Genomic DNA, 72,089 nt, shown 5'->3' with positions numbered 1-72,089 from the left:
AGTTGCCATGTATCCTTGCCAGAGATGTTCACCAGAAGTGGATCGATGGAGGAAACTATGAGCTATGCATTGAAGACGTGAGAGATGAAATCTGGGACATGGTCAAACCAGTAGACCCTCTTAGGATCACACTTGCCGATCTTCTTGCCTGCAAGCAAGGCGGTACAGTCGCCAACATGCTAGTGGATGTAGGTGGTTTTTGGGCCCATGACAACAGGGAAAACCTACTGCAGGAAGAAGAACCCGAGGAAGAATGATTTTTTCCTAACGGGACTAACTCAGTTTATCTGGTGAAATGTAAACTGTACTATTAAGATTAAATGAACTGCTTGCCTGGGGAGGATTATTCTGTGTCATTGTGGTCGGAAAGTGAATCAAAATAACTCTAGTCCATTTCAGACTGGTGTACTTGGGGGCCCTGTTGTTTCTCCAGCATTTGTGGCATTATGCTGTTAGTATAGCAGGTGTTTTTAATTTTACCTATTCTTGTCAGTCCCTCCTCTTCACCGACATCTAAGTAGAAAATCTCGTATTATATTATTCTATCTTTATTTTAATAGTGTTATAATTTTGTTGGTTGCTTATGAAATTTCTTCAGAATGTTATAGATATTATTTTTGAATGCTAGAAAATTGTATATTAAATTTTATTTTGAAATTTAGTATTTTGAATGATTTATAATATTGAAAAATTATGTATTAATTTTTTTTATTTTTTTTTCTAAAAAAGACAACGGGTTTTCACCGTTGTCATAGATAGTTTAAAACTGTTGTTGAAGACTCTGCTATTAAAGGTAGACGCTCAGAGACAACGGTGAACAACTGTTGTCGGTGAATGAAAAGACAACGGTTTTTCACCGTTGTAAAACTGTTGTCTTTGCCTCCAAAGACAACGGTTAAAAACTGTTGTCTTTGGGTACTCCTTTTAACAACACGACATTTAACAACAGTCCGAAAGGGGCTACGACAACGGTGAAAAACCGTTGTTGTTAGGCTTTTTTCTTGTAGTGATTGAACTACCGCATCAATCTCATATTACATTATGGGCTCCTTCTTATCATGAGTGTGTTAATCTCCCTATGTTTAAGATATCGAATGTCCATTAAGTAAATGAGTTACTGACAACTCACTTAATTAACATCTAGCTCCAAGAGTAGTACCACTCAACTTCATTGTCATGTCGGACTAAGTCCACCTGTAGGGTTTACATGACAATTCTTATGAGCTCCTTAAGGGGGCATCATCAACCTAGATAACTAGGACACAATTTCCTTCTATAATCAACAACACACCATATAAATAATATTATTTTCCAACTTATCTGGCCTATTGATTTAACGAATAAATCTCACCCATTGATAAATTAAAGAAATAAATACTAAGTATATGTACTTGTTATTATATCAGGATTAAGAGTACGCACATCCATAATAACAAAGTATCTGTTCTTTAATGCAGTCAATATAAAAAAAACAACCTCAAATGGTCCTGCTCAATACACTCATAGTGCACTAGTGTAATTTTATAGTCAAGATAAACTAATATCAAATTACACTACAACCATTCCAATGGTTTGTCCCTATCCATCTTGGTCGTGAGCTACTATTCATAATTTATAAGGAACTAATAACATGATCTTCTGTATGTCACCACACACTATGTTATCTACAATATAAATTAAATGGATAATTGCATTTACATATAAATGTGACATTTGACCAAAGTGATTCTTATTTTAAAATAAATGTTCAAACAAAAAGCTAGGCTTTTAGTATGCATCCTAACATCACCTATGTGAGTGTGAAGACAGGCTGCTTCAATGAAACACTCATGAATCTATGATGGTGTCCATGGCCGAAACTTAACCAACCATGAGAACCAAAAGTGGGTGAGATAAGTCACTGTGTGGGTGTTATTGTCTTAGTATACACCAACAGCTGAGCAGTTCAAGACATCACATTCACTGCGCAACCTAGTATACTCGATAGCATTCCATTACGGAAGGTTCAAAATCATAAGCTACCTTTCTCAATGCATTGATTTATTGATTGGACTCTTGTAAAGTGTCAGCATGCATACATGCACTACATGCATTAATTTCCATTCATGTGGGGGATTGTTGGATACGAGTTTGCAAAGCAAAATCTTGATGCCATCGATCGTTGAAAGTTAAGTTTGACTTCAAAATCGAAATCTAAGTTTCGCGTAGATAAATCTGGACTATTAATTTGCTCAAAACCGATTACGGGTGAATGAGAAATTAATTGTTCAAAGATGTGCTCAAATTAATATTAAGGAAAAAGATGGGGTTTTAGTCTCACATCGTTAACCGGTGAGAGTCAGCATTTCCTTATATGTGTTGCTGTGTTAATGTTGTTAACACAAAAGCACAGGTGCTCTCTACCCTTAGGTGAGCAGGTGCTCGCACCTGCGAGCCCGCCACCTAACACACGTGCACGTGCACAATGGGCGCTTTGTTGGCGCACATTGCACTTCGCATCGTTGTGAGGAGCTTTAATTTATGCTCCATGTGGCGGTGACGTGGAATGGTCGGGTGACGCTACGTAGCGGTGGCATGGCATGTCAGATGACTAGGCAGTGCCTATGTGGAGAGCAGTGACTGGATTAGGCTAACAGATGGTGACCGTCGGATCAAAGATGAGGACAGATCGCAAGTAGATACGATCTAGAGCGTCAGATTCTAATATGGCGTTGAAGAGGAAGGCTTGATCTGAAGCGTCGGATTAAATGTTGTAATCTGACGGCTAAGATCAAGATGCACTACAAAAAAATACAGCTTTACCGACGAGCTTACCGACGGATAACAAATTCCATCGGTAATATCCAAAATTACCGACGGAACAATATCTTCCGTCGGTAATATTCGACATTACCGACGGAATTAAATATTTCGTCAGTAATTTTCAGACATTACCGACGGAATCTTTAATTCCGTCTGTAATTTGTTTTTTTTTAAAAAAAGGTTTACCTACGGAATCTAGATTCTTTCGGTAAAGCCGACTAAATCTAAACCCTAGCCCCTTTCCTTTCTTTCCACGCGCATGTGGTAGCTCCTCTCCTCCTCCCCGATTTCACCGGTAAGCGATAACTCTCCCCTCATTTTCTCTTCCATTTTCCGAAGCAGTGCCTCCTCTCTCTGTGGCCGCCAGCGCCCTGCTAGCCTTTGTGCCGGTCGGCGCTGGTCGTTGCCTGCCGCCAACGGCCTGCTGGCGGCTGTGTCGGCCACCAGCGTCCTGCTGGCCACTATGCAGGCCGCCAACGAACTGCTGGTTGTTGCTTCGAATGCTACTAATCCGGCTATGTCAAACGCTACTGTGCCAGACACTGCTATGTCGGACATTGTTGTGCCGAACGCTAGCCCTAGCTGTGTCGGATGCCGCCAGTAGGTTGTTGATGGGTGTGCCGAATGCTGTTGTGCTGGCCTGTGCCGGTCGTCTTTCTACTTGTTAATTTTTTGATAAATTTTGTGCTAAATTATTTTTATTTTATAAACAGATAATATTTGCTGCTCTTCTCCGGTAGACCTTCACATCTTCAAGTATAATTTAGTTTATTGTATTTTATATTATTTAGCATGGTTTAATTTAGATATAAGTTATGTTCGTATATTAATCTATAACATAATATAGTTCTTTTTTTTTGTTTTGTGTTTGTACGTTAATCTAAGCTAATTTCTAATTCTCAATTTATTAGTTTTAGGTGAAAATGTCTATGAATAAAGCTTGGATGTACAATCGATTAGAAAATGGATTTATTAGAGATGATTTTATTGCTGAAGTTGAAGAATTTGTCAACTTTGCTAAAAGTCATCCAGAATGTATGAATGGTGCAGAATTAAAGTGTCCATGCAATCATAAAAAATGTCACAATAGAGCTTTCCGTGATGAAGATACTGTAAAAATGCATATATGTAGGAATGGTTTTGTGCCAAATTACTACAATTGGTACTGTCACGGAGAACCTTATTTGTATAAACCAATTGGGTCTTCCGGTGGTTCATCATCTGACACAACTTTTACTGCGCATGACTCATCAACTTATGATATTGGAATGCAATCAATGGTTCACAATGCAATGAATGCCGCAGTTGATTATTCCAATATAAACGAAAGACCTGCACCTGAATATCAGCAACTATATGAAATGTTAAAGGCTAGTGAAAGAGAAGTGTGGGAAGGCATTCCCTCAGGTCACTCGCAATTATCAGCTACTCTGAGGTTATTGAATATGAAAGCAGAACATCATTTTTCTGAAGGATGTTATGATTTTTGGTGCGGGAAGCATCCGAAGATCGAACCTTAGTTTTGATAATGGCAAAAGGGATTCAAAGTTAAGATTCCTTGTTATCTAACGTGTTGACTGAGATTGCAGGAAAGTCCTAAGGGTACTTAGGTAAAAGTCCTAGCTGCGGTTAGGCAAGGTGAAAACCCTAGGGGGTGGTAACCCTAGGTCCTACTGGGTGGTAACCCTAGGTGGAGGGAAACCCTAAGGGGTGGCAACCTTAGGTCCTAGCGGGTAGGTGGCGGAAAATCCTAAGGGGGGGGGGGAGGGTAGGTCCTAGGGGGGGGGGGAGGGTAACCTTAGGTCCTAGGGGGTGGTAACCCTAGGTGGAGAAAAACCCTAGGGGCGGTAACCCTAGGTCCTAGGGGGTGGTAACCCTAGGCCGAAAGTCCAGTCGGTTTGGAGGACCGGACTCGCATCAGGTGATCTCTCCTAAGGGGAGTAGGTGAGGACGTATTCACCGGAAGAGGGAATAGTAGGCGTCGGTTCAACCTAGGGTTTCCGGTTGAAAATTCGAAGACAGAACTGAACAGTCCAGAGACTGTCACACTTTATATTTGTGATATTATGTGCTAACTCTGTGTTGCAGGGTATTTTTGGGGCTAACGTATCTTGCAAGTACAAAGGAGCGACCTTGAGCCTCATATGAACAATGTCTGAGGTGCCTCCATGGAGCTTGGAGGCACCTCGGGTGCAGATTGTGAGCTGGCTACGAAGAGGTGCTGGAGGTGCCTCGAACGTAGCTGGAGGCGCCTTGGACCAGAGCTTAGAGGCGCCTTGGAGTGGCTTGGAGGCGCCTTCAAGAGGATGAGGTGCGACCTGGTTCGTTCTGATCCACGTGGCTGACTCGGCTTCTTGGAGGCACCTTGGATGGTGTTGGAGGCGCCTCCAGCAGTGTATAAAAGGGGTGTTCGAGCAGCAGCTTAATTTATTAACTCTCAAGTGATTCTACTGCAACGTGCTGCTCCAAAAGATGCCCTGAAGTGCTGTCACTAGTCCCCGACGACCCGGAGCTCCGAGATTACGATTCTGTCGTCGGTATAATTCTTTTTTTTTGTTATTTCACTTATTGTAATACATCTTTGTACTATCTTTGCGTGATATAGTTGTTGCCCATAGAAAGCGATCAACGATCACGGGTCTTGGAGTAGGAGTCACCCTAGGCTTCGAACCAAGTAAAACCTTGGTCTTCTCTGTGTGATTGCTTTTTCTTTACTTCCGCTGCTTTAACTCAAACGATTTCCGAATACGAAACGCGTGAAAGCCACGAGCGCTATTCACCCCCCCCCTCTAGTGCTTCTCGATCCAACAATGATGATATATGTCAATTGTTGTCAGAGTTGCTTCCTGCTGACAACATAATGACAGATAGTTTTTACAGTACCAAGAAATTGGTTAGAGGTTTAGGTTTGCCTGTAGAGAAGATTGATTGTTGTGTAAACAACTGCATGATATTTTGGCATGAAGATAGCGAACTGAGTGAATGCAAAATCTGTACTCACCCTCGTTATAAGAATGGTACTCGCATACCAGGGAAGAAGAAGAAAAATATTGTTTGGAAAGTGATGTATTATTTTCCTTTAACTGCTAGACTTTAACGTTTGTATGCATCTGTCGCTACAGCTTGTCACATGACGTGGCATCATGAACATGAGCATGAAGGAGGTATTATGTGTCATCCTTGTGATTCCTCTGCATGGAAACATCTTGATACTGTATTTCCCTCGTTTGCAATGGAACCACGTAATGTGAGATTGACACTTTCCGCTGATGGATTTCAACCATTTGGTCAATAGGGACAGCAATATTCATCCTGGCCAGTTATATTAACACCATACAATTTACCACCCTGGATGTGCATGAAAGATGAATTTATATTTCTTACTGTGCTTATTCCTGGTCCAACCAATCCCAAAGAGAAGATAGATGTTTTCTTGCAACCGCTAATTGCAGAATTAAATGATTTATGGAATGTAGGGTCGGTGACTTATGATGTTGCAAGTAAAACTAATTTTAGATTACATGCTGCATTATTATGGACGATCAGTGATTTTTCAGCATATTCAATGTTGTCAGTATGGAGCACGGCGAGTAAATTAGCTTGTCCACACTGCATGACAGATTCTGATGCCATTTCATTACCTTGTAGTCGGAAAGTATCCTGGTTTGATAATCACCGAAAATTTTACCTATTAATCACCCTTTCAGGAGGAATAAGAAAAATTTCCTAAAAAATGTTGTAGTCAGAAAACCTCCTCCAACATTCCATACATCAGGTGAAGAAATCATTGAACAAATAGACAATTATGAATTTCTACCAGTATCTCAATCTGGTTCTGATGAGATAAATAGATACATTGTTAGGATGCGCCAGTGTGGTTGGAAAAAAAGGAGTATTTTTTGGGAGCTCCCCTATTGGAAGTATCTACTCATTCGACATCATTTAGATGTCATGCATGTTGAGAAAAATGTCTTCGATAATATCTTTAACACTGTAATGAATGTGTCTGGAAAAACTAAGGACACTACAAAATCTCATGAAGAATTAAAAGAATTAGTAAACAGACCAGAGTTGCATCAAAATGAAACAACTAATAGATTTCCAAAGGCTTGTTATACATTAGACAAAGACGGGAAGCAGGATTTATGTAGTTGGTTGAAGGAAGTAAAATTCCCAGATGGGTATGCCTCAAATATGGCTCGTTGTGTGGATATGAATAGGTTAAAGATGTTTGGGATGAAGAGTCATGACTGCCATGTATTTATGTAAAGACTTATTCCAGTAACTTTCCATGATTTACTTCTGTATAATGTTTGGCAAGCCCTCACAAAATTAAGTCTATTTTTTTAGAGATTTGACAGCGAGGTGTATTATGATGGATGATATTCTTCGGCTAGAAATAGACATTCCTCTCATATTATGTAAGTTAGAGCGCATATTTCTACCTAGTTTTTTTAATTCAATGTAACATCCGTCAGTACATTTACCATATGAGGCACAAATAGCTGGTCCTATGCAATATAGATGGATGTACCCATTCGAACGGTTTTTGAGAAAATTAAAGAATAATGTTCGTAACAAAGCAAGAGTTGAGAGCTCAATATATAATGCTTATCTGGTTGAAGAAGCATCTTCTTTCTGCTCCTATTATTTTGCTGATAATGTCAAAACCAGACATCGCAAGGTTCCTAGAAATTATGATGATGCTCAAGCAATAGACCATTCGATACTTTCTATTTTTAAGTTTCCTGGCAAACCAATCGGTGCATCTATTTTTAGATTCTTAACTCCAGAAGAATACTATGCTGCAAGAACATACATACTCTTAAATTGTGAAGAGGTCAAACCATACATAAAGTAAGTTGACTTCTCTAATTAAAAAAGTATCCCCCATTTAATTTGTTTCTTAATATCTCATTTACCTTAAAATTACCTTCTTTTCCAGCTTATATGAACAACAACTATATCTACAAAATCCATCAATGGATGCAGATGGTGTAGCTGAAAAGTTAGAGGTTGAATTTGTATTATGGTTTGAAATATATGTAAGTTGGAGATTTTATCAAATGTTTAAGTTCATGTGTGTTAAGTAGTGTTCTAATGTCTACTAATTGTGTAGGTTAAAGGCCGTAGAATATCAAATGTGACAGATGATAGGATCATGAATCTTGCATCAGGACCCCTTCGTAAAATAAAGGTCTACTCTGGTTTCTATGTTAATGGCCTCAAATTCCACGTGGCACTACGAGATTCACAGAGATTAACCTATAATTCTGGTGTTTGCGTCAAAGGATCTATGGACAACAATAACACTCAGTATGATTACTATGGTAGACTTGAGGAAATCATAGAAGTTGAATATCCTGCATTACCTATTAAGAGGTGTGTGTTATTTAAATGTTCATGGTATGACCCTACCCCAAGAATAGGTACTAGAATACATCCAAAGTATAATTTAGTTGAGGTTAATGCAAACAAAAGGTTCAACAAGTTTGAACCTTTTATTTTCGGGGTACAAGCAACATAAGTTTTCTATCTTGAATACCCTACAAAGAGAAGAAGACCCAGTGAATGATTGCTTGTTTGTCAAATGAAGCCTCGCTCGATTATAGAAATGTCGAATACCACTCAGGTTGCTGATGCATTTCAGAATGACGAAGTGGAGAGACATTCAATTGATACACAACTTGAATCAACATCTCAATTACTTGTTGATGTTAATGTCACTTATGAGGAGATAGATGATGGAGAGATGTCCAATAGTGAAGATGAATTTGTACTAACAGAGTCTAGCGATGAAGACTTGGAAACTATTAATGTTGATTAAATAGTTGCTAATGTGATGTCTGAACTATTATTTTCTATACAATTTTGTATTGTGTTGCTAATGTTAATGTTATACATGTGTGTAGATATATTTTTGTATTATGATGTTAATGTTAATGTTATGCATGTTTGTAGATATATTATTACTAGTACATGCATGCTATATTATTGTGCAGATATATTATTATGGCTGAGCAGCAGATAGTAGCACCCCGTGGCTACAAGGTTATTAGAGTTGTCGGAGGTACGTATGTATTTTTGTTATTAGTAATACAAGTTTATTGGTTTCTTCAATACTTTTCATATCTATTTTTTTTCCTTACAGATTTGTTCCTGATGGCCATCGGGTAACCTCTTATATCACTAGTAAGTTTAAAGAGTGAGTATGTGCTTCTGGTACTACATGGAGGCATGTAGATCAGGAGATGAAGACATTTAATTACAATGAATTCGTAGTAAGTAAAATGAATATATTTGGTATTCAATAATATATTTATTCTTTCATATACTAAAATCTATACTAATAATTGTAGAAAAGATATACATGGGAAGATGATCAAGAAGAATAGTTCAAAGCTACATGGAATAGTTATTATGCTAAACATTATAGAGACCTCATGTATTATATAAGGAAAAAGGGCACTAGGCCGACGTATGTTTCAGAGATGACATGGAGTGCATGGACGACCACCTGGGATGCAGAAAGATGGAGAGACAATGATGAAAAGGCTCGATCTAATAGAAATACAGAGCCAGGTGGCCCGAGCACCGGAATCGCTCGGCATATGTCAGGATCGAAATCTATTGTTGAGCATGCTAAAGATTATTAACTTTGATTTGTTCATGCATTTCTATTTTGATTAACTTTAATAATTGTTATCAAATTAAGTATTGATCAATATTATAATTTTGAACACAGGAGCAAATGACAGAAAGAGTGGCTCAGGCCTCTCAGCCACCATCAGAGGGGGAGGAGCCACAGTCTCTATCCACCGACACACTAAATGAGATATATTATGATGTTGTCGATGGAAGGACAAAAAACTCCACCCTCTACGGCCTTGGCTCCCAGGCTAAAGTGGCATTTGATCGTTTGAGGACTTCTAGGGGCCGTGCTAGTTCCTCTTCTTCTAGTGAGGTGCAGTCATTAAGACGCGAAAATGAAGAACTGCGCATTCAACTGAAGTCAATGGATGAGAGGATGACTTCTATGGATTAGTGGAGGGTTGCTGAGGAGAAGAGGAGGATCGACCAAGAAACTCTCTTTGCCAGTATGCGAGAGATCGTGGCAAATTTCGCTCACACCCAGACGCCACATGGTCTTGAGTCCAAGAGACTCAAGACCCATCACACTGTGGTGATTAGCATGTTTCGAGGTTTGCTCAACTACTATTTAAATCTTTATTTATCATACAAGTTACATGCAAAATATATTGCTCATTTCTAAATATTACATTATTATATGTTTCAGACATCAGGGTGTACATATTCAGCACGATCATCATCATCATTATCTTCTTTCTATCTAGGTATTTAATTTTTAAATGTAAAATTCATTATACATATATGTAATATTTTGAATTATACATCGATATCAATCTCATCATAATTTATTGTATTTTACTTTTTTGCAGAATTTTACACTATTAGTTGTTTTTGGAATATTTGTTATCATGGTATGGATTTATATATTTGAGCATGAAAATATTGTGATCTATATATGGATGCTTTGTTTATATTATGTTTGTTTCTATATGTTTTTATATGTATGGAGTGTTTGTTTCTATATGTATGGATTGTGTTAGTTTGTTTGTATCTATATATGGTTTGTTAGGATATGTAAACTGTGATTGTGTTAGTTTGTTTGTAAACTGTGATTGTATATGTGATTGTATGATTGGTTTTATATGGATATATAATTTGTATACATGGTTGAATAGGAATACAAATAGGTGCTGCCAGTTTTTTTTTATTTTCCTGACGGAATATATATTATGTCGGTATTCTTGTATCGTAAACTACTGACGGAAATACCATTTCCGTCGGTATTTGCCGACGGAATTGGTATTTTTGTCGGAGATTACCGACGGAAAGAGCGTTTTTGTCGGCAATCACTGACGAAAATACCAATTCCGTCGGTAGTTTACGATACAACCCGCTATTTTTTGATCCAGAGTCCCTGGCTCAGACGGAAGTTATATTTCCGTCGGAAAACATGGCGATAGCTGTCCAGCGGGGTTTATTGACGGGATTATAATTCCGTCGGTACATTACCGACAGACATATAAGTTCCGTCAGAAAAATAGGTTCCGACGCATATTCTCGCAGCAGATTGCTTTCCGTCGAAAATCTGTCGGTAAGACCCTTTAGCGACGGAATACCGACGGATATTTCCATCGGTAATCCTGGCAATTTTTGAAGTGATGGGATCTGAAGAGTTATAACTCTTCATATCAAGGAACGAGATTATATCATAATCTGAAGAGTTATATCTCTTCAGATCTGATGGCTGAGATCAAAAGATCTTTAAAGGGTAATACCCTTTCAAAATGAACGATCCAGATTAGTCCAAACCAAGGGTTACTTACCTGATCACCCAATATAAATAGATCTCTCTCCTTCTTGGAAATCATTCATTCGATATGCATTTGCATTCAAACCATTCATCCATCTCTTGCATAAGAAGAGTCCAAAAAGCCTACGAGAAGGTTCGCTGGTCTTGAAATTTGAAGTGCTACTATTTCGATACGTCGTCGTTTTATCTTGGGAATGAATTGCTGCTGATCCGGCAGTAAGGACGGGGGACCCCCTTTGTGGGGAGCCAATGACACGTAGAGGTCAGAAGTCAAAAGGGTCAGCATGAGGTCTAGCCGATCAGAGAAGGGTCAGGCCAACCGGCCGAACGGGTCCGGGCGGAATCAAAGACAACCCGACGGGGAGTCGGGTTTCCGACGCTCATGGTGAACAGGGTCGCCGGGCCGAGCGGGTAGCCCGCTCGGCCGAGGCGTAAAGCAGCAATGCTGTGAAGGAATAGTCTTAGCCGAGCACGCGACCGGGAAGATTCCCGGTCGGACCGATACTTACGCCCGGTCGGAAGTGATGTGCCTGCCGAGCGGCTGGACGCTCGGCTCGGGGAAAAAAAAGACAAGGACAAGGGGACATTGGGGAACATCATCTTCTGACAATAGGCATGTTCGACGACCAGGCCATACGCAGAATCCTACGACGGAAGGTTCTGTTGTCCCATCAGAGAGGTGCTCGGACTGTAGCAGTATGGTGTCAGGCATGTTCCTCTGGTAAGCCCATACTGAGGTATGGTAAAGGAGATGTGTACACCTCGACAGGTGTGCACAAGCCTCCCTAGAGCTCTATATAAGAGCCCACAAACTTCATCGAAGGTACGCGATCTCTCATCTTTGGAGCCACTTCATTGTTTTCCTCTTGCCTGACTTGAGCGTCGGAGGGTCATCGCCGGGAACCCCTTCCCGGCTCGACTTCCTTGCAGGTTCGCCGGAGATCCGTTCAGTTGGTCGGAGATAGAGGAGAGTGCCACGTCCCCAGCGTCCGTCGACTCAGCACTCGGACAGGATCAAATTGGCGCTGTCTGTGGGAACGCACCTGAATCCGAGTAGAGAAAATGGAAGAAGCTGGACGGCCTCATACTGTGATGCTCTCCCAGGTGGAGCTCGACGCTCTAATCGAGGCAAGAGCAGCTAAGCTCATGGAGCAACAGAAACAGAAGGTGCAAGCCGAGAGACTGGAGCAACAAGCGACGTCAGCGTCAGGAGGCCGAGCGGCAGCAGAGTTCCGACCGGAGAATATCTCAACATGGGGCCGAGATAAAGATCCGGTCGGCATTCAAGGGGAAGCACCACTTGCCCCGATCCCTTTTCACCGAGCCCTTTTTCGTACACCCCCGGAATTAATGCCAGCTAACCCTTATCGAGGATCTTCATCTGACGAAGCACCCAAGCGAGACCATAGAAAAGGCAAGGCGCCCCGAACGGATGCCTCACCCGAACGCATCAATCGCTCAGAGGTCATCCTACGTGATCCTCTACCAAAGCATTATGTGCCACCGGCGATCGTGGAATACAATGGAACCACCGACCCGAACGATCATCTGGGTAAGTTCGACAACACAGCTACACTACATCAATACACAGATGGACTTAAATGCCGGGTGTTCCTTACCACCCTCTCGGGATCGGCGCAACGATGGTTCCGGAGGCTGCCGGACGGATCCATCACCAACTTTAAAGAGTTCTGCATCGCTTTTCTCCATCATTTTGCGAGCAGTCGGCGTTACCAGAAGACCAGTGTCAGTCTATTTTCCATCAAGCAAGAGCCCAGGGAGTCGCTCCGAGCTTACATCCAACGATTCAACCGGGTGGCCATGGATATTCCAATGGCCACCTCAGAAACAATGATGAATGCGTTCACGCAAGGCCTCGTGGACGGTGACTTCTTCCATTCACTTATTCGAAAGCCGCCCTAAGGCTATGATCATATGTTACACCGGGACAATGAGTACATTAATGTGGAGGAAGCACAGGAGGCCCGAAGAAAAGAAGCTCCAACTGAGCGGCTAGCCCCTGCTGAGCGGAAGCCGCTCACTGGCCACCCGCCGCCCAGATGACCACGAACCGAAGCAGTCCGTCCTCACCACGCAAGGTCCCACGCCATCCAAGAGGTAACCGCCGAGCGACCTAAACTAAAGAAGAAGGTATGGACCCCCATGTTTTGCTCGTTCCATCGGACCGACACGCATAACACACGAGATTGCCGAAGCCTTCCCCTGATCGCCCACCCCGCTCCCCGGAGTGGTCGTCATCGATCGCTGATCTAGCGGTAAGATTGGGGGATCCACTTCCTAAAGGGTCTCAGCTTGAAGACAGATGAAGGGCTGACTAAGCGGTTAATGGTCGCGCCGAGTGGTTGAGTAGGTCCGAGCGGAACCAAAGATAACCCAGCCATGGGCTTGGGTTTCCGACGCCAAGGCGGGAGAATCGAATGGCCGAGCGGGGCGTCTGCCCGGCTGGGACCGAAGGGCCGAGCGGGTGGTCCGTTCGGCCAGGATAAGGGCGAGGGTACGAGGGTTAGCCGAGTGGCCTATTCGTTTGGCTCAGGATATGGGATGTCAGCAAAGGCATGTCTGATGACTACGCCGTACACAAGAGTGCACGATGGAGGATCTCGCCGTCACATCATGGAGAGGTTGGTACAGTAGCGGTATAGCCTTATGGACGTCTTTCTGACAGACCCATACCTGGGCATGGTCCTTCTGACAGACTCATACCTGGGCATGGCCGAAAGCAGGTGATTGCTTTGATTGGCGCGCCCAGGCTCCTTCGAGAGGTCTATATAAGGTCTCCATTTCTTCACCGGAGGTACGCAAGTCTTCATCCTGAGGCCACCTTTTTGTTATTCCTCGCCTAACTTGAGCGTCGGAGGGCCGTCGCCGGGGCACCCCTCCCGGCTCGGTTTTGCTGCAGGTTCGCCGGAGCTCACGAGGATCCAGCAGGGAGCGCCACGTGCCCAGTGTCCGTTGACTCCTGGTTCGGACAGGATCAAATTGGCGCCGTCTGTGGGAACACACTTGTATCCGAACGGAAACGATGGGCGGGGGCGATAACACGGTGGCGCTTTCAGAAGAACTCGGCCTCGGACGAGATGAGGGCCGCCAAACTTGTGGAGCAAAAGCAGAAAGCAGCCGAGCGGAGCAACAAGCAACATCTGCGTCGGGTGGCCGAGCGGAAGCACCTCCAACCACCGTCGCATTCCATCGGGCCTTATTTCGCACCCAAGTCGCACCGACTCAAGAGATAGAGGATCTTCTTCCGACGAAATGCCTAGGCGAGACGCAGAAAGGGGAAAGCAGCGGACTCATCTCCCGAGCGGATCAATCGCCAATTTTGGAGGCTATTCTACGAGACCCTCGCCAAGCACTACGTGCCTCCGACGATCGGCAGTACAATGGAATAACAGACCCGGATGATCATCGGGTAAATTCGATAACACATCTACGCTCCATCAATATACGGATGGAGTAAAGTGCCGAGTCTTTCTTACCACTCTCTCGGGATCGGCTCAACGATGGTTTCGGAGGTGCCGGATGGATCCATCACTAGCTTCAAGGACTTCCATACGGCCTTCCTCCACCACTTCGCGAGAGTCGGCGTTATCGGAAGACAAGTGTCAGCTTGTTCGCCATCAAGCAAGAGCCGAGAGAATCGCTTGAGCTTACATCCAACGATTCAACCAAGTGGCGATGGATATTCCAACGCCACATCGAGGCGATGATGAATGCCTTCACGCAAGGCCTTGTGGATGGGGACTTCTTCCGCTCCGAAAGCCGCCCGAGATTATGATCACATGCTACATCGGACAACGAATACATAAATGTGGAAGAAGCGCAAGCCGCAAAGGAAACTCCAACCGAGCGGGCACCTATTCATACCGAACGGAAAGCAAGACGCCGCCGCAGCCCGAGAGGACCAAAGACCCGGCAAGCCGAGGCCCCCATGATCACACGTATAAGAGGTGGCTGCCGCTCATTAAGCCAAAGAAGAGATGGACCCTATGTTGCTCCTTTCACGGACGGATCGCACAACACGAGGGATTGTCAAGTCTTCCCTTCGTGGCTAACCCGTTCCTAGGAATGCCGAATCGGTCTCCTCCCAACGACAGGAGACAAAGGACCCATGAAGCGGACCGGACACCGAGAGGCGACATCAACAGACGCCTGTCGGCACCGATCTCAAGGCGGGAGAATCGATGGCGTCAAGAGAACGATCCGGCCGTCCGCGCGGAAGAGGAAAATAAGCAATACTTCCGCGAGATCAACGTTATTGCTGGTGGGCCGACCGAGGAGACTCCAACCGAGCGAGAAAGTCCGGCAGCTCCGGATCCACGCGGTCGGTTGTAGCCAAGAGCGGGCAATCACTTTCGGCCCGGGACTTACAAGGAGTTGAAGTGCCCCACGACGATGCTCTGCTCATTAAAGCGGTAATAGCAAATTACACTATTCACAGCGTATTTGTTGACACAGGAGCTCGGTCAACATCATATTCAAGAAGGCGTTCGATCAGCTGCAAATCGATCGAGCCGAGCTGCTGCCCATGACGACCCCCCTCTACGGGTTTACGGGCAACGAAGTTCAGTCGGTCGGACAAATCCGACTGGCTATCTCACTGGGAGAGGAGCCGCTCAGAAGGACGCGGACTGCAAACTTCGTCGTGGTGGACTCTCGTCCTACAACGTCATTTTGGGACGACCGGCGCTCGGCGAATTCCGAGCGGTCGTCTCAACCTTCCACCAGAAGATGAAGTTCCCCGTCGAAGACAAGGTGGGAGAAGTACGGGGAGACCAGTTAGCAGCTCGGCGATGCTATATCGAGATGATCCGAGCAGAATCCAACTCCGCTCGGAAGGCACCTCGAATCGAGGTAAATGCCATCACTAAAAAGCCACCCTCTTTAATTTATGAAGAAAAAGAGGAAGTACAGATTCACCCGACCCGATCGGAGGCTACAACTTTTATTGCCTCTGATCTGGAGGAGAAGCAAAAGGAGGAGCTGATCCAATGCCTCCGATGAAATCATGATGTATTCGTCTGGTCGACACATGAGTTGCCCGAAATTTCGCCGAGCATAGCGCAGCATGAGTTGCATGTCCGACCGGACGCTCGGCGATGAAGCGAGAAAAAGTTAAGGTCGAGCGAATGCCATCATCCGGCGGAAGTAGAAAAACTTCGGAGGCCGGCCATATCGTGAGTCAGGTTCCCAAGTGGTGGCTAACGTAGTATTGGTCTCCAAGCCGGCGGAGAGTCTGCATCGACTTTCGGGACTTAAACAAAGCATGCCCCAAAGATTTTTATCCCCGCCCTGGATAGATTTGGTGGACTCTACGTCGGCTGCGAATTAATTTGCATGCTTGACGTCTACCAAGGATATCATCAAGTGCCGCTCGCCCGAGAAAAAGTAAGCTTCGTAACGGCCGACGGCACATATTGCTATAATGTGATGTCGTTCGGATTGAAGAATGCCGGGGCCACCTATCAACGCTTGATGAACAAAGTGTTCAGGGAGCAGATCGGGCGTAATCTAGAAGTCTATGTGGACGACATTCTTATCAAATCCGTCCGAGCGGCCGATCTCTTCAAGGACATGGAAGAAACCTTCCAAACGCTTCGCAAATATGAAGTCAAGCTAAATCCCCAGAAGTGCCTGTTCGGAGCAAAAGGAGGGCGTTTCTTGGGGTACATAGTGACCGAGCGGGGAATCGAAGCAAATCCCAGCAAGGTGAAAGCTCTACAAGACATGCCGCCTCCAAGAAATACAAGGGAAGTACAGCGGCTGACCGGTCGGATAATTGCATTGTCCAGATTCATCTCCAAAACTGCCGACCGGAGCCTCCCTTTCTTCAAAATTTTGCGCAGGGCCACTAAATTTCACTGGGACGAGGAGTGCGATCGGGCATTCGAAGAATTGAAGACGTATCTTAATTCCCTGCCTGTACTATCCAAGTCGATCGGGGGTGAGTCACTTTATGTTTATCTGTCTTCAACTGAGCATGCTGTGGGCTCAGCACTTGTGAGGGCAAGCGGAGAAGAGCAGCCGGTGTATTTTCTAAGCCACATTTTAAAAGATGCTGAATCTCGTTACACCGGGCTCGAGAAGTTGGCCTTTGCTTTGGTTCTAGCCGCTCGGCGCCTTCGACCGTATTTCTTGGCTCACACCATCATTGTCCGGACGAACAGTCCACTAGGAAGAGTGATGAGCGTCCGGACGGCTCATCAAGTGGACGACAGAATTAAGTGAATTTGACATCCAATACCAGCCCCGCTCGGTGATCAAAGCGCAATCCTTGGCTGATTTTGTGACCGAAGTGCAAAGGCCAGAGCCGGAAGCTATGTGGAGAATATATGTAGATGGGTCCTCCACTCGGCTCGGAAGTGGGATGGGAATATTGCTGCTCTCACCTCAAGAAGAAAAGATGCACCTATCCGTCCGGCTGGATTACAAAGCTACCAACAATGAAGCGGAGTAAGAGGCCCTCATAGTCGGATTGCATGCAGCCCGGCATGTTGGTGCGGGTCGGGTGACTCTCTATTCGGATTCACAGTTGGCTGCTCAACAACTTTCTGGCACCTTTGAAATCAACAGTGTTCGGCTTAAACTCTACGTTGAGGCCTTTGAAAAACTCAAAGCTACTTTCCGAGAGGTTCTTATTCAGAAGATCCCCCGAACGGAGAACCAGGCAGCAGACGAGTTAGCCAAACTCGCGAGTTCAATAACGCCAGTTGCCATTCAGCAACCAATTGAAAAAGTACTGCTGGTGGCGCACGTCGATCGGATGCAAGGCCTCACGTTTCCAAGCGACTGGAGGACACCTATTATAGAATTTCTCCGTTCGGGCACCACACCCTCCGATGAATATGCAACCCGGCTCCTCAGAAGAAGAGCCGGTTGGTTTACACTCATCGGAGATCACTTCAAGAAAGCTTTCGCGCTGCTGCTGAAATGTGTAAGCTCGGAGGACTCACTACATCCTCGGAAGTACATCAAGGATCATCGGGGTCATCCGGGGCGCTCGTTGGCAAGAAGATCCTCTTGGCGGATACTTTGCCAACTTTACAAACAGATGCCGCCGGACAAGATCTACACCGCCTTTCATGCCGAAGTATCACAACTTCTCCACCGACCGTCAAGAAATGAAGGCGTCAGCGTTCATGCCCGTTTGACCAATGGGGAATGGATATTGTCGGCCCATTTCCGACCGGGCAGAGAAATTCTTACTAGTGGCGGTAGACTATTTCTCCAAGTGGGTGGAGGCCAAGCCGTTAGCAAAGATCACCGAACAAATGGTTAAAAATTCATTCCGCAACACATCATTTGTCGGTTCGGCATCCTCGCCGACTAGTGTCCGACAAAGGCGGCAGTTCACGGAAGATGTTAGAGGATTGGTGCAAAAGCTACGGCATTGAGCAACATTTCACGTCCGTGGCCTATCCTCGAGCAACGGTCAAGTCAAGTGGCCAACCGAAATTCTCCATATTCTTACGCGCTCGGCTCGACCATTTGGGAGGAAGTTGGGTGATGAAGTGCCGAGCGTCTTGTGGGCCATCCGAACGACACCAAAAGAGGGACAGGAGTCACACCGTTCCATTTGGTATATGGCGGCGAGGTAGTCATTCCTGTGGAAGTCGGCGTAGATCCGATCGGGTGCAGTACTACGATGATGACAACGCCGAACGGAGAAACATGGAGCTGGATTTGGTAGAAGAAAGACGAGGGAAAGCAGCAGTTCGGCTAACGATGTACCGCATGGATGAAGCAAAACTACAACCGTAGCATATTCCCAAGTCATTCCAGGTTGGCGATCTTGTCTGGAAGAAAGTCAAGCCGGTCGGCGACGTCGGCAAGCTTGAAGCTCCGTGGGCAAGTCCCTTCAAAATCATCGAGAAGCTCCGCTCGGGTGCGTATTATTTGGAAGATGAGGAAGGTCGGCAGCTAGATAGGCCGTGGAGCGCGAACCACCTCCAGCCTTACCGGGCAGGGTGAAAGGTGTGCCTATGTAAATCATCCTGTGTACTTTTTTCGACTGAATACTTGAAATGCAGAAATGAAAAATCAAGAAAACAAATATAAGGCATCGTCAACAAGGATCGAAGGCCCCGTACCATTCGGACAGAAGTAAACTATCCGAGTCAAAATGCTCAATGCTGAAGACCCCATGCCATTCGGCCGGGCGTACAATACCCAAGCATCAACAGATTCCGAAGGCCCACGAGCCGGTCGGCCTGGAGGTCTATATCCGAGCTGGGAGCTCGAAGACGAAGGCCCCGAGCTGCTCAGCCGGAGGTATATTGTATGAGCCAAAAGCTCAATTCCGAAGACCCTGTGTCGTTCGGCCAGGTAAACGTTGTCCAAATTAGGCCTAAAAAGCCCGTCTAGCCCAGACGTTAAACCGGAGAGCCGCGCCGACCGGCTATAAATATCCGCGCCGTCGAGCTCCGACGTTAAAGATCAAGAGACGAGCCGGCGTCTATAAACGTCCGAGCGAAAAGTTGACGAGCCTCGTCGTTAAAGATCGAGAGCCGCGCCGACCGGCTATAAATATCCGCTCCGTCGAGCTCCGACGTTAAAGATCAAGAGACGAGCCGGCGTCTATAAACGTCCGAGCGGAAAGTCGACGAGCCCCGTCGTTAAAGATCGAGAGCCGCGCCGACCGACTATAAATATCCGCGCCGTCGAGCTCCGACGTTAAAGATCGAGAGACGAGCCGGCGTCTATAAACGTCCGAGCGGAAAGTCGATGAGCCCCGTCGTTAAAGATCGAGAGCCGCGCCGACCGGCTATAAATATCCGCGCCGCCGAGCTCGGCGTTAAAGATCGAAGCAGCGTCATAAACGTCCGGCGAAAGTCGACGAGCCCGTCGTTAAAGATCGAGGCGCCGACCGGCTATAAATATCCGCGCCGTCGAGCTCCGAGCGTTAAAGATCGAGAGGCGAGCCGGGCGCTATAAACGTCCGGCGGAAAGTCGACGAGCCCCATCGTTAAAGATCGAGAGCCGCGCGAAGGCTATAAATATTCGCGCCGTCGAGCTCCGGCGTTAAAGATCGAGAGGCGAGGCGGTGTCTATAAACGTCCGGGCGGAAGGCCGACGAGCCCCGTCGTTAAGAATCGAGAGCCACGCCGACCGGCTATAAATATCCGCGCCGTCGAGCTCCGACGTTAAAGATCGAGAGACGAGCCGGCGTTTATAAACGTCCGAGCGGAAAGTCGACGAGCCCCGTCGTTAAAGATCGAGAGCCGTGGCGACCGCTATAAATATCCGTGCTGTCCGAGCTCCGACGTTAACGATCTAGAGACGAGCCGGCGTCTATAAATGTCCGAGCGGAAAGCCGACGAGCTCCGTCAAAGATCGAAGGCCGAACCCGCGACTGTGAACTTCTTGGACGGAACTAAGGACGCCAAATAACGAGCGTTCGCAAGTACTAAATTGATTAAGGCCGATCGGCCGTCAGTTTGTCAATACTTCATATTCACTGAACGCAAACAGTATGGCCAAGCGCTAAACGATTTGGAGGAAAACGAGCCAATCGATTAACCTGACCGGTCGCCTAGTGAGAAACACGTGGAGCCTAATTGATTCTATGAATGAGCATCGACAGAATAAGAAGGGGCAATGAAGGGCAAACAAAAATACAAGTAAAAGAACACAATTATGCCGAACGGCACGTATAAAAGTTTTATATTCGAAGCGGATGAAATCAGAAAGTACTTAGAAGAGCTCGCCTCACTCCGGGTCCTCAAAATTAAAAAGGCGTCCGGGATATCATCTATCATGGCCGCCAGGTCGGAGGCGGAATATGCATTCCCGTAGGAAGGTGGCCACCCTTCTTCAAGTACGCCATGGTGACCTTGACCGCCTCGGCGAAAGTTGAGGAGACGTTGTCGCCGAATTTTGCGCCGAACCGTTCCGAGCGGAGGTATTCTTGGCGCGCTCGCTAAGCGACTCGGCTCTCCCTCCTTATATTTTTGAGCACCGCCGGGAGGCGGTTAAGGAATCTTGGACCGCCTTCAAGTCCATCTCAGCCTTTGTGCGTTCAGCTGAACGGACCTCCCGCTCGGCGTTCACTGAGCCTCCAGATCCCGGGATCGCTGATCTAGCGCACGGACATCTCAGCTATCGCTCGCTTCTTCCGGGCAGTAGCGCGTTTGGCATCCGCCTCGCGCTTCTTGACTTGGCCCTCTAGCCGAGCCACCTCTGTAGACAGGTCGACGGACTTCTTCTGTTCGGCCTCGAGGGCTTGTTTCTCCCGCTCGGCCGTTGGACCTCCCGACACTTGGAGTTTTTCCAGGAGATCCTCCAACTCGGCTAGCCGATGGCTAGTGGCGATTTGCTCAGCCCAACGCTATAAGGGAAATAATAAAATCAGGAGCCAAACGGTAGCATGGCACGGGAAGAAAAATGAACGTACCTGAGTGGCCTGCTGCATGTTGTTATCGCCCAGCTGCTTGGGCGTCATGAGGGCCACCTGAATCTGGGCGTCCTCGAAGAGCTTGACAAGCGGACCCATCAGGGTTATTTCGTGGACGGGGCTCGATGGCCGATCGGCGGACAATAGATATTCCTCCGATGGGAATCGGAGGGTGGTCTTGATGGTCGGGTGGCCGGCCGGCGCTTCTTCAGCCGCGGTCGCATGACACGAGGACTCCCCTATAGTGGAAGTTTCGCCCAACCGTCGTAAGCGACGACGAGTCCGTGGAGGAGTGCCAGAGGGCTGTGCGGTGGGTGAGGTCACTGGGGTCCCGATCCGCGACGGCGTGTGATCTGGCGAAGCGACCCTGATCGGCGCCTGTGGCTCGCCTTCCTGGGTCGGCGGAAGGCTGGAGTCTCTTCGATGTTTTCGCCGAACTTCCAGTGGTGGATCCCCGACCTGAGGGACTCCCAGCTCGGCGGGGGCCGAGGAAACAGGATCCGCCTCAACCTCCGTTGAAGCGGATGGGGCAGCTTCTGTTTCAGGGGCGGACTGCGCCCCCCCGCCGGGCGGCTGGGATGAGACCCAGCTCGGCGAGCTCTTTTTGTAGCCGCCTCAATTTCCACGACCTTCAGATTGGCGGTAGCCTTGGAGCGCCACATGACTTCAGCTGCGGTGGAAGAAATTAAAATCAGTTAGACAAAAAGGCTAAGGGAGTAAAGAGTCTTTACCCATGCGGTAGGGGAGATTGGCGAACGGAGATAACCCAAAATATACAACACCTTGAGAAGCAACTGGTCGATCTTGTCTGCTGACGGACAACGATTAACCGCATGAAGGTAGGCGGATTGCTACGAATTTTGAGAGCTCCTGAGTCGACACAGTGATGCCATTTGGTTCGAAGGGTGGCCGCTCGGGAAGTCGGATATAGAAGAAAAACTCCTTCCAATGCTTGTTGGAGGTCGGCATATTATCAAAAATTTAAAGCCTATTCTACTTTGGAAAATAAAAGTGCCCAACTCAGATTGTTTGGGGTAGAAGAAGAAGTGGAATATTTTGGGGTCAAGAGAGATACTGTGCAGCTTAAAGAGGATGACCACCCCACTCAGCAGCCTAAAGGAATGGCACAAGTTGGCCGAGCGGGATGCGGAAATAATTACAAACCTCCAAAATAAATGGATGGGTAGGAAATCTAAGGCCGCCTGGAATTGGTCTAAAAGAAACAAACGGTGCCGATCGGCGGGTCATGGGGTCGGCTATAATTATTTCATGGTCATCAGGGATCCCATACGTCCGAACAAGACGCCGAGCCCCTCTTCATCAAATCGACTCTCCATGGTCTGATACCAAGGGCCATGAACGTCAACAGTGGGTTCGGAGGAGCTTTCTCGGAGAAGCAAAAGATAGCAAGAAACCGAAGGAATGGGAGCAAAGAGGCAAAACGAGTTGGGAAGACCTTGTAAACGAAGGGAGAAGACTAACTGAGAAGGAAGCGGGCGGAAAAGATCACCGGTGGGATGGTAGCCGCCGAAAAACAGGAACTGGATCGTCGGAGGTCGCGGCAGCAGAAAAGGCAGAGGGACAACCCGCAAGCGAATATGCGGCAAGGAAGGAGACGGAGGATGCAGGTCACGAGAGACGAGGTCATCATCTAACCGTCCATTTCAAAGTAATCGGCGTCCCATCGTACGGATCATCACCGCCACGCAAGGAGAGCCACGTGGCGCTCTGTCACCAAGCGCAATTAAGGCGCCCATACCGCGCATGCTTCATCTTAATGAAGAGGATTTGCGTGATTTTCGAGAAGATTTAAACAAGCAAACGTCCCCGTTGAGTGACAAGACAACCAAAATGAAGAGCCGAGCGGCTGAATTTGGCATGAGGTCCGAACGGCTCAAGGGATATTATAAGCGACGGTAAAGTGACGACCGCCCGCTCGGACACATAGTCCAGTCAGTCGGACTCACTACCTCCTTCGACTAGACTTGAAGGGAAGGCAAGTGATCCGGCGGTAAGATTGGGGGATCCACTTCCTAAAGGGTCTCAGCTTGAAGACAGATGAAGGGCTGACTAAGCGGTTAATGGTCGCGTCGAGTGGTTGAGTAGGTCCGAGCGGAACCAAAGATAACCCAGCCATGGGCTTGGGTTTCCGACGCCAAGGCGGGAGAACCGAATGGTGGTCCGTTCGGCCAGGATAAGGGCGAGGGTACGAGGGTTAGCCGAGTGGCCTATTCGTTTGGCTCAGGATATGGGATGTCAGCAAAGGCATGTCTGATGATTACGCCATACACAAGAGTGCACGATGGAGGATCTCGCCGTCACATCATGGAGAGGTTGGTACAGTAGCGGTATAGCCTTATGGACGTCTTTCTGACAGACCCATACCTGGGCATGGTCCTTCTGACAGACTCATACCTAGGCATGGCCGAAAGCAGGTGATTGCTTTGATTGGCGCGCCCAGGCTCCTTCGAGAGGTCTATATAAGGTCTCCATTTCTTCACCGGAGGTACGCAAGTCTTCATCCTGAGGCCACCTTTTTGTTATTCCTCGCCTAACTTGAGCGTCGGAGGGCCGTCGCCGGGGCACCCCTCCCGGCTCGGTTTTGCTGCAGGTTCGCCGGAGCTCACGAGGATCCAGCAGGGAGCGCCATGTGCCCAGTGTCCGTTGACTCCTGGTTCGGGAGCGGCTAGCCCCTGCTGAGCGGAAGCCGCTCACTGGCCACCCGCCGCCCAGATGACCACGAACCGAAGCAGTCCGTCCTCACCACGCAAGGTCCCACGCCATCCAAGAGGTAACCGCCGAGCGGCCCAAACTAAAGAAAAAGGTATGGACCCCCATGTTTTGCTCGTTCCATCGGACCGACACGCATAACACACGAGATTGCCGAAGCCTTCCCCTGATCGCCCACCCCGCTCCCCGGAGTGGCCGTCGTTGATCGCAATCATCCGACAGGCGACAGTAACACCATGAAGCCGGTCGGCGGATATCCAGAAAGTCTCCCGAGCGGTATCATCCTCAGGGGCACGGGGATAATCCCCGGGTATCTCAGGAGCGGCCTAGGCCATCCGCACGGGAGGAAGAAAATAGAAGCAACACGTCCCGGGACGAAATCAATATCATCGCTGGCAGACTGACCGGAGGTGACTCCAACAGAGCGAGGAAGGCGAGTGTCAGGCAGCTCAAGATCCATGCGATTGGCTGTAGTCAAGAACGGGCGAGCGGGCCCGAAATCAGCTTCGGGCCCAGGGACCTTAAGGGAGTAGAAGTGCCACATGACGACGCCCTCATCATCAAAGCGGTAATAGCTAACTATACTATTCACCGCATTTTTATCGATACAGGCAGCTCGGTCAACATTATATTTAAAAAGGCTTTCGACCAACTGCAAATTGATCGAGCTGAGTTGCTGCCCATGACAACCCCCCCTCTACGGATTTACGGGCAATGAAGTTCTACCGGTCGGACAGGTCCGACTAGCTATTTCGTTGGGAGAAGAGCCGCTTAGAAGGACGCGGACTGCCAACTTCGTCGTGGTCGACTCTCCCTCAGCATCCAATGTTATCCTGGGGCGACCAGCGCTGAGTGAGTTCCGAGCGACCGTCTCCACCTTCTACCAGAAAATTAAGTTCCCGGTTGAAGATAAAGTTGGAGAAGTGCGAGGAGACCAGCTGGCGGCTCGACGATGCTACGTCGAAATGGTCTGAGCTGAAGCTAATTCCGTGCGGAAGATGCCACGAATCGAGGTGTACGCCATAACCGAAAAGCCACCCTCTTTGGTTTATGAAGAAAAAGAGGAGGTGCAGATCCACCCGACCCGATCGGAGGCCACCACATTCATTGCGGCCGATCTGGAGGCAAGCCAGAAAAAGGAGGTGATCAAATGTCTCCAGAGAAACTGCGACGTCTTCATTTGGTCGACGCATGAGCTGTCGGGAATTTCGCCAAGTATAGCACAGCATGAGCTTCACGTCCGACCAGACGCTCGGCCGGTGAAGCAAAGGAAGAGGGACTTTAGCACCGAACAAAACACCATCATCCGAGCGGAGGTCGAGAAGCACCTGAAGGCCGGCCATATAAGGGAGGTCCAGTTCTCGAGCTGGCTCGTAAATGTAGTGCTAGTCTCCAAGCCGGGCAACAAGTGGAGGGTTTGCATCGATTTCCAGGATCTCAACAAAGCATGCCCAAAGGATTTCTACCCTCTGTCCCGGATTGATCAACTGGTGGACTCCATAGTCGGGTGTGAGCTGATATGCATGCTAGACGCCTATCAGGGCTACCATCAGGTGCCGCTCGCCCGAGAAGATCAAGAGAAGGTCAGCTTCATCACAGCCGACGACACTTACTGTTACAATGTAATCCCATTCGGACTGAAGAACACGGGAGCAACCTACCAGCGCTTGATGAACAAGGTATTCAAGGAGCAGATCGGACGCAATTTAGAAGTGTACGTAGATGATATTCTCATCAAGTCTGTCCAAGCGGCTGATCTTTTTACGGACATGGAGGAGACCTTCCAAACGCTGAGGAAGTATGGAGTCAAGCTGAACCCTCAGAAATATTTGTTCGGAGCAAAAGGTGGGCGTTTCTTGGGCTATATAGTGACCGAGCGGGGCATAGAGGCAAATCCCAGCAAGGTAAAAGTATTGCAAGATATGCCGCCCCCAAGAAATCTGAGGGAAGTACAGCGCCTGACCGGGCGGATAACTGCATTGTCAAGATTCATCTCTAAGACTGCCGACCGGAGTCTCCCTTTTCTCAAGATCCTACGCAAAGCTACTAAGTTTCATTGGGACGAGGAATGCGATCGGGCGTTTGAGGAGCTGAAGACATACCTGAACTCCTTGCCCGTGCTAGCCAAGCCAGCTGTAGGTGAGCCGCTCTGTATTTATTTATCATCAACCGAGCGGACAGTAGGCTCGGCATTAGTGAGGACGAGCGGTGAAGAACAACCCGTGTACTTCTTGAGCCATATTCTAAAAGATGCTGAATCTCGGTACACTGGGCTCGAGAAGCTAGCTTTTGCTTTGGTCCTCGCCGCTCGGAGACTTCGTCCTTATTTCCTAGCACATACAATCATCGTCCGGACAAATAGGCCATTGGGAAGAGTGTTGCTGAACCCAGAAGCGTCCGGACGGCTCATCAAATGGACAACGGAGTTAAGTGAATTTGACATTCAGTATCAACCCCGTTAGGCGATAAAGGCGTAGTCCTTAGCAGATTTTGTTACCGAAGTGCAAAATCTCGAGCCCGAAGCTATGTGGAAAATATTTGTGGACGGATCGTCCGCTCGGCTCGGGAGCGGGATTGGTGTGCTATTACTCTCTCCCCAAGAAGAACGGATGCACCTATCCGTCCGGCTGGACTATAGAGCCACAAATAATGAAGCGGAGTATGAGGCCCTCATAGCCGACTTGCAGGCAGCCCGACATGTAGGAGCCGGTCGGGTGACACTCCATTTAGACTCCCAGCTGGCCGCCCAGCAGCTCTCGGGCACTTTTGAGATTAACAATGCTCGGCTCAAGCTCTGCACTGAGGCCTTCAAAAAGCTCAAGACCCACTTCAAAGAAGTCATTATCCAGAAGATACCCCGAGCAGAGAACCAGGCGGCAGATGAGTTAGCCAAGCTCGCAAGTTCAATATCACCGGTCGTCATCCAGCAGTCAATTAAGCAAGTATCCTTGGTGGCGCACATTGACCGAATGGAGGGCCTCGCATTCCCGAGCGATTGGAGGACAGCCATCATGGAGTTTCTGCGCTTAGGTGCGACACCGTCCGATCGAGAGGAAGCCCAGCTATTGAGGAGGAGAGTCGGCCAGTTCACACTCGTTGGAGACCAACTCTACAAGAAGGCTTTCTCCCGCCCACTTTTGAAATGTGTGAGCTCGGAGGACGCGGAGTACATCCTCCAGGAAGTGCACCAAGGATCGTGCGGAGGACATCCGGGCGGGCGATCGCTGGCTAGGAAGATCCTGCTGGCCGGGTACTTCTGGCCAACCCTGCAAGCAGACGCCGCTCAGACCGTCGCGACGTGCCTCTCCTGCCAGAAGTACCACAATGTCTCCCACCGACCGGCGGAGGAGATGAAAACATCTACAGTGTCCTGTCCGTTCGATCAGTGGGGAATAGATATCGTAGGTCTGTTCCCTATGGCGACCGGTCAGCGGAAGTTTCTACTAGTGGCGGTCGACTACTTTTCCAAATGGGTGGAGGCCGAGCCACTGGCCAAGATCACCGAGCAGATGGTCAAAAGGTTTATCTGGCAGCATATAATCTGTCGGTTCGGCATTCCTCACCGGCTCATATCTGATAACGGGCGACAGTTCGTCGAGAAGCAGCTCAAAGAATGGTGCAAAAGTTATGGCATCGAACAACACTTTACTTCCGTGGCGTATCCCCAGAGCAACAGTCAAGCTGAAGTAACCAACCGAGAAATCCTCAGAATTCTTTGGGCTCGACTTAACCACATAGGAGGAAGCTGAGTGGACGAGCTGTCGGGCGTCCTATGGGCTATTCGCACGACCCCAAAGGAGGGAACGGGCGTCACGCCATTCCATTTAGTGTACAGCGGCGAAGCAGTTATCCCAGTTGAAGTCGGCGTAGAGTCCGTCCGGATCCAGAACTATGATGATGACAATGCCGAGCGGAGGAAGATGGAGTTGGACTTGATCGACGAAGAGCGAGCCAAGGCGTCCGTCCGGCTGATGGCGTACCGGCAGAGAATGAAGCAGAACTACAATCGGCACATGATCCCTAGAGCATTCTAGGTCGGCGACCTAGTGTGGAAGAAAGTAAAGCCTGTCGGGGACGTTGGCAAGCTGGAGGCTCTTTGGGCGGGCCCCTTCAAAGTCATCGAAAAGCTCCGCTCGGGTGCCTATTATTTGGAGGATGAAGACGGGCGGTAGTTGGATCGACCATGGAGCACAAATTATCTCCAGCCGTACCGAGCTGGGTGAGAGGTGCGCCGATGTAATTCATTGTATGTATGTCTTGGTCGCCTATGTCCTTTTAATGCAGGAAGCAAAGTGATAAAACGCATTTGGTATTATTCGCCGAACGACCGACTACACAAAGACCCCGTGCCGCTCGGCAGGGCGTATATCATCCGTGTTGAAATTAGCCTGGAAGGTCGTCGAGCTCCGACGTTAAATATCGAGAGTCGGACCGGCGACTATAAACCCTCTGGCCGGAAGACCGTCGAGCTCCGACATTAAATATCGAGAGTCGGATCGGTAACTATAAACCCCCCGGCCGAAAGACCGTCGAGCTCCGACGTTAAATATCGAGAGTCGGACCGACGACTATAAACCCCCCGGCCGGAAGGCGTCGCGCTCCGACGTTAAATATCGAGAGTCGGACCGGCGACTATAAACCCCCCGGTCGGAAGACCGTCGAGCTCCGACGTTAAATATCGAGAGTCGGACCGGCGACTATAAACCCCCCGGCCGGAAGGCCGTCGAGCTCCGACGTTAAATATCGAGAGTCGGACCGGTGACTATAAACCCCCCGGCCGGAAGGTCGTCGAGCTCCGACGTTAAATATCGAGAGTCGGACCGGCGACTATAAACCCTCCGGCCGGAAGACCGTCGAGCTCCGATGTTAAATATCGAGAGTCGGACCGGCGACTATAAACCCTCCGGCCGGAAGACCGTCGAGCTCCGACGTTAAATATCGAGAGTCGGACCGGCGACTATAAGCCCTCCGTCCGGAAGACCGTCGAGCTCCGACGTTAAATGTCGAGAGTCGGACCAGCGACTATAAACCCTCCAGCCGGAAGACCGACGAGCTCCGACGTTAAATATCAAGAGTCGGACTGGCGACTATAAAACCCTCCGGCCGGAAGACCGTCGAGCTCCGACGTTAAATATCGAGAGTCGGACCGGCGACTATAAACCCCCCGGCCGGAACGAAAGACGCTTGAAGAGGAGCGACAAGGGAAAGTAGTGACGAGTCATATACCACCTACGCCCGCTTGGGAGGGCTAGTTGGCCGAGTTGTGTGTCATAGGCCCCGACCAATCACCCATAAGCATGCAAAGTAAAAATGAAGTTGCACAACACAGATAAATTTTTCATTGAAATTAGAGGAATCAAGGCCGAGCAGCCGAATTACAAAAAGGGAAGTTTTTGGCCGAATGACCGAATAACATAAAGACATCTTTTCCAGAAAATCATAAAGGTCCTTAGGGATGGTGCTAAGGAGCGCCACATAGTCTTGGGCCGGGATACTGGCGGAGTCAGGGAGCTGACCCTTGGACTTCAGATATTCCGTCGTGGCGGTGATGGCAAGCTCAAAGGCAGTATACATCCGCTCGCACACTTTTTCTGAAAATTCGGTCGAGCGGATGTGCTTCAGCCTCAGGGCTGCGACTCGACCGGGATCAACCTCCTGGTACTCCTTGAAGGCAGCTTGGGAAGCTTCAAGAGCCTCTTGTAATTTCTTCAGCTCATCCTTATGTTTGATGGCTTCACTCGAGCGGCTCGCCTTCTCGCCATCCAGCTGCTCCATCAGCTCTTTGACTCGTTGCTCCAGGCCCCGGGCCTCGACATTTTTCTTCTCCAGATCGGCGATAGTCGTTTTCTTTCGATCGGTTGTCAGGCTTATTTTTTGGTCCAGTGATTTGACCTGTCGCTCGAGTTCGGCCAGAGTATGGGCCTGGTCAGCCGTCTTCTTTTGCTCAGCCGCCAACAGATCTTGGGTCTTCTTGAGCTCTTTCTGCAGCTCGGCGTATGAAGGACCCTGGGAGGACGCGCCGCCCGAACTCCTTAGCCTCTTTAACTCTTCGTCCACCATGGCTAGACGATTGGAGACAGCGATCTCCTCTACCCATCTCTGACATAAATAAAATCATTAATAGCCAATCGGAGAAAGCGCGTAGAAGACTCCAAAGAAAACATAGTTACCCCAGTGGCTTGCTGCATATGGCTATTGGCCAGATTGCCGAGTGGAATCATCGCGACACGTGCTCGAGCGTCAGCCTACATCTCGGCTTGGGGCGCCTTCATGGTGATCATGTGCTCAGGCGCGGTTGACCGATCGGACTCGGGCATCAACTCTTCGGTGGGGAGATGCAGGGAGACCCTGATGGTACGGCGCCGACCAGGAGTCGTCTGAGCGGAAGCTAGGGAAGGATCGGAGGCTGGTGCAGAAAACTGGGACAAAATGGCCGAGCGTTGGACTCGGCGGTGAGAGGGCGGAAGGGCACTGACAGGTATGACCTCGAGGGGGTCCGCGGACGCGTCCAGTTGGGATAGGGTCCGATCGGACGAGATCGCCTCCACCGCTGGGGCTTTGCCGCGAGAATCGGCGGTGGTTCGTACAGACGGCTGGACCGCGGAAGTGGTCGATCGAAGTGGCGTCTCCGTTCGGGGCCTCTTTTGTCGGAGAGAGCGCTCTTCCTCCTGAGCGGAGCCTTCCTCCTGGACTGTTGGTCCCCTGCTGGGGGTAGCGCCTCTTGCCATATCCCGGGGAGAGGCTTGAGCGGCCGACTCCTCGTGGGTCTCGCTCTCCCCTTCGTGTGAGCCGACCGGAGCAATGCCCAGTTGCCCCATCTCCTTGGCCACTGCGGCCTCGAGCGCCGCCGCTTTCCTCTTCAAAATCCCGGCCATCACGGACTCCATGACAATGTCCGCTGCAAAGGAAAAAGGAGAAAATCAGTTAGCAATCAAGGCGAATGCACAAGTAAATTTCTTACCAAAGCTGCTCGGGAGGGGAGTCCGGATCGGACTCAGACCAAATATGTACATCACCCCTTCGGGTAAGAATTTGTTGATGTCGAACTTCAGACCGGCTAGCATGTTGGCAGCGTGAAGATAGTCCGGTCGGGTCTTAAACCTCTTTAGCTCAGGGGAGGTTGGTGGTCCGACCTGCCACTGGGTTCGGAAAAGGGCCCGTTCGGGAAGACGAAGATAGAAGTAGTACTCTTTGCAATGTTTATTGGAAGAGGACAGTTTATTAAAGAAGACTAAATCGGGCTGAGCCTGGAACATGTAAGTACCCAGCTCGGACTGTTTAGGATAATAAAAATAGTAGAAGACCTCCGGTCAGAGGGGAATGTTGTGGATTCTGAACAAGACAACAACACCACATAGAAGGCGGAAGGTGTTAGGGACTAAGATTCCGAGCGGAATGCCGAAAAAATTACAGACTTCTACGATAAAGGGATGAAGAGGAAAGCGCAGACCGGCTATGAACTGGTCGCGGAAAAAACAGATTGCTCCGCGCGGCGGTTTGTGTAGCCGAGCGGAGGGGGAGGGTAAGATAAGTTCAAAGTTAGAGGGGATGTCAAAATTATCTATCAGAATATCGACGTCGCGCCGATCGAAGCGCGACTCCATGGTGGTATACCACGGGCCGAGGCATGGGTCTTGAGTTTGAGAAGAGCTGGCCATAAGCCGAGTGGGAAAAGGAGCAAGAGATGTACGAAAGGGAAAAAAGCTTAAGAGAGGGGACCAAATCGTAACCAGAAGACGAGAACGCGAAGAGAAGAAAAAAGCACGAGGAAAAACAAGAAATGAAAAGAAGATGGCAGAAGGACCTTACGAAAGCAGACAAAGATCGAAGGAAGAATGCGAAAGGTCACCGGAAGAAGTAGCAGCAGGATCACCGGAGCAGGAATGGCAGGGAAAACTTCTGGGCACGCGAAAGAAGGAATGCGGCAGAGGAAGAAGGCAGAAGCTTTATAGGGTTGGGCCCGAATGGCCTCAGCCGTCGGATGCATGTCGCAAAAACCAAGGACTCTATCGGGCCGTCCGTTTCAAACCGCCTCGGTCTCGTCGCCCGCGACGCCGCCATCGTACAATGATGGCAGCAGCACCACGTGGCATTCGGCCACTGGAGTGCATTTAATGAGCACCTTCACGAGTCACAGAGCGCATGCCCGGCCTTAATGTCGAAGATTGGCGCAAATTTCGAAGAGATCCGAGGAATGTTGGCGTTGACTAAGGTCATAGCTACCCCCGTGGGGGTCGAGCGGAGGATAGTTTCACAGAGACGCTGCTCGGCGTGACTGGCGGTCCAGTCAGTCGGACTAATCGCCTCCTTCGACTAGACTTGAAGGGGAGGCAAGTGATCCGGCAGTAAGGACGGGGGACCCCCTTTGTGGGGAGCCAATGACACGTAGAGGTCAGAAGTCAAAAGGGTCAGCATGAGGTCCAGACGATCGGAGAAGGGTCGGGCCAACCGGCCGAACGGGTCTGGGCGGAATCAAAGACAACCCGACGGGGAGTTGGGTTTCCGACGCTCATGGTGAACAGGGTCGCCAAGCCGAGCGGGTAGCCCGCTCGGCCGAGGCGTAAAGCAGCAATGCTGTGAAGGAATAGTCTTAGCCGAGCACGCGACCCGGAAGATTCCCGGTCGGACCGATACCTACGCCCGGTCGGAAGTGATGTGCCTGCCGAGCGGCTGGACGCTCGGCTCGGGGAAAAAAGAGACAAAGACAAGGGGACATTAGGGAACATCATCTTCTGACAACAGGCATATTCGACGACCAGGCCATACGCAAAATCCTACGACGGAAGGTTCTGTTGTCCCATCAGAGAGGTGCTCGGACTGTAGCAGTATGGTGTCAGGCATGCTCCTCTGGTAAGCCCATACTGAGGTATGGTAAAGGACACGTATACGCCTCGACAAGTGTGCATAAGCCTCCCTAGAGCTCTATATAAGAGCCCACAAATTTCACCGGAGGTACACGATCTCTCATCTTTGGAGTCACTTCATCGTTTTCCTCTTGCCTGACTTGAGCGTCGGAGGGTCATCGCCGGGAACCCCTTCCCGGCTCGACTTCCTTGCAGGTTCGCCGGAGATCCGTTCAGCTGGTCGGAGATAGAGGAGAGCGCCACGTCCCCAGCGTCCATCGACTCAGCGCTCGGACAGGATCAACTGCTATCCGTGAGCACCGTAACGGAGCAATATCATTTTACGAAGATAGTGTCGAACACTAACCTCGATGATAACAAATCAGTTTGCTTCCTCTCGACAACAATCTCCCAGAAGTCCCAACAGTCAACTAAAATCGACTATGTCAAATACTGAGGAATAAATTCAGAGGATCGGGGACCTCACAAATTCTTGATTTATTCTTATGATCATTAGAAATTTGATAGAGTCAAACTAGTTATCTTAGAATTAGTTGGTAGAAAATAAATTTCCTATAAAATCCTAATAATTTTAATAAAATAAAACATCTTTTATACAAAATTCTACCGATTAAAAAAATTTGATGACTTAACTAATTTTTATTTTCCTCCATTGAAAGATAAAGTAATTGTAAGTGGAGGGTATTCTCAGTTGTTATTATTTTTTAATATAGATATCTTGAATTGATTAATTCTGATGATTATTAATAAAAAATTTCTTTCTAATGACTATTAAGATAAATTAGAAATAAAAAATTTCTTTCTAATGACTATTAAGATAAATTAGAAAGTATTTATAAAAACTCAAACTCATCTAGATAGACAACATTTTTAAGCCTGCTTTTTAATTAGACAACATTCTTAAGCGCGTTTTTTATTAAAGAGAAAAATCTCCTATACTATATCACAGGCCGGACCGTACAACTGTTGCTATTTTATTTCTTGGGTTATTGTTGTTTTGATGTCAGTATAATTCTTATTTGATCCAGTGCAAAGTAGCATATATAGTTGTGAAGAAGACCACTTTTTAATGAATTAATTGCTAGTTTATTGTTTGATCATTATTTTTTTATGTCAATGTATTTCTTTATTCATATTAATTTTTTTTAGAAAGAAATTATTCGCTTTCTAATATAATTTTTATGTTTCAATTATTAAATTTTGTTTCTATAGATTAAAAGGAAAAAAATTAGGATATTAAAAAAATATCTTATATATATGGATCTTTTCTATTTTCCTATATTAATTATATATTACCTTTTTTACTTATTAAATTTTATAAAAAGAGGAACACGTCCTAACCTTATATATTAATCAAAACAAAGTAATAATATATCTACAATTTCTTAAGGTGGGAACGGCTTATTCAAAGGCCAGAAGAAGAGATTGATGGACAAAAGGTCGCGACTACTATTAGGTTTTGTATCTTTCCGACACAGAAATTTAAGATTATTTATTTTTTTCTGCTGTTGATTCAGTGAGGTTTTTTATTTTTTTACCGGGTACAAGTCCACGGTCTTATCTTCTACATGGAGTCTCGGAATAAAGGAGAGTTATCCCATTCCCACGAGGGTGCAGAGATCAGGACGATGCCAAGAGATAGTGTCGGCGAGGAGGAGGAAGAAGAAGGAGACGACAAGGGAACATTGTTGTCGTGGGACGCCATTCTACCTGACGAACTCCTGCAGAAGGTGCTCTCCTTGTTGCCCATCGCCAACATCATCAAATCGAGCATCGTGTGCAAACGGTGGTATGAGGTGGTTCACTCCTGCCCCCCGATGTCGTGGGAGATGATGGCGCCACAGAAGTCATTGTTCTTCAGATCCTGCTTTAACGACTGTGCCTTCTCAGGCATCGTGTACGACCCTTGTCTCCTCCGGTGGTGCAACTTCGACTTCCCCCGCTTAGAAAAGGGCATCTGGTGCACATCCTCCTCCTGCGGCCTGGTCTGCTTAATGAACCCCAATGACGGGAGCCGCTTATTGGTCGGCAATCCCATCAAGAGAGACTGGAAGCAGCTTCCTCAAGTCCCCGCCTGCTCTTTCCCCCACTACAATGCGCTCGCCTTGTCGTTCGACCGCCGCACGCGCGGCTACACCGTGGTCGTCGCCAAGTGCTCCCGCACCCCGCAATTGCCAGGGAAGTCCAAGCAATGGCACTTATCGGTCCACGTGTACCAATCGACGACGAAATCGTGGGTCACTCCCTTCGCCCAAGACCTCGGCCTCTGGATAGGCAGCTACGAGGCCGTCATATGCGACGGCGTGCTCTACTACTTCATGAGCCATCAGGATCTGACCACCCCCCACTTAATAGCGTTCAACCTCATGAAGCCGCCCTCTAGCATTCAGTCTTTGCTTCAAGAATCTATTCCTGCGCCATACCCTCTTATCTGTACTGGGTTGATCAACTTGTCGAACAAATTGGTCATGGTCGCCATGAAAGACTACGGGGCGCACGAGGGAGTGGTGATTTTGGAACTCGAGGATAAGACATGGCGGGAAGTGGCTCAAATGCCCATCTCCATGTACAAGGATTTACGCTGCAAGTATTTAATCTGGTGTTGCGGCGTCGGCGACTTCCTCTTCATGCACGCCTCAATGTGGTCGGTGCCACTGACCTTCGACATGAGGCAGAAGGTGTGGAAATGGTCGAGCCACCCCTACCTTGAGCAGTTGGACTTCTGCAACAGACCGGAGTCCCTATTCTACTGCGGCTTCTGCTTCGAACCGAGACTCGACGTCTCCTCTTGATCTTGATCTCTCTACTGCTTCATTTAATTTACCACTCGACAAAAAAAATTTTTTTAGCTTCATCTTGTTTTGTTTAAGAAATTTTATTGTCTGCTAAGATTTTGATCGTCTGTGTATGAGATAGAGTAACCAATAAGCTGAATTACATATGACAAAAGACGATTCGTTCATCCTAGAGCCTCGTCAATCTATTTCTAGGCCAACATGGAGGCAGTAATCATAAGTGGCTACTAATCATTGCAGATGGTCAAGACAAAGGAAAGATATACTCAGACGTAACACACCATGTTTTAATCACCGTACTACCCCAAGAGACTGGGGCGGTGCGTAGTATTGCGCATCTTTGTCATCTCATGAAAAATTAATTATGGCTAAATTGAAGACTGTTTATGGACTTTAAGAGGTTTAAACTGACTAATCAGATGAAAGTTTACTTTGGGATAAAAAGCCGGATTAGTAACAACCAAATCTTATATCATTTTAGTTTTAGTTCCTTTTAGTTTTAGTAAGGGAGAAATTTCCATATTACGGTCCTGCCATCTTTTAATCACTTTTTTATCTTAGTTCTTTTTGAAAATTTCTTATTGAACTATGAAAATTTATTTTATTTAACCCATCAATTTGAATTTATTTAATTTTATAAAGATGCTTTTGATACCAATCAAAGTTCTTAAGAAGTTATTTTACAAGAGTTCTTAGATATTGATTTTACACTAGTCAAAAGTTATTAATGATTATAGATTCATTAGAATCACTTTAAATATAAAATATTCTCTTATGGTACTCTCGTAAGTTTAACAATGCACATATTTCTTAATTTCAAAACATTTTAAGTTATGTATGAGAGCTAAAACAATTCCATACATAGTCATCAACACCATCCTCCCTCTTGTACTCTCTTAAATCTAACTATGTTAAAAAAAATTGATATTATTTTTAGTCACCAATAAGTTCCGATCAAAAGTTATTGATGAGCCTAAATTTATTAAATTAGGTTTAAACATTTAGCATTCTTTTTCATGTCAGTGACATACTTAAATTTTCTAATTTAAATTTTTTTAAAGTTATTAGTGAGAGTTAAAAGAAATCATAATGAGTTTAAAACATAATCATTGGAGTGCATAAACTCACTAGAATCACTTCAATTATAAATAGAAAAATTATAGAAGGTGATATTGAGAGATTTTTTTTTCAGGATCTTTCAATTTGTTAATATTTCTTGAAAGTAAAAAGCACGTGCCTAGAGATATTAGTTTCATATTGGGTGAGACTGTATTAAAAGTGTGATTCTATTCATCATTTTCAATAGGATTATAATCCTACGGAGAATGACAAAATCAAGAGTTTAAAAATCCTCATTAGTGCTAGCGTAGGGCATTTTTTAAAAAAAAAAATAAATGGGAGTGGTAACTTAAAGAGAAAAATGAAATTATATTCTATAAGAATACTTTTATAGGTACGCATAGGATTTGATAAACAAAAAACCAGGTCATATCTTCTCTCAGTAATTTTTAGTTTCTTTTGGTCTCTTTCATAATTTGCACGTTGGATCATGATCCAACGGATAAATTTGCACGTCAAATCATGGCCCGGTGGCCTCCGACCGCTGACTCAATTCAAAACTATAACTTAATTGGGAAGGTGAATCTAGGAAAGATCGTAGCCAATTTTAGTCGGATTTTGACTACTATCCGACGTGTAAATTAATAAAGAGATCAGGGATTAAGGACCAAAAAATCTAACCTTAAAAAACCCGAAATTATTAAATACTAAATTTTTATCTGAAATGTTTCTATATCTTCAATATTTATTTTCTAATTTTTTAAATTTATTTTAGTTAATTTATATTCAATGATTTAAAACAAATAAGCTAGAAAATTTATATAAAGTTCGATTTTCTAATTCCCTACGTTTTTTCTCCCCACACTCCAAACAACGCCACATCATGCACACCAGCCACCCGTCATTCGTTTCCTCCGATTAGTACCACACCCCTCCTCTTCGTGTCTGCTAGAAAGTTGTGGTCCCCTCAGGACGATTTAGTAGCTAGTCTATGAGGAATTGTCATCATGAGGTATAAAATTTAAATCTCGGTAAAACTGAGATAAATGTCTCTCTTATGTGCTAATCACTATTTCAAAGGCTAGTAGTCGTCCGTGATTTACCTCTTCCGTGTTGACCCTGTAATAAATTGGCGGAGGCTCTCGGGGCGAACGTATTCATCTTTTGCTACCATACTGGAAAGCTGTGAATTAACCATAGACTTACCATCAAAATAAAATTTGATTGTTAAATAGTAACTCAAATTAAATATGATCATTAATATCTATCGCTAATTTTAGCAATAGAATTATTGCTAATTTTAGCAATCAAATTAATATCGTTCGCTAATTTTAGCAACTAATTTTGATTTGTTCGCTAAATTAGCGACTAGCAAATTGTATTCGGTTGTTAAAATTGAGACAAATTTAAAATTTTTATTGCTAATTTTATTGACCGAATTAATATCGGTTACTAATGCTAGAGACTGAATTTAAATTCGGTCACTAAATTAGCGTTTGATAAATTATATTCAGTCGCTAATTTTAACAACTGATATTTTATATTTGGTCATTAATTTTAGTGATCTAATTAAAATGATCACTAAAATTAATGATCAAAAGTTTAGCGATTGATATTTCAATCTCTAATCGGTAGCTAAATATATTTAGCGACTAATTTTGATTCTGTTACTAAATTAGTTATCAATAAATTATATTCTATCGCTAATTTAAATTCAGTCGTTAAAATATAAATAAATTTTAAATTTCTATAGTTAAATTTAACTACTGAATTTAAATTCGACGAGAATATTTTCATGAAAAATATTTAGAGCCCTAGAAATTTTACATGAATTTATGCATGATTAAATAGGTTTCACGTGAATTCTTCTTTAAAAAATATATATATAAAAAGAACCAATGATTGAACCTTGGACCTCTTAATAAGTGGTTCCATGTTATAACTAGTAGCCCCAACAAGGGTGTGCTAATATGAAAAGAGGGAAATTATGGTTAAAGGTAAGGAAAGTGAAGGCTCTCTTCACTAAGAAGGAGAAGTCCAAGTTTCCTTCTCCTTCTTACAATGAAAAGAGAGTTTTACTTTCTCCCTTCATTTAGGATGAGTAAAAGAAAAGGGAAGGAAAAATTCATTTTTCATTCTTCCTTTCATTTGGAATAAAAGGAGAAAAGGAAAGAGAAAATTTCATTTTCTTCTCTTCCTCCTCCCTCCTCCTCTCCACCGAAACCAAGCTCCTTCTTCCTCACCATTGCCAAACCAAGCAAAAAGGTTTTCTCTCTAGGAAAAGCTTCACAACCAAGGTTATTTCTCTTAGAGAATTAAGCGAGAGATGTAAGTATTCACCCTCACCTGTAGTACAAGTAGCCTCCTACGTTTTCTATGCTTAAAATGTTTTGAAAAGAGACTTAGGGTTCGGCCATGATAAGTTTTTGAAAGGAAAACATGCTTGTTTATACTCCTTCATGATACATGATCTATTACATGTTGTTAGTTAAGTTTTCATGCTACATGTTGTATAAACAAAACCTAGAATCTTACCTTAGGTTTCGGCCAAGGATGAACATAAGGTTTAGAGCAAGGTTTTGAAATCTAAACATGCTTGTTTATGCTCCTTCATGATACATGATCTATTACATGTTGTTAGTTAAGTTTTCATGCTACATGTTGTATAAACAAAACCTAGAATCTTACCTTAGGTTTCGGCCAAGGATGAACATAAGGTTTAGAGCAAGGTTTTGAAATCTAAACATGCTTGTTTATGCTCCTTCATGATACATGATCTATTACATGTTGTTAGTTAAGTTTTCATGCTACATGTTGTATAAACAAAATCTAGAATCTTACCTTAGGTTTCGGCCAAGGATGAACATAAGGTTTAGAACAAGGTTTTGAAATCTAAATATGCTTGTTTATGCTCCTTCATGATACATGATCTATTATATGTTGTTAGTTAAGTTTTCATGCTACATGATGTATAAACAAAACCTAGAATCTTACCTTAGGTTTCGGCCAAGGATGAACACAAGGTCTAGGGCAAGGTTTTGAAATCTAACTATACTTGTTTATGCTTCCTCATGATGTATGATTTTCTATACAATGTTAGATTGAATTTCCATGTCTTAAGTTGCATGAAAAACCTAGAAACCTTACCTTAGGTTTCGGCCAAGGTTGAATTAGGGGCTTAGAGAAAGTTGTAGACCTAAACTATACTTGTTTATGCTTCCTCATGATGTATGATTTTCTATACAATGTTAGATTGAATTTCCATGTCTTAAGTCGCATGAAAAACCTAGAAACCTTACCTTTAGGTTTCGGCCAAGGTTGAATTAGGGGCTTAGAGAAAGTTGTAGACCTAAACTATACTTGTTTTATGCTTCCTCATGATGTATGATTTTCTATACAATATTAGATTGAATTTCCATGTCTTAAGTTGCATGAAAAACCTAGAAACCTTATCTTTAGGTTTCGGCCAAGGTTGAATTAGAGGCTTAGAGAAAGTTGTAGACCTAAACTATACTTGTTTTATGCTTCCTCATGATGTATGATTTCCTATGCAATGTTTGGTTAAATTTTCATGGCTTATGTTGCATGAAAAACCTAGAAATACCACCTTGAGGTTTCGGCCAAGGTTGAATATTAGAGTTAGAACCTCACTTATGGTTACCAAAGGACTCACTTGCTATGCTATGTAGGTTGCAAAAGTTTCATACTTTAAATTGATTAAAGGAAAATTTAAAACATGGTTTCATGATTCGGCCAAGATAAGAAGAATGAGGTTAAGAAGCTATCTAGGGTTCCTAAGGTCTTACATGTTATGATGAATGATTATGAGGACTTAGGTAGTTGATTTCATGTCTCCATGTTGTTTGAAAATCTATGATGTATGTTTATATGTTTCGGCCAAGCATGATTTAGGGCTTGTAAGAAGTTTCAACACCTTAATCATGCATGATGTTGACTCTTATGATATGATATGAATTTTTATGTCACCATGTTAATTGATATGTGCACTTCATGTTATCATGTTATGTTTTTATGAGATTCTATATAATGTGCACTTCATGTTATCATGTTATGTTTTTATGATATGCTATATGGTATATGCACTTGGTGTCATCATGTTATGTTTATGCAAGGCTTATGTAAGATGAAAAGCCTAAGAGATGCTTCCCTTAAGTTGGGATCAAGAGCACTCTTCATGATATGACAAGAACATGAAATGCTATAATATGACAAGAACATGATATGTTATGATATGACATGATATGACATGCTATTTTACTTTGTATGGCTTGTACCAAGGGTGGGCTCCACAAGTGCCCCTAGGTCGATGGTCTATGAAACGGGCCTAGTAAAAGGGATGGGCTCCTAAGTTGCCCCTAGGTCGATGGTCTATGAAACGAGCCTAGTTCCTAGTAGGTTCAAGATTAGCTACCTTGGATCTATTTAGGATGCGCGCATTTATGTATGTATGTGGTACAAGCCGGACCCTCATGTTGAGATTATGTTTAAGTATGTAGATGATATATATTTTCAAAAGGACATCTTGCATATACTCATTTCATAATACATGTTTTCAAAAGAGCATCTTGCATCTACAAGTTCATGTTATATGGTTTCCTTTATGCTTACTTAAGATGCTATTGAAAATATGACTATGATGCTTATATGATCATGTTACTACTTTAAGTTTATGCTCTCACATGCTATGATGTGATCTTATGCTCTCACATGATATGATATGACTTTATGTTTATGTTCTCACATGATATGATATGACTTTATGTTTATGCTCTCACATGATATGATATGAATTTATGCTTATGCTCTCATATGTTATGTTATGATTTACCAAATGAACATATTACCACTTTATGTTCATGCATGATTCATGCTTTTTGTGAGTAGGAAAGAGACTTACTAAGCCTATGGGCTTATAGTTTTATGTTTCCTTGTACTGCAGAAAAAGGAAAGGAATGGCTAAACTAAGAGGAGCAGCAGGAAGGGCAAGAGTGTGTGTGGCAGTGGCACAGTGGAAGAAAACTGCTTTATGCTTTTATGTTCTAAGTTTGCATATGAACCATGTGTTGTCTTTATGCTTTGATAGTACTTGAATTAGTATGGATAGTTATGCACTTATGTTCTCCATGTTTCATGCTAGTATGCTTTTCCTTCTTCTTCTTACAATGAAAAGAGAGTTTTACTTTCTCCCTTCATTTAGGATGAGTAAAAGAAAAGGGAAGGAAAAATTCATTTTTCCTTCTTCCTTTCATTTGGAATAAAAGGAGAAAAGGAAAGAGAAAATTTCATTTTCTTCTCTTCCTCCTCCCTCCTCCTCTCCACCGAAACCAAGCTCCTTCTTCCTCACCATTGCTGAACCAAGCAAAAAGGTTTTCTCTCTAGGAAAAGCTTCACAACTAAGGTTACTTCTCTTAGAGAATTAAGTGAGAGATGTAAGTATTCCCCCTCACCTGCAGTACAAGTTACCTCCTACGTTTTCTATGCTTAAAATGTTTTGAAAAGAGACTTAGGGTTCAGCCATGATAAGTTTTTGAAAGGAAAACATGTTTGTTTATGCTCCTTTATGATACATGATCTATTACATGTTGTTAGTTAAGTTTTCATGCTACATGTTGTATAAACAAAACCTAGAATCTTACCTTAGGTTTCGGCCAAGGATGAACATAGGTTTACACACTTTGACCCATTCCAACTGTTATATGTTTCTGAAGTACCCCCAAGTCTATAAATATATAGAGATATCAGATTGAAGTCATTAACACCATCGACTAAAAAATTTTCAAAGTTGGCACATACACATAATTTATTGCAAGGATGTTAGAATTAGACAAGGACATCATAAATACTTTCAATGTACTACATTCTTCCATTATATGTCAATTTTTAAAAAATTAAAATCCTCTAGCTCTATTAATGGGTTTCGATAAAAAATTATTGATGTATCTAGAGATCTCTTATTGGACTTGAAGTCCTGTCGTGCTCCGTAATCCAATTATACAATTTTTTACCATTTTAAAAAATCACACTATTGTGGTGCTAGTGTTTTAGTATTTTATTTTATTTTTTATAAATAAATATTAAAAATAGAAGATATTAAAATTAAAAAAAAATATTCACCTGTTCTATATTTTATTTTTTAATTAAAGTTTTAAAATTAAATAAATTTTTAGAGGATTATTTATTAACGTTAAAATTAAATTTGAGTTAAACGAGAAAAATTGTTTTTGCATGCATTTAAATGAGAGGACATTGAAATCTTATGAGCGTCCTTTGGAAAATTGTCGCATGTAACAGCACGAGTAAGCACATCATTGCTAGGGAACCAAGTACATACAGCCTAACCTAAGTTTTGTTCTCCAAGTACCATTTATTCCTTGTGATATGTTTGTTCTCAAAAATACACTTATCATCTTCCTCAAACTTCTTCTTCTCAACAATCTACTTTCATCCTATTATTAATTTAATCCTCTCATTGATTAAGATCAACCCAAACTGACCAGTCTTCCACACAATCGGTGGAGACTTAGCTTAGCTTCTCCCCAACACATCTGAGATGATAGATAGATGTGGTACCAACAAATTACCATATCGTTTCATGTGTAAATTTCAGAGAGATTATAATACACCGGTAAACTATTTGAATAATCAATTAAATATTTGATTTCCAACTACAATATACTTTAAGAGTTATTTTTTTTATAAGATGATAATCTAAGAATGTTCATCGTTAGATATTAGACCATGAGTATTTTTTGATTTATTTTAATGATTTATAGAAAAAATTTATAGGGCAAAACAATACATCCAATTTAAAGATCTTACCGACGCTATAAAAAAATTTAACATGCACTTACTCGTTTTTTATTTATTAAAAATATATCTATTTTAAAAATACTTTTTCATAAAAAACATCTCTTTCACCAATAAATATTTTCCGCCGCATGATGTAAATAGGAGATTAACCATTAATAAACTTTGACTATAAAATCTCATGGACAGGATCTCATCAAATATGATGGCTCGGTACAGAGCAGGTTAGTCTTGACGGCGAGGCCAGATTTGTCATGATATGGCCTACAATGCGTTCATTCTCTGTGGTGGAGCTGTTGGTTGCAACTCGAAAATTCTGTTGATTTTTCTGTATAAAAATTTTGTATAAGTACTGAATCTTTCTTAATTATCATGTGTTTTTTAAAAGTTTAATTTGGAATTACAAATGGAACTTAACATTATTGATTTAAAATTTAACTTATCTGTTCTTAGAGGTAATTAGACTTGGATCGCAAGCGGAACTTTACACTATTGATCCAAGTTCGACCTATGTTACAAAGTTGATCAAATATTAATTTCAATGATCGGTTCCCAGAACATAACGTGGCGAGACACTAGGCCTTCTTGGGTATGGGATCATCCACCACTGCCTAGACAGAACCTTTCAAAGAAATTTAATATTTAACCTCCCCATAGTAACCCTAGGTTTAACTGCTAAGAACAATCGGATCACAAGATCGAAAAACAAAAGAACACATAAAATCGAAACATAAATCGATTTCTAAAATCGTAAACCTCTTGTGTTTAGTATTACAAGATCAAAACAAAGAAAAATATGAACTAGTTATGATGCGGAAAATAAATAACTAGTTATACCTTTCCTTTGTAACTAATGACCTCTTGATCTTCTATCGTATTCCACTTCTTATCTCGGATGTTGTGCGAGCAACGATCTACCGAGATGAGAATCCACCCAAGCCCTTCTTCTCCTTTGCAAATTTCGGCCACCACCTTTCTCCTAGAGATGATGAACTCCGGCCTCCCCAACCAAGCTCCAAGGAATGTTAAGAAACAACGCCTCCTTTTCTTTTTATTCCTTTAGCAAGATCCGGCCACCAAACAAACTCCTTGAGATTGAAGAGGTTCGGCCACAAGAAGAAGAAGAGAAGAAGAAGGAGGGTCGGCCACACCAAGGAGAAGAGAGGAGGAATAGAAGTTGTGTCTCATGAAGGCACCCCCTACCCCTTCTTTTATATTCCTTGGTTGATCTAAAAAAGAAAATTTTAATAACAATTAAAATTTCTCTCTTTTAATATTTCCTTTAGTGTTCTCTACAAAAGGAAAAATTTTAGAACAAAATTCCTTTTGTTCCAACACATGGCCGACCACCTCATCCTCCTTCAATCAAGGAAAGTTTTAAATATTAAAACTTCTTTATTTGTTTCCAACAACAAAAATTAATAAAATTTCTCTTTTAAAAATTTCCTTCATGGTTGGTTATAAAAGGAAATTTTATAAATTAAAATTTCTCTTATGAAACATGTGGATGGTTACAAAAAAGGAAAGTTTTCGCCAAAATAAAAATCTTCCTCTTAATTATAAATGAGGAAAGATATCAAACTTTTCTCTTAATCTTTTGTAGAAAACTTTAAAAGGAAAGATTTAAATTTTAAACTCTCTTTTAAAACCATGACTTCCACATAAAGAAAGATTTTTAAAATAAAATCCCTTTTATTTTAATTGTGGATGGCCACCTAAACTTGGGCTCCAAGCTAGGCCGGCCACCAAACATGGCTCAATTCCTTTGGTTTGGCCGACCCTAGCTTGGGCTCCAAGCTAGCTTGGCCGGCCACCTTCGGGTGGGTAAGAAGAGGGGTACTTGGTGGATATAAGATTTAATAAATAAGAGGCTACGATAGGGACCGAGAGGAAGAATTGGTTTTGGTCTCCCGATGAACTCAAGCTTCCTGTGTTCGCCCCGAACACCCAACTTAAGTTCATCAATAATAATTCATACCACTAAAGAATTATTATTGAACTACCGCACCAAATCCCAAATTACATTATGGGCTCCTTCTTATCATGAGTATGTTAATCTCCCTATGTTTAAGATATCGAATGTCCACTAATTAAGTAAGTTACTGACAACTCACTTGATTAGTATCTAGTTCCAAGAGTAGTACGACTCAATCTTATTGTCATGTCGGACTAAATCCACCTGTAGGGTTTACATGACAAACTTTATGAGCTCATCTTGGGGACATCATCAAACTAGATTACTAGGGCGCAGTTTCCTTTTATAATCAACAACACACCATATAAATAATATTATTTCCCAACTTATCGGGTCTATTGATTTAACGAACTAAATCTCACCCTTTGATAAATTAAATAAATAAATATTAAGTATATGTGATTGTTATTATATCGGAATTAAGAGCATACACTTCCATAATAATAGAGGTCTTGTTCTTTTATTCAGTTAGTATAAAAAGAACTACCTTAAATGGTTCTACTCAATACACTCATACTGTACTAGTGTAATTTTATAGTTAAGATAAACTAATACCAAATTACACTACGGCCATTCCAATGGTTTGTCCATTTCCATCTTGGCCGTGAGCTACTATTTATAATTTATAAGGAACTGATAACACGATCTTCTGTGTGTGACACCACACGTCATGTTATCTACAATATAAATTAAATGGACAACTACATTTATCATAAATGCAGTCATTTGACCAATGTGATTCTTATTTCTAAAATAAATGTTCATACCAAAAAACTAGGCTTTTAGTATACACTTCAACAATCTCCCACTTATACTAAAAGACTATGCTGCCATATATGCTGCCATACATGCTGCCATACATTTGATTCTCATCCTCTCAACATGCCCATCATAAGCTCTTGCCTGAAGGGCCTTAGTGAAAAGATCTGCTGGGTTATCTACTGATGCAATCTTGGCGATAGTAACTTCACCTCTCTTTACGATGTCTCGTATCGGGTGGTACTTGCACTCAATGTGTTCACTTACCTTATGGACTTATGGTTCCTTCGAGTTTGCTACTGCACCACTATTATCACAATAAACTGTGATAATTTTGGACAAACCAAGAATCACATCTAGGTCCAACATGAAGTTTCTGAGTCATACAGCTTTTATGGCTTCCTCAGAGGTTGTCATATACTCAACTTCCATGGTGGATTCTAAAAAATATTTCTGCTTAATAATCCTCCATGCTACGGTTCCACTTCCTAAAGTCAAACACAAACTCTGAGGTTGACTTACTATCATCCCTACCTGATTTGAAATCCTAGTCCTTGTAACCTATAAGTAATAATTCATCAGCCTGGTAAACTAGCATATAATCTCAAGTCCTTCTCAGGTACTTCAATGCATGCTTTAGGGCAGTCCAATGTCCTTGTCCTGGATTACTTTGATATATGTTAATTATGCCCATGGCAAAACAGACATCCAGTCTCGTTCATTGCATATATTAGGCTTCCAACTATCGAAGCATATGGAACTGTCATCATGTGTTCTATCTCCTTTGATGTCTTCAAAGATATCTTTTTAGATAAAGGTACTCCATGTTGAAAAGGTAAGAAACCTTTCTTGGAGTTTTGCATGCTAAAACGAGTAAGTATTGTATCTATGTATGAAGCTTGAGATAAGCACAACATCTTCTTCTTGCGATCCCTTATAACTTTGATCCCAAGAATATGTGCACACTCTCCCAAGTCCTTCATATCAAACCGTTTGGACAACCATACCCTTACGTCTAGCAACACTTTGTTATTGTTGCCAACTAACAAAATGTTATCTACGTATAGTACAAGAAATACCACCACATTTCCCTCACACTTCTTGTATACACAAGACTTATCCGGACACTGAATAAATCCATAAGACCGGATTACTTCATTAAACTGGATGTTCCAAGATCTTAAAGCTTGTTTCAGTCCATAAACAGACCGATTAAGCTTGCAAATAAGATGTTATTTGCTCTTTGCAATAGACCCTTCTGGTTGCTTCATATGGATATTTTCTTCAAGACTTCCGTTAAGGAAAACTGTCTTGACATTCATTTTCCAAATATCATAATCCATATGAGCAGCAATAGACAAAAGAATCCGGATAGACTTAAGTATGGCTACCAGCGAAAAGATTACCCTTTTACAACAAGCCTTGCTTTGAAGGTTTCCACCTTCACATTTGTCCTTCTTTTTCTTTTGTAGACCCATTTTTATCCAATAGCTTTTACACCATTTGGTGGTACTACTAGCTCCCAAACATATATAGATTTATTGCTCTTTGCCAAGATTCTGCATCTTTATCTTGGAGTATTTCGTCATATTTTCAGGGATCAGATTCATGTTCACCCGGGATCAAGTCTGAGGACTCTTACAAAAACATGAATCTTTCAGGTTGTCTAATAACCCTCCCACTACGACGAGGCATAGTCTGTGACTGTGCATCATTTATGACATGTGTTGCAGTTTCTTATTATTTTTCATCTTGTACTGTTGGTACTAAGTTAGACGTGTCCTCTCTAATTTCCTTAAGAACAATTTTACTCATGGGCTTATGGTTTATTACATAGTCCTCTTCTAAAAATCGGGCATTGGTGCTACCAATGACCTTCTGATCTTTAGGACTATAAAACAAAACACCTTTTGTTTCTCTAGGATATCCGAGAAATAGGCGAACTTCTGTATGTGATTCCAATTTGTCAATGTCTCCCCTCAACATATGTGCTAGACTACACCAAATCCGAATATGTTTCAGACTAGACTTACACCCATTCCACAATTCTATAGGAGTAGATGGTACTGACTTAGAAGGTACCATATTCAGAATATTCACTGTCATTTCTAGAGCATATCTCCAAAATAAATTTGGTAATAACTCATCATCAATCTAACCATTTCCATAAGAGTTATATTCCTTCATTCCGTCACACCATTCTATTGGGGTGTACCAGGTGTAGACAGTTGGGATTAAATCTCAGTCTCTGATAAGCAACTCCTAAACTCTCCTAAGAGGTACTCACCATTACGATCAGACCGTAGTGTCTTGATACTTTCACCATGATGTTTCTCCACATCAGTCTTGTACTCTTTGAACTCATCAAAGCATTCACACTTGTGGCGCATCAAGTAAAAGTACCCGTATTTCGAATAGTCATCTATTCAAAACCACCTCTTGCCTAGATAGTCATAGGTCCACACAAATCAGAATGAGCAATTTCCAACACATCTTTGGCTCTATACCCCTGTGCTTTAAAGGTCTCTTGGTCATTTTTCCTTCCAAGCAAGATTCGCAAGTTGGAAAGTTTTCCACCACCAATGAATCCAAAGATCCATCGACTATTAACCTTTGAATCCTACTCAAGTTAATATGACCTAGCCTTAGATGCAAAAGATATGTTTGGTTCATTTCCGAAGGCTTCTTTCTCTTATTAAAATTAGAAGATGTGTTATTAATTTTCATTTGTTTTGCATCGTGGGAGATATTGGTTTTAGAGTATTGACAACCAACGTACCAGAACAGATAACTATCCTATTCTTTTTTATAACAACTTTGTCATTAAAAGAAACAGAATATCCATTCTCTAAAAGTTTTAGAAACTAAAATCAAATTCTTTCTAAAACATGGTACGTAAAAGTAATTTCTTAAAACCAATATAATATTCCTATCAAAAGATAATTAAATTTCTCCCACTGCAATAACCACTACTTTTGTAGCATTGCCCATGTATGCAGTGATCCTCCCTTCATATAGTCATCAGGTTTCCTGGAACCCGTGCAATGAATTGCAGACATGATCAGTGGCCCCCATATCTACACACCAGGTACCGGTAGATAACACCACTAAATATGTTTCAACAACTAATGAATAAGAAATCCCCTTATTATTTTTCTAAATGCGAGGACAGTCCACTTTACTAAAATGAACCATTATTTGAGGATAATATTCCTTACGGGTGTCTCCTCAGTCATGGTGGTCATTAATAAATTTCTCTTAGCCTCTTGCCTAGCAGTCTGATTCTGGTGTCCGAAGAGTTCCTTGAGATTGTGCATCGTGTCATAAGCAGTTGGCATAGCATGATGCTGATATTGCAGCACATTTGACATAGAAGTCAAAATGTAACACTGCGTCATCTCATTTGCCTTGACCCATTTCTTATGACACTCAATCTCCTCTTCACAAGAATCGATATCTAGTACGCTAGGACAGACCTCAAGAAATTTAAACTTATATCCATCAGCAGTTTAAGACACTATCTATGTAATTGGGACCAGTAAGTTTGTTTTCTAGTATAACATCAAGTGGGTTGAAGGCCATCCTAAGAATCACAAAATACTTGGTCAGAATTTTAAAATGATATTAATAATATCATATAAATTCACAAACTCCTCAAAACACCGTGAATTTTGTATGCCACGATAGTGTGGACGTATACAAATTCAAACATTTGTAAGAGGAGTTTTACCAAGGATTATATTTGGTCAAAACTTTAGAATTTAAAATAATATTGATTCCTCAAATAATATTATTTAAATTCACCAACACCTCAAACATCATGAATTTTGTATACCACGATAGTGTGGACGTATACAAGTTCAAACATTTGTAAGAGGAGGGTTTTACCCATTAATTTTATTCTCTTGTCATCCTAACTTTATGACAAATAAAATTAATAGTTGGTATTTGATAACCATGATTTAGCTTTATTATTTTGATTCATAATGCATATTTTTGATGGTCTATTCATAGCTTAAACTCACATATACATTACATTTTGTAATTGCATTTGATTTTGGACCTAATTGTAAATTAGCTAATTTTCATGGTATTTGATGCTAATATTTGATTCTTATTTTGTAGGCATTAAAAGGGTCATGGACCCGATCATATTGGACCACATTTGGGCTCAAATCAAGAGCTAATCAAGTCGATCAAGCCTCGGAGCATTATAGGCCGTTCATCCAAGATTGAACAGATCTGGACCATCCGTTGAAGATCTGGATGATCCAACTTAATGGGGAGCAGATCTGAGCCATTGATGAAGATCCAGAAGTTTTGATGCAGATCTGAGTTCATCCAGCCATTGATCCAGCCGGATTAATCTGGACCGTTCATTGAAGACTGGGCGGATCTGGACCATCCAGTGATGATCTGATCGATCCGACCTACAGGAGAGTAGATCCAGACCCTAGATTAACATCAGTACCTTCAGATCATATTTTGGGCAAACTTTCACCGTTGATTTAGCTCAGAAGTTTCTCAACCGTCCGATCAGATTGAAGATGATTTAAAAGCTTCGTGAGAAGCTACAGTACAGTCGGGCTCGGCTTCGCGATTCTGTGCTACAGTAGCGTCGTCTTCTTCGCGCGACGGCCGCAGCTCCCCATCCTCTTCCAGATCTACTTCTCAGTGAATCTCATTGGCGTTGGAGCTTCCATCCGTTGGCTTCCAAGTCCTGATCCTCTGCACGCGCCGGCGATTTCCTCTCCGGAGCTCAGATTTGTTCGATTCCCCTGTTTCAGCCATCAGCGGAGGTGTTTCTCTGTTGACAGTGGCTCGCCTCCATCAGAGAGCATCAATCCAGAGAATTTCGATTCCAGATCTGCAGAATTTCAAGCTTGGCAGTATTAATCTTTTCCAGCTTTTCCAGGAAGATTTTCTATGGTGCTGGATGAGATTGTACTGAGTTAGTGGTCGAAAGCTCCTTCTTCATTTAGATTTCTTGTGCGACGGCAAGGAAAGACTCATTAGAAGAGTGGATTTGATTAGAAGATGGCTTAGAATTTAATTCTGCAATTTATTATTTCTGTATTTTGTTTCTTCAGATTTTGTGTTCGGATTCCTTTTCCTAGCTATTTCTTCTCTACTTCTTGTTTTCTGCAATTCTGTTTTCTTGCTTATAGTTCTGATTTCTTGAATTTCTGCATTCTAAACCATGTTCAGCTACTAACTTAGGATATAATCTAGTTTATGTTTTTGACATAGATGATTTGATTATTACAAATTGTTGAGTGACGTTCATGTAACTAGCAAACCTTAGATCTTCCAATGGGTGTATTGTTACTGATTGAGCTTTTGATGTTTAATAGTTGAATTCGATTGAGATTGTGAGTTTGATTCTAATATGGTTTATACAAGTGTGTTTGAGCTTATGGTTTAATTGCTACTGTGATTGTGAAGTTGAGAGTGAGTGATTCATTCAATTGTTTCAATAATGCGTTAGGATTCGAATTTGACTGTTGTTAACTTAATGAAAAGGTAATGGATTATGTTTTGGTGAGAATGGACCTTCTTTGATCTATTTGTGATTGTGGAAGAATTTAATTTGAATTGTGAGATAAATGGAAGTAGTAAGTTGAATTTTGTTTATATTAGAATTTGATTGGAACCAATTCTAGAATTTACACACATTTACTAGTTAGTCCTTGGAAAAATATGACTTGGGACTCCTTACTACGACACGTGTTTCATTTAGTTTAGTTGAGTTCCAATCTTTATCAATTTGATGTGCCACGTGACATGAAAATGGCCAATACCAAATTTTGGCGCCGTTGCCGGGGAAATAACTAGCAATGTGTGTTGATTTTAGATTGATTATTGTGTGATTTTAATTGGTTAGCATTTTTCTTGGTTGATTTGATTGCTTATTCTTTTTGTATTTTCATGTTGATTTGTTCTTGAATTTTTAAGTGCTTTTACTGTTCATATTTTCATGTGTTTGAAACTTTATGCTTTTGAGTCTTCTAACATTGATTTCTAGTGTTGTAGTGAAGAATAGGAGATTTCTTTAGCATGGATCCATATTTTCAAAATTTTGGAGGTGGAATGGAGAGTTATCGTTTTCAACCTGAGTATCAAATTTACCCAAATTTGGATCAACAAAATAGGTATGAGTCATTTTTAAATGGTTTTAATGCTAATTGGGTGGACAATTCATGTTTCAGGTATGAAAGTGCACAAGGACCATTCATTGAGCCATATCCAGCTTACCAGAGTTTATATGGATTTCAAGAAGTTTCAACATCATTTGAACCATATTCTTTTCAACAAAACAATCCTCAGATGGACGAGACAACATGGAAACTCAAGGAGATTATGCAACAGACGAGTGAGTATCAAGAGCAACAATTTTCAAGGATACAGAACATACAGATTCAGTTAGATCAGATTGCATCATCAATAAATTAGCTTCAAACACAACGTGCCAGTGAAGAGATGGAAAGTAGCGATTCTGTCAGGCCTGACCCTACTTCCATTAATTCACATGTTTTTTCTAGTATTTTTTGTGATAATGATGTAATTATGCAAAATTCTGATCCTACTGATTTTGTTGTTGAAGATGATTTGAGTGATTCAGGTTCTGAACATTTCTTTGAAGATGATTTAAGTATAGGGGATTGCTTAATGGAAGCATTACCTCAAGAATCACCAAGAATTAAAGATGTAAGTGTAGGGACTTGTGCTATAGAGCCAAGCACCCAAGAATCACTACATGAGGATGAACCATCACCAGAACCACAGTTTGAGCCATTATTTAATGAAGAGGAGGTAACAATCACCACTCTAGGTACCATTCAAGATGACAAAGTGAGTATTTCTTGTGATTTATCAGAAAATTCAATAGAGGTACCGTTTATTGATTTCATTAGATGTGATTCATTTCTTGATACATTTTATACCCACACTAAAGTTCTCATATTTTCTTTTGATCCCACATGTGTGTGGGAGGGATTTACCTTTATTGACGTTGTAGGAGAACATAAGCTTCCGGAGTGGATGCTTACACTGAACCGCCTAAGACCTCCAGAAAGAATTTGCAATGGAAAAATGGTCAATAAAAAGAAATTGAGTGGAATAAAAAATACTCCATTTCCGGGGTGGCTTCTTTTGCTAAATCTTCTTCGACCACCGGAATGAAAGGGGAGTTGGTTCTAATTTCATTTTCTTTTGTATTTTAATTCATGCTTTGTTAATAAATTCTTTTTATGCATTTCTTTAGTTCTATACTTTGCATTTGCACTTTGTTCTTCCTATATTTGCATTTTACTTTCACATTTAGCTTTCATTCAATGCATTTTGTCTAGTATACATAGCATACCATTTTTGAATAAAAGTTTCCATGGGAATTTTCTAAGTAATACTTTTTAAGATGGTAAAAGCTTCTTAAATTTGATCATCAATTTTAGGTCATTTGACATGATTGGATACTGTACTTACATGAAATTGGTTAAAATGGTGGTGGATTCTATTTTGGATCAATTAAGCTTGATTGCATAAATACCTAGTGAGGTCCACTTTAAGCCTAAACACTATTATTTTCTTTGTGTGACATGCACTCATAGCTATTGAAACTCTAGAACTTGCTTAGTTTCTTTTCAAAGTCACAATAACATTGGTATGCATGGAAATTGAGGATTTTGTCAATTTTGTTCCCCTTCATACTTTCCAATTCCTTTCCTCACAATTTTCTTGAAATATTCTCATCTAGCATTCTAATTCCTAATTCTCTTTGCTTGTCATATTTCTTTTATTTTGTTGAGAGTTTTGGATTAATTACTTGATGAGTTAGCTTGACTAAGATGGACAAGATTTTAAGTGTGGGGGAGGGATAATAAGATGATAAATTTCTGGAAATATTAAAGAAGTTATAATGATTTCCGAAATTTTGGCACAATTACTTGATTATGGAATTGTTTAATGGAATTTTGAAGCTGAAAATTATGTAAGCTGAATTGTGCCAATTGTGTGCCAACTTCCTATTAAAATTCACAAATCATTGAGAAATTCAAGTAAATGTATTGTATGCTCAATGACAAATGGTGTACCATTCTTTCCAAGCTTTCATTGAATTGAATGGAATGTTATGAGATCTGAAAAAAAAAAAACAGAATTGAAAATGCAGAGTTGAAGGTCTTCATGTTCCAAAATTTCTGCTATGGTGTGCTTCAATTTCGTTTGGTTCTTTTTCCATGTAACGTGAACATAGTCTTGAATGGGTAAGGAAAATGAATGGCAATCACAGAGGAAGTATGTCAGAATTCAAGTTTAGCTTTAAGAAGGAATTACGAAGACAAAGACTTTTGGTACCAAATGGAGAAACTAAAAGCAAGAAATAGCTGGAGACATTGAGCATGTGCAGCCATTGGAAGCAATTATCATGAGATCACATTTCAAATTGTATTATTGGTGAAAATGCAGAATTCTGCCCAGTAGATTATCAGAATCAGTATTGTTAGACAATGCTCGAATTTTTGTTAGCTGGAATTAGTGTACAACAGAATGTTGTTCAATCTGCAGAAACATGCTCTATTCTGAACATTCCTGCTGTGCAGGAATGGAAGAAAATGTAGACCTTTGAATTTGGAAACACCACTGAATGCTGCATAATTATTTTATGCTCTACAATTTTTGCAATTTCATTGAAACCAAATCCTTAAGTCGAGATCTGGAATGGCTCATTTTAAGCTTGATACATTGTTGTTACCAACTTCCAAAATTCTGAAACTGAAACATTAAATCAGAATTCATTGTGTATCAACTTTAAGTATTGAGTGCTAATTTCAATCTGTGGAGTGCTTATTTCTTTGTATAGTTTTCTTAACATGTGAAGATGATATTCTGTAAACTTCTTCAAGTTCTGAAATATGATATTCATGGGTACCTTTGTGCTGGTTTGAAATCTGATATTTTCTATGAATTTTGAGTGACTCCTAAATCTGGATTATAACTAAGGAAGTGCAGATGTAGATGGAATGGAATAAAAGGACAAAAGACTTTGACATCCTTTTTAGTAGAGTGAAGATTTATTCTTAAATGAATCAAGTAAAAATCTGCAAACAACCTGGAATTGAAGGAGGAATCTACTGGGAGCTGTAGTGCAGAAATCAGCAAGCTAAATTTTGAAATCAGAGATACTGCTGGAATTTCTCACAGCGGTTTACTTCTTAAAGGCTGATGGTTCTGATTTCTGCAAATTAAAATTCCCTAATCAGTGATAGATTCAAGTTACATTCTTGTTTATTCATTGACAATTGGTGTTTCTAATTGTCTAAGTGTTCCACAAAGTTAAATTTGAATCGGCTCAAATTCTGAAATCTGGAAACTGCAGTTGAATCAATTTGCAAGAGTTGAAATTCAAGAGCTGCAACCCATTGTCATTGAAATATTTGATAACTATAACTTCAAGAGGATTCTTACATTTCTACTATCCAATGTAAAGACACTAAAGGAGACAGAGTGCATAATTCAGGAAGTAAAATTAGAACTTGAAGCTGCAATTTTCTGATTTGTGTGCCAATTTTGTATCAATCTCCATTTTGGTTGGTCTCTTTTGTTCCTGGCCTGTTGATTTAACCTTACCTTTGATTTTTATACTGCTTCCACGTTTATATACAGTTTGAGGTCATTTATAAGGAGGAAGGGCAGTGACAACAGTTATAGACATGTCTGATTTCTGAAAATTGCTGCTACTGGATACCAAGTTCTGGTTGCTGCTGCTAAAGAAGTTTTGAGATGGAAGTTGAATTCCTAACACCTGGGATAAGATAGAAACAAGTTGTTAAGAGGAAATCTCTATGAAACAAGCTGGAATTACTTTAACTGATAGATTCTGAATCCTAATCCTGAGTTTGGTTAATTCCTGCTGTAAGATGTGAAACTGAAGTACAATACTAGCATTTATTTGGAACTTTAAACCTTTGTAGCAGATTAACAACAGAGGGGTTTCCAAGCATTGCTGCTGGAATTGTAAAAGCAGAGAAAAAAAATCAGTAAGCTGACAGAGATGCTGGAATGCAGAAACAAGGATATTGAAATGCTGGAAATGAATTCTGAAACTCTGTCTAGATTTCAGAAATCAGAATTGCAGAGATTAGTTTTAGTTTGCTAGTGTTGGGAACATTCTTGATGTTGTCTGTATGCTATGTTTCACTTTAATAAAAATGTACACCACAGTTGGAGCAGAAAGTGAATTGGAAGTGAAAGTGGCCGCTGTAATTTAATCATGAGGTATCAAGTTTGTACCAAAAGTTTATTGGAAATACTCAATTCAGTGAGAGACAAGTGAAGATTATAAATTCTTTAAGCAACAAATGGAGTCGGAATTTTCAAGTCTTCTAGAATTGTGTTTGGATTGAATTGTGTTTTCTTTGGAAATCTTGAAATTGCTGCAATTGGAATTTGTTGGAGAGTCTCAAGTTGCTGGAAACCCAATGAAGATTACTGAATTCTATTCTTTGGGTAGTATGTTGTACCAACTTTTTGGAGTTGAGTTTTTAGCCAAATGAATTGAATTCAAGTTAATTGTTAGTGAGTAATTGAATGCCATAATTTATAGAGATCCAACAGCAAAGTTTGAGTTAAATGCAGTAAATTAGAAGTGGAACAATTTCGAAATTTGGAAAGCTGCAACTGAATCAATGTGTTGGAATTAGAATGTAAGAGCTGAAATTAAATGTTATTGCAATCTTTGATAGCAACACTCTAAGAGTATGCTCCTACATTTGAGTTTCAGAACCAGAACCTGGAATCATTTGCACTGCAGTGCTGTACTGATTATCCTGATAAATTGCCTTCAATTTTCAGAATTCTGCAGGAAGAATCTGTAGTTGTTGATCAATATTAATTGGAACTCAAGTTCTAACTAATGCATTGCTGAATGGAATTCTTTATCAAGCTTAATTCCATGGGCAAGGTTCTAATAGTTGCTGATCTATGAAGCCTAGTTTGCCTCAATTCTGAAACTGGAAATCCATCAGCTAGAGTTTCTGAAGTTAAGTCTAACAATTCAGAATTTCTGAAATTCTTTTGGAGCAAGTGCTCTTGATTAATATGTGGCAATTTGGAATGTCTACAAGCCTTATTGGACAGCTTTTAAGCCAAATGGAGTTTTAATGTATTATCTTTTCAATGAAGCCTACTCTTATTAGTCTCGAGATCTGTGGGGAAAAGAAGCTACTTTTAAAGTCCCAAACCTGGACAAATAATTCTGATTTGCAGAATTTGAGTGGTTTGATTTCAGAATTATTTGTAGCTGATGATGTTGATTCCAAGAGCTGTGTAAGAGTGCTGAATCAAGTTTTTTTTTTTTTTATCAATCCAGCTGTGAATTCCTTATATTGGATTCCTTAGTAGCAGATTACAGATTCTGGTTCTATAATCTCTTAAGCAGAGTTTAAATTTAATGAAGGAACGAATTATACCAATTGTTTGCTTGTTCCTATTGATCAGTTATGTGCTAATTCTTGTTAGTGATAACTTAGAGCTCCAGCTGAACCAGTATTGGGAGTATTCTATTCTCTTGAAATTGAACTTTTCATGGGTAAAAAAACATCTGCAGAATTTAAACGAGTTCTGTACCTGTTAATGGTGTATCAATGTGGTTAACATGTGATGTATTCTATTGTCCGAGACATCCAACATTTTAAGTGTGGGGGAGGGAGCTTTTCTCTATAAGGTGATATTGAGATTATTTGTTCAAATTGTTGGTATTGAAGTGTGAAAGCTGAATTGAAGTGTAAAAAAACAGTGAAAACAGTAAAAAAAATTGGCAAATCAAGAGTGTATCAAAGGTGAAGATAGAGTATCAAGATTCTTTGTTTGCCATCAAATTGAAGGGGAAGTTAGCTTGGTCTTTTGAATTGATAAAAACAAATGGTATTCAATTCTTTTTACATCAAAATGGTCAACTCATCAAGTATATTCCTCCAATACTCTTATCTTCTCAATTTTCTTCATTATTGCCTTTTCTTTTGCCTATTACATTCACTTCACTTGTTCTTTTTGCTTCCATTTCAATTCTTGTTGATAAAATCCTTTTGATTCATGTATGCTATGTTTTATAGTGGTGGAGAAGTAGGAAATAAGCAAGCTTATGGTAGTGAAATGTTGTGAGTGACATTGAGTGAGTTCCACTAATACATATTTTGAGTGTGAGGGCTAGAATAGGTAAATTCCTTGTGAGCTTGCAATTTGCTTAATTTCTCGATTGGATTGAAACCACCATACCTACTGATTATTGTTTGAATTGTATCCATGATTGTTTGTGATCTTTAAGATGACCTTAGTTAAATTCTTTTTACCATTTTCTAGGTATTGCTAGGAAATTTATGTGGAGATGATTTTAGGTTTTCTTTACTTGAACGAGACGTCCAAGACTAAGTGTGGGGGATTTGATAACCATGATTTAGCTTTATTATTTTGATTCATAATGCATATTTTTGATGGTCTATTCATAGCTTAAACTCACATATACATTACATTTTGTAATTGCATTTGATTTTGGACCTAATTGTAAATTAGCTAATTTTCATGGTATTTGATGCTAATATTTGATTCTTATTTTGTAGGCATCAAAAGGGTCATGGACCCGATCATATTGGACCACATTTGGGCTCAAATCAAGAGCTAATCAAGTCGATCAAGCCTCGGAGCATTATAGGCCGTTCATCCAAGATTGAACATATCTGGACCATCCGTTGAAGATCTGGATGATCCAACTTAATGGGGAGCAGATCTGAGCCATTGATGAAGATCCAGAAGTTGTGATGTAGATCTGAGTTCATCCAGCCATTGATCCAGCCGGATTAATCTGGACCGTTCATTGAAGACTGGGCGGATCTGGACCATCCAGTGATGATCTGATCGATCCGACCTACAGGAGAGTAGATCCAGACCCTAGATTAACATCAGTACCTTCAGATCATATTTTGGGCAAACTTTCACCGTTGATTTAGCTCAGAAGTTTCTCAACCGTCCGATCAGATTGAAGATGATTTAAAAGCTTCGTGAGAAGCTACAGTACAGTCGGGCTCGGCTTCGCGATTCTGTGCTACAGTAGCGTCGTCTTCTTCGCGCGACGGCCGCAGCTCCCCATCCTCTTCCAGATCTACTTCTCAGTGAATCTCATTGGCGTTGGAGCTTCCATCCGTTGGCTTCCAAGTCCTGATCCTCTGCACGCGCCGGCGATTTCCTCTCCGGAGCTCAGATTTGTTCGATTCCCCTGTTTCAGCCATCAGCGGAGGTGTTTCTCTGTTGACAGTGGCTCGCCTCCATCAGAGAGCATCAATCCAGAGAATTTCGATTCCAGATCTGCAGAATTTCAAGCTTGGCAGTGTTAATCTTTTCCAGCTTTTCCAGGAAGATTTTCTATGGTGCTGGATGAGATTGTACTGAGTTAGTGGTCGAAAGCTCCTTTTCATTTAGATTTCTTGTGCGACGGCAAGGAAATACTCATTAGAAGAGTGGATTTGATTAGAAGATGACTTAGAATTTAATTCTGCAATTTATTATTTCTGTATTTTGTTTCTTCAGATTTTGTGTTCGGATTCCTTTTCCTAGCTATTTCTTCTCTACTTCTTGTTTTCTGCAATTCTGTTTTCTTGCTTATAGTTCTGATTTCTTGAATTTCTGCATTCTAAACCATGTTCAGCTACTAACTTAGGATATAATCTAGTTTATGTTTTTGACATAGATGATTTGATTATTACAAATTGTTGAGTGACGTTCATGTAACTAGCAAACCTTAGATCTTCCAATGGGTGTATTGTTACTGATTGAGCTTTTGATGTTTAATAGTTGAATTCGATTGAGATTGTGAGTTTGATTCTAATATGGTTTATACAAGTGTGTTTGAGCTTATGGTTTAATTGCTACTGTGATTGTGAAGTTGAGAGTGAGTGATTCATTCAATTGTTTCAATAATGCGTTAGGATTCGAATTTGACTGTTGTTAACTTAATGAAAAGGTAATGGATTATGTTTTGGTGAGAATGGACCTTCTTTGATCTATTTGTGATTGTGGAAGAATTTAATTTGAATTGTGAGATAAATGGAAGTAGTAAGTTGAATTTTGTTTATATTAGAATTTGATTGGAACCAATTCTAGAATTTACACACATTTACTAGTTAGTCCTTGGAAAAATACGACTTGGGACTCCTTACTACGACACGTGTTTCATTTAGTTTAGTTGAGTTCCAATCTTTATCAATTTGATGTGCCACGTGACATGAAAATGGCCAATACCAGTATTCCTTCGGTCACACAAATAATAGCAGTGACTCCGATTGGGAAGATACTATTAAATGTGCCTAAGTGTACATCATTACTTGATACTTAGTCCATTAAATAGGATTGTGCCCCTTCCGATGGGGAAGATCACATGCTCCTAAATAATTTTCTATAACCATCCATAAAAGAAGTTTGATCTAGTGATCTATAAACAAACTCATCCGATGTGGAGGAAGGCACTCAGCGCCAACGCGCAAGTTTGTTTGTATCACTTACAAACCAGTAATGGAGACCATGAGATTTATTTTAAAAAAAATTCCTCTCCCACTTAGTTATTTAGAGTGAGGAATTTTAACCATGCACACATACACACATATGCACGTACACACATCACAGCAAATAAAAATAATAAATATGGAAAAATAATTTTCCAACTATTATGACCTCTTCTTTCGCTGTCCTCCGTGTGCCACCAACCCTGGCTGCTGCTATCTTTAGCCACCGCCACCGGGTCTAGTCGTCGCATCCATCATGCTTCCTTTTCTGCTGCGCCTCTGGTCCTCCAATAACACCACGCCTTGCAAGGATACGATCCGCAACAAAAATAGAATTTTACATTTATCGATCCTATATTCCACGAAGGAATGAACATATAATCTAGATCGAACAAAATATAAAATCCTAAATCTAAATACAACCCCTACTGTATTTTATAATACAATCATGCACACACACATAAAATACCCTTGACATGTCCAAGGGTCCAATCACACATAAACACAACACATGGCTATAATAGTTGGAGCCTACAACCACAGAGTTAATCTATTTGCACATCCTACTATTATCATGTATTAATTATAAATGGCATGTATGCATAATTAAACTAAATACCAAATACACAGAGGTTAAACCTAGCTCTGATACCAATTGTTGGTTGCAACTTGAAAATCCTACTGTTTCCCTTATACAAAAATTTTGTACAAATACTGAACCTTTCCTAGCTACCATGTGTTCTTTAAAAGTTTAATTTGGAATTGCAAATGGAACTTAACATTATTGATTCCAAATTTAACTTATCTATTCTTAGAGGTTAGACTTGGATCGCAAGCAGAACTTTACACTATTGATCCAAGTTCGACCTATGTTACAAAGTTGATCAAATATTAATTTCAAGGATCGGTTCCCAGGATATAACGTGGCGAGACACTAGGCCTTCTTGGGTATGAGATCATCCACCACTTCCTAGACAGAACCTTTTAAAGAAATTTAATATTTAACCTCCCCATAGTAACCCTAGGTTTAACCGCTAAGAACAATCGAATCACAAGATCGAAAAACAAAAGAACACATAAAATTGAAACATAAATCGATTTCTAAAATCGTAAACCTCTTGTGTTTGGTATTACAAGATCAAAACAAAGAAAAATATGAACTAGTTATGATGCAGAATAAAATAACTAGTTATACCTTTCCTTTATAACTAATGACCTCTTGATCTTCTATCGTATTCCACTTCTTATCTCGGACGTTGTGTGGGCAACGATCTACCGAGATGAGAATCCACCCAAGCCCTTCTTCACCTTTGCAAGTTTTGGCCACCACCTTTCTCCTAGAGATGATGAACTCCGACCACCAACCAAGCTCCAAGGGATGTTAAGAAACAACGCCTCCTTTTCTTCTTCTTCCTTTAGCAAGATCTGGCCACCAAACAAACTCCTTGAGATTGAAGAGGTTCGGCCACAAGAAGAAGAAGAGAAGAAGAAGGAGGGTCGGCCGCACCAAGGAGAAGAGAGGAGGAATAGAAGTTGTGTCTCATGAAGGCACCCCCTACCCTTTCTTTTATATTCCTTGGTTGATCTAAAAAGGAAATTTTAATAACAATTAAAATTTCTCTCTTTTAATATTTCCTTTAGTGTTCTCTACAAAAGGAAAAATTTTAGAACAAAATTCCTTTTGTTCCAACACATGGTCGGCCACCTCATCCACCTCCAATCAAGGAAAGTTTTAAACATTAAAATTTCCTTATTTGTTTCCAACAAGAAAAATTAATAAAAATTTCTCTTTTAAAAATTCCCTTCATGGTTGGTTATAAAAGGAAATTTTATAAATTAAAATTTCTCTTATGAAATATGTGGATGGTTACAAAAAAGAAAAGTTTTCTCCAAAATAAAATTTTTCCTCTTAACTACAAATAAGGAAAGATATCAACCCTTTCTCTTAATCTTTTGTAGAAAACTTTAAAAGGAAAGATTTAAATTTTAAACTCTCTTTTAAAACCATGGATTCCATAAAAGGAAAGATTTTTAAAATAAAATCCCTTTTATTTTAATTGTGACTGGCCACCTAAGCTTGGGCTCCAAGCTAGGCTGGCCACCAAACATGACTCAATCCCTTTGGTTTGGCCGGCCCTAGCTTGGGTTCCAAGCTAGCTTGGCCGGCCACCTTAGGGTGGGTAAGAAGATGGGTACTTAGTGGATATAAGACTTAATAAATAAGAGGCTACGATAGGGACCGAGAGGAGGAATTAGTTTTGGTCTCCCGATGAACTCAAGCTTCCTGTGTTCGCCCCGAACACCCAACTTAAGTTCATCAATAATAATTCATACCACTAAAGAATTATTATTGAACTACCGCACCAATCCCAAATTACATTATGGGCTCCTTCTTATCATGAGTGTGTTAATCTTCCTATGTTTAAGATATCGAATGTCCACTAATTAAGTAAGTTACTGATAACTCACTTGATTAGTATCTAGTTCCAAGAGTAGTACCACTCAACCTTATTGTCATGTCGGACTAAATCCACCTGCAGGGTTTACATGACAAACTTTATGACCTCGTCTTGGGGACATCATCAACCTAGATTACTAGGACACAGTTTCCTTTTATAATCAACAATACACCATATAAATAATATTATTTCCCAACTTATCGGACCTATTGAATTAACGAACTAAATCTCACCCTTTGATAAATTAAAGAAATAAATATGAAGTATATGTTCTTGTTATTATATCGAGATTAAGAGCATACACTTCTATAATAACAGAGGTCTTATTTTTTTATTCAGTCAATATAAAAAGAACTACCTCAAATGGTCCTACTCAATACACTCATAGTGTACTAGTGTAATTTTATAGTTAAGATAAACTAATACCAAATTACACTATGACCAGTCCAATGGTTTGTCCATTTTCATCTTGGTTGTGAGCTACTATTTATAATTTATAAGAAACTGATAACACGATCTTCTGTGTGTGACACCACACACCATGTTATCTACAATATAAATTAAATGGACAACTACATTTATCATAAATGCATCCATTTGACCAATGTGATTCTTATTTCTAAAATAAATGTTCATACCAAAAAACTAGGCTTTTAGTATACACTCCAACAGGAGCAAAGCATGAAATTAGTAGGTGCAAGCAAATACAGGTCTGAACTCGGGCGGGGCCTGAACTAGATCCGGCCCGGACCTAGAATTGGATCAACGGGCCGAGTACCCGTTGACCCGGTTCTGATTAAAAAATCGTAATCAACCTGGCTAATTGCTAGGCTGGTTACGGTTCAACTCCTTCAAAAATCACCGATCAGTGGTTAACTGCTGGTTTGAACCGACAGTGTTGGGGCAAATTGTACTGATAATCAGGTTTTGATGTATGACAAATTGGTTAAAGTTAGATGTGTTGTTTGTCTAACCTTTCTACCAAGTATGTATGAGTTGACTGGTCTGTAGGACCTGACACTAGGCTGAAATCTAGTTAGGTCCGTAAGATCCGATTGATGGTGCGAAGTTCAGATAGGTCTGCGGGACCCGATATCTAGCGGAAGTCCGGTTGGGTCCGTGGGACCTGACAACTGGCCGAAGTCTAATTTGGTCCATCGGACTTGACAACTGGCGAGAAGACATGGTGGGTCAAAGGCAAGTCAAGCGACTGTAGTTGGTAAGTGGAGGTAAGCAACTGGAGGAGAGATCCAATAAGGATTGGCTCCCAGTTGAGAGAACTATAGACGTCAGTCCAACTTAGGTTCATTTGGAAAACCTAAGTTGAGACATTTACTAGATCTTAATCTCAGGGAGACATGATTTAATTAATACTCTATTTTGTAGGAAGGAGAAGTGCGAAAAAGGGGAGTCTGGGTGCCCGGACCAACTTTGCCTGGGCGGCCTGCCAAGCACCCGGGAGGTCTAGGCGCCCAGGGTTGGTTTAGGCGCCCAGACCAAAAAAGTTATCTCGGAGCTGAGTTGGAGCGCGACGATTGACTGAACCCATGTTAACGGTCCAGACACCCGAAGGGGTTCCAAGCGCCCGAAATGGGTCTATATAAGGGCCTTCAACCAACATCTTCAGAATATCATCTTCTATAACTTTCATATTCAAGTGCTACTCTAAAAAGACTCTGACGACACCGAAAGACTGCTTCGAAGTTCGAAAATGAAGACTTCTTCAATTTCCTTTTTGTTTGTCGGTAACAGTTTTATTTTTAGTTCTTGTACTTAATCTTTGTAATCCATTTTTGAATTGATAGTGATTTCCCTACAAAAGCGATCGACGATCACGAGCCTTGGAGTAGGAGTCGTGATAGACTCTGAACCAAGTAAAACTTGGCATTATTAGCGTTATTTCTTTAGTTTCCCTTTTACGCCGCGTAATTCATTTTAACTTGTGATTTTCGACGAACGCTATTCACCCCCTCTAGCGACTTTACGATCCAACACAATAAGCTTCCAGGGTTTTGATGTTTGACAATATACCTAAGTTTGGTCAGATTGACCAAGGGTTAATCTAAACAGGACTTGATATTTGGATGTGAAAGAAGACTAGTCAAGACCAGATGACTAGCAAGATAAGTCTTAACTGAATGTTAGGCAGGTAGAAGTCCTAATGAGTGAAGCTAGACAGTGGAAATCTTTGGTGGTGACTTTAGGTGGTGAAAGTCCTGGTGAGTGAAAGTAGGTAGTGAAAATTCTAGGGGGAGGTAACTCTAGATGGTGGAAGTCCTGATCAATGAAGCTAGGCAAAGGAAATCCTAAGGGGAGGTAACCCTAGGTGATTAAAGTCCTGGTGAGTGAAGCTAAGTAGTGAAAATCCTAGGGGCATGTAACCCTAGGTAATGGTAAAGTCTTGTATACAGTCCAAGCATAAAGCATAGTAGGTCAAGTAGACTTACAAGAGTGTGGCTTGATCCTAAGGGATTGACCCTTAGGTGTTAGACTTAGAGGAGGGACCTCTAAGTAAAAGATAAGTCTAGTAGATTAAGCAGACTTACAGGATTAATGCTAAGTTTGTTTGTTTGCGTATGTTTGTTTGTTTGTCTTGTAGGAACCTAAAGCTAGAAGCAAAACTGGGGGAGCAAACAGATGCAAACGGAAGGCAACATGGCCTGGACTGGTTGGTCCAAATGCCTGGAACTGGTCCAGGCGCCTAGGACTGCTCTAGGTGCTTGGATAGTCTAGGCGCCTGGGGACTGGTCTAGGCGCTCAGACAGTCTAGGTGCCCAGCACTGGTCCAGGGAGCTGGGACCAAAATCTTATCGCCAAGATAACGTTCGGCGAATTCAGATCATATAAGGCCAAGTCCAAGCCCCCGGGGTTGGTTCAAGCACCCGAAAACACTTTATAAAAGTGACTTCGATCAGAGCTTCAAAGTATCGATTCTTCCACTACTCATACTCCGTGTGCTCAAAAGGAAAGCTACAACGTGAAGCTTTGTTACCAAGGAAGCTCTAAGAAGGGTGCGCTGCGCTCAGGACTTCTGGATCAACTCAGCAAAGTTTTTGTTTGTATTTCTTTTACTACAATCTATATTTATTTTATCATTCTTTTATTCTTGTATTTGATAAACTATAAAACAGGTTTCTCGATCTCTAGAAAGCTTCTGGAAAGGAGACCACTAGTAGACTTGCACTTGAGTGTGTAGGCCTTGGACATACAGACCCTAGTGTGTTGGGAATCAAGTAAATTTCACTTATCTTATTATTTTGTCTATTATATTTTGTTGCATACTAACAACTCTGATAGAACAAGCACATGACGAAATGAAAAGATAGCGACAAATCGAGATTCACACCCCTCTCTCGACCACATTGATCCTACAGATAGTTCAGTTATTTTTTTAGTATTGGATCGTTGGAACCGCAAGTTAATCGACAGTTCTAACTGTTGGAACCGCCGGTGGTTCTAGCTATTGAGATGAAAAAAGAAGATTTTTTTTTTGTATCTTTTTTAATGGTTGAGATCATTTGACCGTTTTTTATCAATGACTACAATTTAGTGTTCGATACTCTCTAAATTTTATAAATAGAGAGCTCATTTCATTATTTTTACTCACATCTTCTCTACTCTCATAATCTCATTTACAATTCCACAATATCTACTTGTTTTCAACTTCCACTTTCGAGTTCTAACTACAATGGAAGGAGGTCGAGGGCAAGGTATCATCATCTCAATTTAAAAGGGAAAGGCAATAGCAAACCGAACGTTCAATCCACCGATAATGAGACCGAGCAACTTCCAAATCCGATTGTGACACTTAAAACAAAAGGAAGTATCGATACAATTACTTCTAAGGTTCAGGAAATTTCTTCTTTAAAATTTTATATTTTTACTAAATATTTTGATAAAGTCACTCTTCTGTCGGGAGAATTCCGTATAAAATATAAGCATGCAATGCTTCATACAAATTTCAAGTCAGTGATGGCTATGAGTCATTGAAACGACACATAGAAGTGAAGCACCCAACAGAATTTGGAATTGACCATGCTCAAGCACAATTATCTAGATTTTCCACTAGCGGAAATAGTAATTCTAGTTTATTTTTATATTTTGATAATAAATTAAGAGAATCATTAGCAATATTTGTTTCCGTATAACATTTTTTATTTAGTTTTGGATCTAAATGTACTTTTGAAGATTTTTATAAAGAATATCTTAATCTATTTGCTAAACGTGTTCTTAGAACAACATTTACTCGTACAATTAAAAAATTAGTAAAACAAGGAAAAACATTTTAATTGAAGAATTTAATAAATTAACTAATAAAATTCCTTTATGTTCTTATATTTGGATTGATCATTGACAAACACATTTGTATATGAGCATGATTTCCCATTGGTGGGATTTCTCTCAAGGCCCTCTAGCTTCAGCCTCTGTGAAAGATCACACCATGACCCCCAGCTGTGGGCTCTTATATTCATATACAACTTTACACCAATTATACCTATCTAAATTCTCAAAATCATCTACACAATCAATTAGTGATTGTACTGGTAATCTAGATATATTGCTAGTAGTAGTAAATAAAACACAAACAAAGGAATACAATATTAAAAGTTGGCAAAAGAGAGTATCAAGTTTAGCATATGAAGGTTGTTAACTGAGGTTGATCATCTTGTTCTCTAGTTTCTTCTGTGAACACTTCACATTACTGAAGTGTTGAAGAAATAGCGGGGTAGCGGTTGCATGCTACTGCAAATTAACTTCGTCGCTTTTGTCTTGAAGTTCAAGAATCAGTGAAACATCTTTCCTTGTGAAACTAGTCTCCTTATTATGAAAGATGAAACATTTGGCTTCAACGCCCCAATTGTCAAACATATTTTGTATAAGGCTTTGGATATTTGTAATTTCAGGCATGGCTATAGCCCAAGTAAAAAAGCTTTCGTTTATCAACTCCATCCGTCGATCGTTTATGTCTAGTGATGATTAAAAAGCCTTGACATGAAGATAATTACTTTTTCAATGCATTTCTTACGACAAGCATGGGAAGCAGAAGTTCTCTGGCTCGCCATTTAATTCTGTCAAATAAATACATCATGTAACGACCCTCCTCCTACTGACTAGGCTGTGAGGCCGATCGCTACATTATGCTGTGCTAAATTACTATTGCGGAAATCTGGATTGATTAAAATTTTACTAAACTGATTACTGTAAAATCTGAACTTAATATTCTAGGTGTACCTCGGAGTTGTACACATGCTAGGGAAGGTAATCTATACCTCTCGGATGTCCTGCTAGCTGTAATCAGGCATTTCAATCGATCCATGAATCGATTGGGCTGTCGGATCGATCCAGTGATCGATCCAGCTTGATACTGGCACGGAGAAAAACTCTGGATCGGTCGGCTGACCGATCCACAAGCTATCTCGCTTCTGTATGTGGCTGGATCAGTCTACCGACCGATCCAGGAGTACACAGATCCTTCTGTATGTGGCTGGATCGGTCTACCGACCGATCCAGGAGTACACTGATCGGTCGGCTGACCGATCAGTGAGCTTCTGTTCGCATCTGAATCAGTCAACTGACCGATCCAGTGGCACAACCCAACTCTGATCGATCTGTAGATCGATTTGGGTTTCTGATTTCGAATCAGAACCCCTGGTTTCAGCACTTGTTCGTGCCAAAATTACATATAACAATTCTAAACTAAATGCAAAACATTCTAACATCACAAAATAGTGTTCTAAACATGATAGGTGCATGATTTACTAATTCATAGTGATTAACAACTAAAGTGCAAAATAATCAAATATTGAAAAGTTCTAATGCTTAAACAAGCTTGCTAAAATTTCCTAAGATCTTTATTCCAAGTTCCATCCACACACATCCTCATAGCATTGTCCTCCAGCCTCCGCTAGTCCATCTTTCCTTTACCTTTATCTGCAGTATAAGGAAAAGAAAGTATCTATAAGCTTTCGCTTAGTAAGAAACCATCTACCTCACTAAAACATGCAACGATGCAAACATGTTTTTAAAGAATGCTATTTAAAAACATGCACTGAATTTGTTAAAGCATGGCATACTGAAGTTACATGGCATAAATACTGAAACATGGCATGCATAATAAAATCTAAGCATGGAGCTATTTCATGGTATCAACTAGGAGAACTAAACTGAACTGAAACTAAAACTGAGCTAAAACTATATTCACATAACTAGATTACGAGTTTGAAAGCTATTATCATAATAAGTGAAAATAGTAATCATGCTGCTGTTTGAGCCCGACAACTGTACTTGCTGTGCGCGCATCCCTAGCTAGACCCGGGTTTGTAAGTCCCGCATTTAGTAGGGTTTACTAGGTTATCTAAACCTAGGGACCAACTATGGGAGCCCAGCCCAATGGATATCTAATCCTGTACAGTGCCCCTATTGAAAATAAAATACTGAATCATAGCTAATTAATTTATCTTGCTTTTACTAGGTTATCTGAACCTAGAGGCGACTGTGGGTGCCCACCCATTGGACCGTAGCCCCATATAAGCTGTAGCAAGACTAACTAAACTATTTAAATGCTTCTATTGCATTTACTAAGCTATTAGAAATGTCTACTGTAGCATTTTACTAAGCTAAGTATTTTATCGAACACTTGGTGTGCTCCAACTCTCCTCTCTATTAGGGAGACCACCTCTAAGCACCCGACAACGTCTAGAATCTCCAACTGAAAGGAGAAAACGTGTCTGGCCCATCTAGAGGTGCTCAACTAGATCCCTAAACCTGAAAAGGAGGGTTAAATACACCCTATGCGTCGAAAAGTCTACCTATAGCTAATTTAAAAACATTCAATCGTACGAAAAGCTACTTATACTGCAGGTGAGGGGTTTCTTACCTCCTGTTTGGATTTTCTTACGATTCTAATCGCTAGGTTTTCCGGAGGAGAGATCTCTTCGACGATCTTCTCGCGTCTATGCGTTCCTCTCGCGGAGGGGAGCGTCCTCGTGCCCTTGATGTTGCCGGGAGATGCTCCTATGGAACCCTAGGCTTGCTTGGCTTGGGCGCCGAGAGGTGAGGAAGGGAGAGGGTCGGCGGGTGAGGATTTGAGGAGGAAATGTCACGATCAAAATAATCTCCTCACTTAATAATTTCCTATTTATATTAAGTGGTAATTTAGGCCCAACTCGTATATAAATTTAATTGTTTCCCTTTCCTTTCAGCATGGCCCTGCTGGGTTCACTTGGTTACCATGGTTCACTATAAGGCATAGGACCCATAGGTTTCGGGTTCAATTCCCGCTTAGGCTATTTTCGTTTTCTATTTATTTTTGCTACTTCCGCTACTCTAAAAATTCTGTAAAAATATTCTAAAATTTCAGAAAAATCATAGAATATTTCTAAAATAGTTTTGAGAATTTTTGGGCGTTACAATCCCCCATACCTTATAAAAAGTTCATCCTCGAATTTAGAATAATTCTGGGTACTTCTGTCTCATGCTGGCTTCTGTCTCCCATGTTGCCTCTTCTGCTGTGTAACTGTGCCAAATGACTTTGACTAATGGTACTTCCTTGTTCCGCAATTTCTTAACTGCTCGGTCTATTATCTGAATAGGCCGACTGTCATAGCTGAGGTCTTCGCGGATCTGTACCAATTGGGGCTCAATCACCTGGATGGCATCTGGGATATGCTTCTTCAGCATAGAGACATGAAATACGTTGTGGACAGCTGACATTTCCTAGGGTAGCTCTAACTCATATGCTACCTTGCCCACTCTTCTGCTGATAAGGTATGGTCCCACATATCTGGGACTTAGTTTGCCCTTCTTCCAAAAACGCATTACTCCCTTCATAGGAGCTACTCTGAGGAACACTGAATCCCCAACTGAAAACTCCAAAGGTCTGCGCCGTGTATCAGCATAGCTTTTCTGGCGGCTCTGAGCTGTCTCTATCCTTTGGCGGATCTGCTGTATAGCTGCTGTGGTATCTGCTACTAGATCTGTCTGAAGTTCTAGTTCTTTCTGTTCACCACTCTCATACCAGCAGATTGGAGATCTACACCTCCGCCCATAGAGAGCCTCATAAGGTGCCATACCGATAGTGGCCTGATAGCTGTTGTTGTATGCAAATTCTGCTAAACTCAGATATTTGCACCAACTTCCCTTGAAATCTAGGGCACATGCTCGGAGCATATCATCGAGTACCTGATTTACTCGCTCCGTCTGTCCATTTGTCTGCGGATGGAAGGCTGTGCTAAACTTTAACTTCGTGCCCAAAGCTGTCTGTACACACTTCCAGAAGTGTGACGTGAACCTGCTGTCTCTGTCTGAAATAATGGTTCGTGGGACTCCATGTAATCTAACGATCTCCTTGAGATACAACTGAGCTAGCTGTTCCATGGAGTAGGATATCCTGATAGCTAAGAAGTGGGCTGATTTAGTTAATCTGTCGACTATTACCCAGATGGTATCAAAACCATTCGT

The 72,089-nt window shown here is 42.0% G+C and overlaps 1 protein-coding gene across 1 annotated transcript; it reads left to right on the top strand.

Annotated features, from left to right (window-relative positions):
• The first annotated feature begins 34,776 nt into the window (after window positions 1-34,776).
• On the top strand, window positions 34,777-36,000 carry LOC121986507 (F-box/kelch-repeat protein At3g61590-like). The gene has a single exon (XM_042540476.1). The coding sequence runs from the start codon at window positions 34,777-34,779 to the stop codon at window positions 35,998-36,000; it is 1,224 nt and encodes a 407-aa protein (XP_042396410.1).
• The last annotated feature ends 36,089 nt before the right edge of the window (window positions 36,001-72,089 follow it).

This window comes from Zingiber officinale, chromosome 5B (genome assembly GCF_018446385.1).
Source record: "Zingiber officinale cultivar Zhangliang chromosome 5B, Zo_v1.1, whole genome shotgun sequence".
In the NCBI taxonomy this organism is placed as follows: domain Eukaryota; kingdom Viridiplantae; phylum Streptophyta; class Magnoliopsida; order Zingiberales; family Zingiberaceae; genus Zingiber; species Zingiber officinale.
The sequence above is the reverse complement of the archived record's forward strand: the minus strand, read 5'-3'. Positions and strand labels throughout refer to the sequence as shown.

Excerpts from the sequence above, each read along its gene's own strand:
- LOC121986507 (XM_042540476.1), top strand. The coding sequence starts at position 34,777 with ATGGAGTCTCGGAATAAAGGAGAGTTATCCCATTCCCACGAGGGTGCA.